The sequence below is a fragment of the Somniosus microcephalus genome, unplaced genomic scaffold, assembly GCF_052327205.1.
Source record: "Somniosus microcephalus isolate GS21.2 unplaced genomic scaffold, FLI_Smic_1.0 scaffold38, whole genome shotgun sequence".
Lineage (NCBI taxonomy): Eukaryota > Metazoa > Chordata > Chondrichthyes > Squaliformes > Somniosidae > Somniosus > Somniosus microcephalus.
In genome coordinates, this window is record NW_028225225.1 from 1 (window position 1) to 66,758 (window position 66,758).

General features: G+C 48.4%; 1 protein-coding gene across 1 annotated transcript; it reads left to right on the forward strand.

The window, feature by feature from the left end:
• Window positions 1–8,560: 8,560 nt before the first annotated feature.
• On the forward strand, window positions 8,561–15,735 carry LOC147083841 (uncharacterized). The gene is made up of 2 exons (XM_085980103.1): window positions 8,561–8,706; window positions 14,420–15,735. The coding sequence occupies exon 2, from the start codon at window positions 14,430–14,432 to the stop codon at window positions 15,258–15,260; it is 831 nt and encodes a 276-aa protein (XP_085836229.1). The 5' UTR covers window positions 8,561–8,706; window positions 14,420–14,429; the 3' UTR covers window positions 15,261–15,735.
• Window positions 15,736–66,758: the final 51,023 nt, after the last annotated feature.

A 66,758-nucleotide genomic window follows, 5' to 3' on the forward strand; every position in this document is an offset into this window, starting at 1 on the left:
GGAAACCCCGCGGGCTGGCCGCCGTCAGAGCGGCTCACTTCGGGCCCCGACACCGTCAAACCTGAGAGACGGAAGTAGAGAGAGACAGAGAGGGAAGAGGAGAAGGAGAGAGAGGGAAGAGTAGAAGGAGAGGGAAGAGGAGAAGGAGAGAGAGGGAAGAGAGAGAGAGAGAGAAATTTTTGGAGCTTCAGGCCTGCCTGCAGCGGGCCTGGAGACCAGCACCGAGTCCCCCCTGCGCGAGGGTGAGGAGGAGGGGGGGTTGCTAAACACAATATAAAACTGAAATAAATTGTTAATTAATTCCCTAACACATAATTCAAATATTTACCTTAGTTCCCTAACACACAGAAAGTGTGGGGGAAAAAATCGTGAAAAATCAAGATGGCGGCCACTCACCTCGGTTCAGAAGGATAAGGCCCGCCCACACACGCACCGGTCAGGTCACCGAAGCGTAGGATTGGTCAATTGTCGAGTCACTCGACACTCAACTGTAGGAAGACCTCGACGTCACACGGTCGCTAATGAGATGCTAATGAGCGGAACGCTGAACGTTTTTGGATACCGCGGGCGGGATTTTTGTCCGGCTGAAACGTAAATACGCCGATGACCGGTCCGGAATCGCAAGCTTTCTTTTGAGGCGACGCGCGCGTCGGTACGCTCTGTAACTTCCAAACGTATAGAGACCAGGCGGACAGACAGACAGACAGACAGAAGAGCCGCTTTATATATATAGATACAATATACCTGTACCCAGAGTGGTTTGTGTAGTCACGGACTGTTTTACTGACACACAATATACCTGGACCCAGAGTGGTTTGTGTAGTCACGGACTGTTTTACTGATACACAATATACCTGTACCCAGAGTGGTTTGTGTAGTCATGGACTGTTTTACTGATACACAATATACCTGGACCCAGAGTGGTTTGTGTAGTCATGGACTGTTTTACTGATACACAATATACCTGGACCCAGAGTGGTTTGTGTAGTCACGGACTGTTTTACTGATACACAATATACGTGGACCCAGAGCGGTTTGTGTAGTCATGGACACATTATTACAAGAGTTTTTGAAAGCTACATCAGTCATCGGGAAAATGCTGGAATCCATTGTTAAGGAAGTGGTATCAAGTCACTTAGAAAATTATAACATGATTAGGCAGTCAACATGGTTTTATGAAAAGGAAATCATGTTTGACAAATTTATTAGAGTTTTTTGAGGATGTAACTAGCAGGGTAGATAGAGGGGAACCAGTGGATGTAGTATATTTGGATTTCCAAAAGGCATTTGATAAGGTGCCACATAAAAGGTTATTACACAAGATTAGGGCTCATGGGGTTGGGGGTAATATAGTAGCATGGATAGAGGATTGGTTAACGGACTGAAAACAGAGAGTAGGGATCAACGGATCTTTTTCAGGTTGGCAGGCTGTATCTAGTGGGGTGCCGCGTGGATCAGTGTTGGGGCCTCAGCTATTTACAATCTATATTAATGACCTAGATGAAGGGACCGAGTGTAATGTATCCAAGTTTGCTGATGATACAAAGCTAGGTGGGACAGTAAGCTGTGAGGAGCCTTTGGACCTTCTGACAATCACCTTAAATCTGTGTCCTCTGGTTCTCGAGCCTTCCGCCAATGGGAACAGTTTCCCTCATTCTACTCTGTCCAGACCCCCCTCACGATTTTGAACACCTCCATCAAATCTCCCCTTAACCTTCTCTGCTCTAAGGAGAACAACCACAGCTTCTCCACATAACTGAAGTCCCTCATCCCTGGTACCATTCTGGTAAATCTTTTCTGCAGCCTCTCTAAGGTCTTCACATTCTTCCTAAAGTGCGGTGCCCAGAATTGGACACAATAAGAAAGAAAGACTTGCATTTGTAAGAACATAAGAAATAGGAGCAGGAGTCGGCCATTCGGCCCATCGAGCCGGCCCCGTCATTCAATGAGATCATGGCTGATCTTCTGCCTCAACTCCATTCACCAGCCCTATCGCCATATCCCTTGATGCCCTTACTAGTCAGAAATCTATTGATCACTGTTTTGAATATACTGAAGAAGCATCCGGGACGGCGCCGAACACCTTGAGTCTCTTCGCCGGGAGCAAGCGGAAGCCAAGCGCAAGGAGTGCACATCAACCCAAGCACCCCACCCACCCACCCACCCACCCCTTCAACCACTGTCTGCCCACCTGTGAAAGAGACTGTAGGTCCCGCATTGGACTCGTCAGTCACGTGAGAACTCATTTTTAATGTGTAAGCAAGTCATCCTCGGTTGCGAGGGACTGCCTAAGAAGAAAGAAGATATAATTGGAGTAAGACTTCTTTACTCCTGTACTCAAATCCTCTTGTAATGAAGGCCAGCATACCATTTGCCTTCTTAACCGCCTTTCATGACCACCGGACGTCCCAAAGCGCTTTACAGCCAATGAAGTACTTTTTGAAGTGTAGTCACTGTTGTAATGTGGGAAACGTGGCAGCAAATTTGTGCACAGCAAGCTCCCACAAACAGCAATGTGATAATGACCAGATAATCTACTTTTTCATCATGTTGATTGAGGGATAAATATTGGGTTCAAAACACCGGGGATAACTTCTTCGAAATAGTGCCACGGGATCTTTTACGTCCACCTGAGGGGGCAGACGGGGGCCTCGGTTTAACGTCTCATCCGTAGGACGGGTACCTCTGACAGTGCGGCGCTCCCTGAACACTGCCCCTCCGACAATGCGGCTCTTCCGCAGTACTGCCCCTCCGATGGAGCAGCGCTCCCTGAGCACTGACCCTCCGACAACGGCAGGGGGTTGGGAACCTGAGCAGGGAGACAGAGGAAAGGAAAACAGGGATAAAAGCAAGAGATAGGATGGAGAAAAACAAAAGTGGCAGTCAGAGAAATCAACGGTTTAAATCAAACATGGCCACAGTAAATAATAATTTCTAATAGTTCTAAGAGCGTTAAAAAAACAAGCCTGAAGGCTTTGTGACTTAATGCGAGGAGCATTTGTAATAAGGTGGATGAATTGGCTGCGCAAATAGAGGTAAACGAATATGATTTGGTTGGGATTACGGAAACGTGGCTCAAGGATGGCCAAGACTGGGAACTCAACATCCAGGGGTATTCGATATTCAGGAAAGATCGGCAAAAAGGAAAGGGAGGTGGGGTAGCATTACTGGTTAAAGAAGGGATTCATACAATTGTAATGAAGGATATTAGCTCTGATGAGGTGGAATCTGTATGGGTAGAATTGAGAAATACTAAGGAGAAAAAAACATTAGTGGGAGTGGTATATAGACCTCCAAACAGTAAGGCGGAGGTTGGGGATGGCATTAAAAGGGAAATTAAAGAAACGTGCAATAAGGGCACAGCAGTCATCATGGGTGACTTTAATCTACATATAGATTGGGCCAACCAAATTAGTAACAATACTGTGGAGGAGGAATTCCTGGAGTGTTTACGGGATGGTTTCCTGGACCAATATGTCGAGGAACCAACCAGAGATCAGGCCATCTTAGACTGGGTATTATGTAACGAGAAAGGATTAATTAGCAATCTTGTTGTACGAGGCCCCTTGGGTCGGAGCGATCATAATATGATCGAATTCTTCATTAGGATGGAGAATGAAGTAGTTGACTCAGAGACTAGGGTCCTCAATTTAAATAAAGGAAACTACGATGGTCTGAGGAGCGAGTTGGGTAGGATTGATTGGGGAATGTCACTCAAAGGGTTGACGGTGGATAGGCAATGGCAAACATTCAAAGGCCGAATGGATGAGCTACAGAATTTGTTCAACCCAGTTTGGCATAAAAATAAAACAAAAAAGGTGACTCAGAGAGAGACGTGGCTAACAAGGGAAATTAGGGATAGCATAAGATCCAAGGAGAGGGCATATAAATTGGCCAGAAAAAGCAATAATCCTGAGGATTGGGAGCAGTTTAGGAGTCAACAAAGGAGGACAAAGGGATTAATTAAGAAAGGGAAAATAGAATATGAGAGTAAGCTTGCAGGGAACATAAAAACTGACTGTAAAAGCTTTTATAGATATGTGAAGAGAAAAAGATTGGTGAAGTCAAGCGTAGGTCCCTTGCAGTCAGAATCAGGGGAATTTATAATGGGAAACAAAGAAATGGCAGACCAACTAAATACATACTTTGGTTCTGCCTTCACAAAGGAGGACACAAATAACCTCCCAGAGATGCCGGGGAACATAGGGTTTGATGAAAGGGAGGAACTGAAAGAAATCAGTATTTGTAGGGAAATGGTGTTAGGAAAATTGATGGGATTGAAGGCCGATAAATCCCCAGGGCCTGATGGTCTACATCCCAGGGTACTTAAGGAAGTGGCCCTAGAGATAGTAGATGCATTGCTGGTCATCTTCCAGAACTCGATAGATTCTGGAACAGTACCCATGGATTGGAGGGTAGCTAATGTTACCCTACTATTCAAAAAAGGTGGTAGAGAAAAAGCGGGGAATTATAGACCGGTAAGCCTGACATCGGTAGTGGGGAAAATGCTAGAGTCTATTATAAAAGATGTAATTGCAGAGCACTTGGAAAGCAGTGACAGGATCGGACAAAGTCAACATGGATTTACAAAAGGTAAGTCATGCTTGACGAATCTACTGGAGTTTTTTGAGGATGTAACTGGTAGGGTGGATGGGGGAGAACCAGTGGATGTGGTGTATTTGGACTTTCAGAAGGCTTTCGATAAGGTCCCACATAAGAGATTAGCGTGCAAAATTAAGGCACATGGGATTGGGGGCAAGGTATTGACTTGGATAGAGAACTGGTTGGCAGACAGGAAGCAAAGAGTTGGAATAAACGGGTCGTTTTCCGAGTGGCAGGCAGTGACTAGTGGGGTACCGCAAGGATCGGTCCTAGGACCCCAGCTGTTCACAATATATATTAATGATCTGGACGAGGGAATTGGATGTAATATCTCCTAATTTGCAGACGACACAAAGCTGGGTGGGAGGGTAAGCTGTGAGGAGGATGTCGTGAAACTCCAGTACGATTTGGGCAGGTTGGGTGATTGGGCAGAAATATGGCAGATGCACTATAATGTGGATAAATGTGAGGTTATCCACTTTGGTGGCAAAAACAGGAAGGCAGATTATTATTTGAATGGCAATAGATTGGGAGAAGGGGAAGTGCAAAGAGACCTGGGTGTTATTGTGCACCAGTCGCTGAAGGTAAGCATGCAGGTGCAGCAGGCGGTTAAGGCGGCAAATGGTATGTTGGCCTTCGTAGCAAGAGGGTTCGAGTACAGGAACAAGGATGTCTTGCTACAGTTGTACAGGGCCTTGGTGAGACCGCACCTTGAGTATTGTGTGCAGTTTTGGTCACCTTACCTGAAGAAGTACGTTCTTGCCATGGAGGGAGTGCAGCGAAGGTTCACCAGGCTGATACCTGGGATGGCAAGAATGACGTATGAGGAGAGATTGTGTCGATTGGGCTTATACTCACTGGAGTTTAGAAGATCGAGAGCGGATTTTATCGAAACCTATAAAATTCTGTCAGGTCTGGACAGACCAGATGCAGGAAGGATGTTTCTGATGGCCGGGGAGTCCAGAACCAGGGGTCATAGTCTAAGGATGAGGGTTAAGCCATTTAGGACTGAAATGAGGAGGAATTTCTTCACCCAGAGAGTGGTGAACCTGTGGAATTCTCTGCCACAGAGGGCGGTGGAGGCCAGTTCATTAAATATATTCAAGAAAGAGTTGGATATATTTCTTGAGGCTAAAGGGATCAAGTGATATGGGGAGAAGGCAGGGACAGGGTACTGAATTTGGATGATCAGCCATGATCTCATTGAATGGCGGATCAGGCTCGAAGGGCCGAATGGCCTACTCCTACTCCTATGTTTCTATGTTTAATGCAGCGCTCCCTCAGTACTGCCCCTCCGACAGTGCAGCGCTCCCTCAGCACATAAGAACATAATAAGTAGGAGCAGCAGTACGTCATACGGCCCCTCGGGCCTGCTCCGCCATTCAATAGGATCATGGCTGATCCGAATCTAGACTCACGTCCACTTCCCTGCCCTCTCCCCGTAACCCCTAATTCCCTTATCTGCTAGGAAACTGTCTATCTCAATTTTAAATTTATTTAATGTTGCAGCTTCCACAGCTCTCTGGGGTAGCAAATTCCATAGATTTACTACCCTCTGAGTGAAGAAGTTTCTCCTCATCTCAGTTTTGAAAGGGCAGCCCCTTATTCTAAGATTATGCCCCCTAGTTCTAGTCTCACCCAGCAGTGGAAACATCCTCACCGCATCCACCCGATCAAGCCCCCTCACAATCTTATGTTTCGATAAGATCGCCTCTCATTCTTCTGAACTCCAATGAGTCGAGTCCCAACCTACTCAACCTTTCCTCATACGTCAACCCCCTCATCTCCGGAATCAACCGAGTGAACCTTCTCTGAACCACCTCGAGAGCAAGTATATCTTTTCTTAAATATGGAAACCAAAACTGCACACAGTATTCCAGGTGTGGCCTCACCAATACCCTGTATAACTGCAGCAAGACTTCCCTGTTTTTATACCCCATCCCCCTTGCAATAAAAGCCAAGATTCCATTGGCCTTCCTGATCACCTGCTGCACCTGCATACTAACTTTTTGTGTTTCATGCACCAGGACCCCCAGATCCCTTTGTACTGTAGCACTTTCTCTCCATTTAGATAATAACTTGCTGTTTGATTTTTTCTGCCAAAGTGCATAACCTCATACTTTCCAACATTATGTTGCATCTGCCAAATCTCTGCCCACTCACTTAGCCTGTATATGTCCTTTTGCAGGTTTTTTATGTCCTCCTCACTCACTGCTTTCCCTCCCATCTTTGTATCGTCGGCAAACTTGGATATGTTGCACTTGGTCCCTTCCTCCAAATCGTTAATATAGATTGTAAAGAGTTGGGGTCCCAGCACTAACCCCTGCGGAACACCACTAGTTACTGATTGCCAGCCCGAGAATGAACCATTTATCCCAACTCTCTGTTTTCTGTTAGATAGCCAATCTTCCACCTATGCCAGTATATTACCCCCAATCCCATGATTTTTTATCTTGTGCAGTAATCTTTTGTGTGGCACCTTGTCGAATGCCTTTTGGAAGTCCAAATACACTACATCCACTGGTTCCCCTTTATCCACCCTGTATGCTACATCCTCAAAGATTTCAAGCAAATTTGTCAAACATAACTTCCCCTTCGCACCGCACTGGAGTGTCAGCCTTGCTTTATCTGCTCAATTCCCTGGAGTGGGATTTAAACCCACAACCTACTGACTCTGCTATCCACTGAGCCACAGCTGACTCCAGTCTTTTACACAGTTTCATCATAACTTCCTTGCTTTTGCACTCTACGCCTCTCCTAAAGCAGCGGAGTTATGATGAATTGTTACAGTTTTTTTTGCAGTGACCAAGGCTGTGTGTAGGAAACAATTGTGCATTTGAAAGCAGCTTGTATTGTGAATCTTGTGCCCCTTTGCCAGGCCCGCTGCCTGCGGCCCCTCTCCCAGATTCCAGCCCAGCTCTGTGCTGACTGAGCTGCTCTCACCTGGGGACGGCGCGTCACAATCGGCCCCAGCGCACCTGAGCTGGAGAGGAGGCCACGCCCCCTTGCCGCGCCGCCATTGATTGGAGGACCAGGCCGCCCAGTTCAGTCCTCCCAGCTCAGCCCTCTTCCTATTGGTCCGCGCTCCCGTCAGTCAGAATCACATTGCTCCGGCTCACTCCGCCACCCCGCGAGTCTCAATCCGCTCCGTTCGGTGTCCGCGGAGGTTCCGCCGCCCAACTCTCAGGTTTGGTTTTTCTTGTATTTTACTTTATAATCTCGCTCTCCGCTCCCCCCTCACCTCGATTTAAATCGATTCCCCAACACTTGACTTTACCCCGGCCGCTGATTCCGCCTCTTCCCCGGGCCCGGTTATCCGTCTGCTACCCGGAGGCCCCGCGCAGGCGCACTGGCAGGGGAAGGGAGGGTGATTGACAGGTGACGATTGATAGAAGCGCCTGCCCGCGCTGTGATTGGTGCAGGGGAAGGCAAGTGGGCGTGTCCGGCCCACGTGGGGGAGGCAAAGGCTGGCTGGAGCGCATGCGCAGCCCGCCTCGCACCGTTGGGAAGCTTTTCAAATATTTCTTTTTGAGAAACAAATTGAAAACACTCATTAATTCCCCCAACCTCCTCCCCTCTAAAGTGCGATTATTATTATTCTTTTTCCTCATTTGGGGTGTCTTTTTTTAATCTTGCGGTGACGTGCGCCGATCCAACCGACCCTGGGCGTTGCGTGCTGGCGTCAGCGCGTAATCGGGGGATGATTGACGCGAGGCGCCCGCCAATCAGGAGCGCGGAAAACGCTGGGAGGACCGGGCGGGCTGACGGTCCTCCAACCAATGGCCGCGCGGGAGGGAGGGGGACGGGACCTCGGTGGGCTGCAGGCCGCTTTCCTGCTTTCATTGTCTGCAGGAGTTGTTAAAGGGAAGGGAAGGAGAGGAGGGGGTGGAAAAAAAACCCAGTTTGTGAGTGTTTATTCCTTTGCATTACTTTTATTGCAAGGTTATTCATTAAGTGGATTCATTTAAAAATAAGTGAACCTTTTCTCTTTTCGACTTTTATCCAGAACAAAGAGCCCTGGTGCTGTGAGCATTTTGGTGGGCAGCCACATTTAAAGGGACAAAGACCAGCATTCTTTCTCCTCCCTCTCTCTCTCTCTCTCTTGTGAGTATTTGTGGTGGGTGAGAGGGTGGGGGCGGTGAGTCAAAGGGGACTGCGGCCCCTTTTCAACAAAAACAATTGCTTGGCCATTTAAAGGGGAATGGGTGCCCCCCAGGTAGTTAAAGGGGCAGTGCCTCTCTCTGTATCATGTAAGAGTAGGGAGGTTCTGCTTGAACTGTACAAAACACCAGTTAGGCCACCGGCTAGAGTGCAGTTCCGCTCGCCCCATTGCAGGAAAGATGTGACTGCTCGAGACGTGAGATTTACGAGGATGTTGCCAGGACTGGAGAATTTGAGCTACAAGGAATGATTGAATACATAGAAACATAGAAGATAATCTACATCCTAGGGTACTTAAGGAAGTGGCCCTAGAAATAGTAGATGCGTTGCTGGTCATCTTCCAAAATTTGATAGACTCTGGAACAGTACCCATGGATTGGCGGGCAGCTAATGTTACCCCACTGTTCAAAAAAGGTGGTAGAGAGAAAACGGGGAATTACAAACCGGTAAGCCTGACATCGGAAGTGGGGAAAATGCTGGAGTCCATTAGAAAAGACGTAATAGCAGAGCACTTGGAAAACAGTGACCGGATTGGACAAAGTCAACATGGATTTACAAAAGGTAAATCGTACTTGACTAATCTACTGGAATTTTTTGAGGATGTAACTGGTAAAATGGATAAGGGAGAACCACTGGATGTGGAGTATTTGGACTTTCAAAAAGCTTTCGATAAGAAATAGAAACATAGAAAACATAGAAGATAGGAGCAGGAGTCGGCCATTCGGCTCCTCAAGCCTGCTCCGCCATTCAATGCGATCATGGCTGATCATCTAAGTTCAGTACCCGGTCCCTGCTTTCTCCCCATATCCCTTGATCCCTTTAGCCTTAAGAAATATATCCAACTCCTTCTTGAATATATTTAATGAATTGGCCTCTACTGCCTTCTGTGGTAGAGAATTCCACAGGTTCACCACTCTCTGGGTGAAGAAATTCCTCCTCATTTCTGTCCTAAAAGGCCTACCCCTTATCCTTAGACTGTGACCTCTGATTCTGGACTCCCCGACCATCGGGAACATCCCCCCTGCATCTAGTGTGTCCAGTCCTGCCAGAATTTTATAAGTTTCAATGAGACCCTCTCTCATTGTTCTAAACTCCAGCGAGTACAAGCCCAATCGACCCAAACTCTCCTCATACATCATTCCTGCCATCCCAGGTATCAGCCTGGTGAATCTTGGCTGGACTCCTTCCATGGCAAGAATATCCTTCCTCAAGTAAGGCAACCAAAACTGCACACAATACTCAAGATGTGGTCTCACTAAGACCCTGCACAACTGCAGCAAGACATCCTTGTTCCTGTATCAAACCCTCTCGCTATGAAGGCCAACATACCATTTGCCTTCTTAACCGCCTGCTGCACCTGCATGCTTACCTTCAGCGACTGGTGCACAAGGACACCCAGGTCTCGTTGCACTTCCCCTTCTCCCAATCTATTGCCTTTCAGATAATAATCTGCCTTCCTGTTTTTGACACCAAAGTGGATAACCTTGTAGGAATCGACAGATCCCTACCTGAAGTACTGAGGTCGAGTCAGTCCGATAATAAAACGAAGTTTAATGTAAACTAGAGAATAAACAATGTTATGCAGGTGAAACAATCAACAGGTCTTTTCTGAATGCTGGCTTCACGAGCTCTGAGCTGGGAACCTCCCAGTCTGACGTCATGACGTCATCACGTTTCCTGCCGTTCGGGACGTCACGTGACCAACGTGATGATGTCATCGTGCTGGTTCTGGGACCTACCCAGAACTGGCTATTTACATACAGTAAACAACTTGGGTGCTGTAGCACTCTTGTTAAAGGCAGTTATACAGGAGTCCTTTGGTGGCTTTGCCACAACCTCACATTTATCCACCTTATATTACATCTGCCATGCTTCTGCCCAATCACCAAACCTGTCCAAATCATCCTGTAGTTTCTCGGCATCCTCCTCACAGCACACACGCCCACCCAGCTTTGTGTCGTCTGCAAATTTGGAGATATTACATCTAGCTCCCTTGTCTAGATCATTAATATATATTGTGAATAGCTGGGGTCCAAGGACCGATCCCTGCGGTACCCCACTAGTCACTGCCTGCCACTCAGAAAAAGAGCCGTTTATTCCAACTCTTTGCTTTCTATCTGCCAACCAGTTCTCTATCCAAGTCAATACCTTGCCCCCCAATCCCATGTGCCTTAACTTTACACGCTAATCTCTTATGTGGGACCTTATCGAAAGTCTTCTGAAAGTCCAAATACACCACATCCACTGGTTCGCCCTTATCTATTTTACCAGTTACATCCTCAAAAAATTCCAGTAGATTCGTCAAGCACGATTTACCTTTTGTAAATCCTGCCACTTTTTTCCAAGTGCTCTGCTATTACATCTTTTATAATGGACTCTAGCATTTTCCCCAGTACCGATGTCAGGCTTACCGGTCTGTAATTCCCCGTTTTCTCTCTACCACCTTTTTTGAATAGGGGGTAACATTAGCTACCCTCCAATCCATGGGTACTGTTCCAGATTCCATCGAAAACCCAGCAGCTTCTCCTCCATCTCCACTCCAGCTCAAACTGCTGCAACAAAAAGACCTACACAGGCGGCCAGGGACCGACTTCCGTCACCTGCAATAAAACTCTTCCCGACAGCCGCTGACTAATGGCGGCCGCAGCAACCACAATTCCCCTGCCCCAGAAACCGCTCTATCCAATGCGCTGATTTCCCTGCTGAAAGTGCGCATGATCCCCGGGGCCGCGGGCCATTCTGGGAGCCTGGCTCCTGTCCTTTGTCCCGAGTCGGACTCGGTGGAGCCAGCTGAAGAAACCGGGAAGTGGCGGCTCGGATGGGGGAGGCGCTGCACCCTGGGTTTCCTGGTGCCGGGGCCCTGGCCGCACATCCGCCGGGCCCGGCCGCTCTGATTCTGATTGAGGTTTTTGATGAGGTAACAGAGGGGGTTGATGAGGGCAATGCGGTTAACGTGGTGTACATGGATTTCCAAAAGGCGTTCGACAGCGTGTAAAGTTAAGGCACATGGGATTGGGGGCAAGGTATTGACTTGGATAGAGAACTGGTTGGCAGACAGAAAGCCAAGAGTTGGAATAAACGGGTCTTTTTCCGAGTGGCAGGCAGTGACTAGTGGGGTACCGCAGGGATCAGTCCTTGGACCCCAGCTATTCACAATATATATTAATGATCTGGACGAGGGAACTAGATGTAATATCTCCAAGTTTGCAGATGACACAAAGCTGGGTGGGCGTGTGCGCTGTGAGGAGGATGCCGAGAAACTCCAGTATGATTTGGACAGGTTGGGTGATTGGGCAGAAGCATGGCAGATGCAATATAACGTGGATAAATGCGAGGTTATCCACTTTGGTGTCAAAAACAGGAAGGCAGATTATTATCTGAATGGCACTTGATTGGGAGATGGGGAAGTGCAACGAGACCTGGGTGTCCTTGTGCACCAGTCGCTGAAGGTAAGCATGCAGGTGCAGCAGGCGGTTCAGAAGGCAAATGGTATGTTGGCCTTCGTAGCGAGAGGGTTTGAGTACAGGAACAAGGATGTCTTGCTGCAGTTGTTCAGGGCCTTGGTGAGACCACATCTTGAGTATTGTGTGCAGTTTTGGTCGCCTTATCTGAGGAAGGATGTTCTTGCCATGGAAGGAGTGCAGCGAAGATTCACCAGGCTGATACCTGGGATGGCAGGAATGATGTATGAGGAGAGATTGGGTCGATTGGGCTTGTACTTGCTGGAGTTTAGAAGAATGAGAGGGGATCTCATTGAAACTTATAAAATTGTGACAGGACTACACAGACTAGATGCAGGAAGGATGTTCCCGATGGTCAGGGAGTCCAGAACCAGGGGTCACAGTCTAAGGATAACGGGTAAGCCATTCAGGACAGAGATGAGGAGGAATTTCTTCACCCAGAGTGTGGTGAACCTGTGGAATTCTCTACCACAGAAGGCAGTGGAGGCCAATTCATTAAATATATTCAAGAAAGAGTTAGATATATTTCTTAAGGCTAAAGGGATCAAGGGATATGGGGAGAAGGCAGGGACAGGGTACTGAATTTGGATGATCAGCCATGATCTCATTAAATGGCGGAGCAGGCTCGAGGGGCCGAATGCTCCTATCTTCTATGTTTCTATGTTCAGCCTCAGACAAATGTTAGGGAGAGGGATGGAGTCAGTGGCTAGGGAACGGAGTTTGTGGGGTGTCTGTCCCTTTAACTACAATTCATAGAATTATAGAAATTTACAGCACAGAAGGAGGCCATTCGGCCCATCTTGTTTCCTGCCGGCCGACAAAGAGCTAGCCTCCCTAATCCCACTTTCCAGCACTTGGTCCGTAGCCTTGTAGGTTACGGCACTTCAAGTACTTTTTAAATGTGATGAGAGTTTCTGCCTCTACCACCCGTTATGGCAGTGAGTTCCAGACCCCACCACCCTCTGGGTGAAGAAAGTTCCCCTCAACTCCCCTCTAAACCTCCGACCAATTACTTTAAATCTATGCCCCCTGGTTATTGATCTGTCTGCTAAGGGAAATACGTCCTTTGTATCCACTCTCTCTCTGCCCCTCATAATGTTATACACCTCAATCAGGTCTCCCCTCAGCCTCCTCTGTTCCAAAGAAAACAACCCCAGCCTCTCCAATCTTTCCTGGTAGCTAAAATTCTCTAGTCCTGGCAACATCCTCGTAAATCTCCCGTCTCGAGCAGTCACATCTTTCCTGCAATGGGGCGACCAGAACTGCACGCAGCACTCCAGCAGTGGCCTAACTGGTGTTTTGTACAGTTCAAGCAGAACCTCCCTGCTCTTACACGATACAGAAATAGAGAGGCACTGACATATGAGGAGAGATTGGGTCGGTTGGGCTTATACTCGCTGGAGTTTAGAAGAATGAGAGGGGATCTCATTGAAACTTATAAAATTCTAACAGGACTAGACAGACTAGATGCAGGAAGGATGTTCCCGATGGCCAGGGAGTCCAGAACCAGGGGTCACAGTCTAAAGATAAGGGGTAAGCCATTTAGGACAGAGATGAAGAGGAATTTCTTCACCCAGAGAGTGGTGAACCTGTGGAATTCTCTACCACAGCAGGCAGTAGAGGCCAATTCATTAAATATATTCAAGAAGGAGTTGGATATATTTCTTAAGGCTAAAGGGATATGGGGAGAAAGCAGGGACAGGTTACTGAATTTGGATGATCAGCCATGATCGCATTGAATGGCGGAGCAGGCTCGAGGGGCCGAATGACCTACTCCTGCTCCTATCTTCTATGTTTCCCTCACTGATCGTGGCTCTTAACCAACACCGACTTTACAAAGAAAGCCCCGCGCGGCAGCCTGGAGCTCGGGCCCAGCGCGCAGGCACGGGGGAGGATGATTGACAGGGGCCCAGGGGGTGTGCTGAGCATGCGCAGAGCGGGCCGGGCGCCTGTGGAGCAGGAGAGGGCGGGGCCATGGGGCGCATGCGCGGGGTCAGCCACAACTCAGCGCGGCGGCTGGAGCGCTTTCTGGAGCGCGGGGGCTTGTGGGAATTGCAGCCACCATTACTGTTGATCCTTTCAACCAACCTGTGCAGCAGCTGGGGCCTGAAAATCAGCTTCACTGCCCCTGGGCTGGGGAAGGGGGACATGAGACAACATTCTCCCTCTTACCCCTTTCTACACTCCTTTTACAGGGTTTTAGAAATGGAGCATTTACAGACAGGAAGCTCAGACCAAACATCACGTCAGGATCTGACAGAGTCGCTCAATTCATCAGGACCTGAATATCATCGGCCTTTGTACATGGAAGGAGAGAGCAGCGATCGCAGCGCGGACAAACCGCACACGTGTTCCATGTGTGGACTCGGATTCAGCCGATCGCCTGACCTGGCGAGACACGTGCTCCGTCACACCGTGGAGAAACCGGGTGAAGGTGGGGACAGCGGGAAGGGATTCAGTTCCCCGTCTACATCAGAAGTTCATCCGCACAGTCACCCTGGGGACAGTCCGTTCACCTGCTCCGTGTGTGGGAAGGGATTCACTTGCACATCCCACCTGCTGAGACACCAGAGAGTTCACACTGATGAGAGACCGTTTCAATGTTCCGACTGTGGGAAGAGCTTCAAATTCTCCAGGGATCTGCAGGAACACCAGCTTGTCCACACTGATGAAAGACCGTTTACATGTTCCAACTGTGGGAAGAGTTTTAAAAGCTCCAGGGTTCTGACCAGTCACCAGCGAGTTCACACCGGGGAGAGGCCATTTCCCTGCTCTGTGTGTGGGAAGGGATTCGCTAATTCATCTACCCTGCTGACACACCAGCTTGTTCACACTGATGAGAAACCCTTTAAATGTTCTGACTGTGGGAAGAGCTTTAAAAGATCCGGGGCTCTGACTACACACCAGCTTGTTCACACTGATGAGAGACCATTTACATGTTCTGACTGTGGGAAGAGCTTTAAATACTCCCGGGACCTGAAGCAACACCAGCTTGTTCACACAGATCAGAGACCGTTTACATGTTCTGACTGGTAAGAGTTTTAAAAGCTCCAGGGCTCTGACCAGACACCAGCAAATTCACACTGGGGAGAGGCCATTTCCCTGCTCTGTGTGTGGGAAGGGATTCTTGCAGTCCACCAATCTGCTGGCACACCAGCGAGTTCACACTGATGAGAGAGCGTTTACATGTTCTGACTGTGGGAAGAGCTTTAAAAGCTCCAATGACCTGCTGAGACACCAGCGAGTTCACACTGTTCTGTTGTGCAGGGCCCTGTAGACAGCTGCGGTGACATGAACGTGGAATGGATGAATGTTTTATAAATTCTTGTACTGCTGTTTAATCTTGCAATCTGTTGTGCTGATGATTTCCTTGATTTGACTGTTAATGTTATTTTTGTTTTTCTCCTTATCACAGGCAATTGCCTATTAAAAGTCAACCATCACAACCAATAAAACCTGTAACATAACCAAAAAAAGTTTAAAGGAAACTTAAATGAAATTAAAATTCTATTTTTGGTGGTGATGATGCACGCCAGTCCCTCCGGTACCCACCGGTCGCGGAAGGCCTCGAGCGCGCCGGTGGACTGTTCATGTTATTACATTGAATGTACAGCACAGAAACAGGCCATTCGGCCCAACTGGTCCATGCCGGGGTTTATGCTCCACACGAGCCTCCTCCGACATATCCTCCTATGTTTATCTGGCTTCTCCTTAAATACATCTATGCCATTGGCCTCAACTATTCCCTGTGGGAGCGAGTTCCACATTCTCATCACTCTCTGGGTAAAGAAGTTTCTCCTGAATTCCCTCCTGGATTTATTGGTGACTTTTATATTTAGAGCCACATAAATATGATGAGATTCTGTTAAGCTGACCAGTATGATGTTGTACTTTGTCTTTTTCTGATGAATGAAACATTACTGAGCCCCTTTACCCGTGTTATGGGATGAAGTGCCAGACAGGTGAAGGCACAATGTCTGGGTGTGAATCTGATAATAACCTCACGGACCATATAGGTGTGATAACCAGACGGCTTGTGGTCATAGTCTGGTCACAGATGGACTAAATTCCCTGAATTAGCAGGAGTTCAGGAGGTGGTCAACAGATGGGTCCAAACAATCCCATTTCCTGAGCGGTAACCAAGCTTGTGTATAAGAACAGGCCACTTAAGCCGTTGTCAGTTGGAACAGACTCGAGAAGATCGCACGTGAATCCACTGTACTTCTATTCTCCAGATTGAGGGAATTATCACCCGATCTGTGTTATGCAGCGCTCTTAATAAAGTCTGGAGAGACAGTTTGTGTTCTTGTGAGCTTGATTATCTGGTATCTGAAACCCTAGGACTCCCGATCATTAGAGTCAACCTCAGTGTGTGGAAAGGGATTCCCTGGTGTATCCCACCCGCTGACACACCAGCATGTCCACAGTGTGACTGCGGTGGGTCGATTCCACTGTTTCCGATGCCTTTAATCACATCCAGGACTGAACCATGTTAATTCAGGCAACTGGGGCTTGTTAATGTTAAGAGCCCCCAATAACTGGGCTGGATTTAAAGATTATTCCCTGTTCTCTCAGTACTAGTGAGCAGAGTGAAGCTGATGTTATAGAATCATAGAGCACAGTGGGATGCCTTTCGGCCCATCGTGCTGGTGCCGGCTCTCTGAAAGAGCGATGCAATTAGTCCCACTGCCCTGCTCTTTCCCCACAGCCCTGCAAATTTCTGCCTTTAGTATATGTCCAATTCCCTTTTGAAAGTTACTATTGAATCTGCCTCCACCTCCCATTCAGGCAGTGCATTCCAGATCATCACAATTCACTGTGTAAAAAAGTCTCCTCATTTCCTCTCTCGATTCTTTTGCCAATGATCTGAAATCTGTGTCCTCTCGTTACCGACCCTCCTGCCAGTGACAACAGCTTCTCCTTGTTTGCTCGATCAAAACCCCTCATAATTTTGAGCACCTCGATCACAGCTCCACTTAACCGTCTCTGCTCCAAGTTATATTGCTGTTGTTTTGTGAATTGTTGCTGTGATCGAGGTGCTGGATGTCCGTGCCTGGGGAATGGGACATTCTATCCTCATGAGCACCGAGTGTCAGCATCCAGCAATCTCTGGTCAGGAACTGTCTTTTTAAACTGCCTCACCTGAGCTTTTTGATTTCCTGATTTCATTATTAAACATTTCAGAGTTTTTGCAGAGCGACCAAGGCTGAACAGGTAAATGTGAGGTATTACATTTTGGTAGGAAGAATGGGGAGGTCACTTATCACTTGGAGGGTGTGAGTCTAGGTGGGGTAGAGGAGCAAAGGGATCTCGGAGTACAAATACACAAATCACTAAAAGTTGCGACACAGGTTAGCAAGGCCATAAAAAAAGCAAACCAAGCACTAGGGTTTATTTCTCGAGGGATAGAATTGAAAAGTAGTGAAGTTATGCTAAACCTGTATCGAACCTTGGTTAGACCACACTTAGAGTACTGCGTACAGTTCTGGTCGCCATATTATAAAAAGGATATAGAGGCACTGGAAAGGGTGCAGAGAAGATTTACAAGGATGATACCAGAAATGCGAGGGTATACATATCAGGAAAGGATGAACAGGCTGGGTCACTTTTCTCTTGAAAACAGAAGGCTGTGGGGTGACCTAATAGAGGTCTTCAAAATTATGAAAAATGTTGATAGAGTGGATACAGAGAGAATGTTTCCACTTGTGGGGAAGAGCATAACTAGAGGCCATCAATATAAGATAGTCACCAAGGAATCCAATAGGGAATTCAGAAGAAACTTCTTTACCCAGAGAGTGGTGAGAATGTGGAACTCGCTGCCACAGGGAGTGGTTGAAGCGAATAGTATCGATGCATTTAAGGGGAGGCTAGACAAGCATATGAGGGAGAAGGGAATCGAGGGTTATGCTGATAGATTTAGATGAGGAAAGACGGGAGGAGGCTCGAGTGGAGCATAAACACCGGCATGGACTGGTTGGGCCGAATGGCCTGTTTCTGTGCCGTATATCCGATGTAATCCTATGTCAAGTATCCCAGCTGGCTTAGCTCCAGGCACTTTAGCTCAGTGGGCAGCACTCTCACCTCGGAGTCAGAAGGTCGTGGGTTCAAGTCCCAGTCCAGAGACTTGAGCATAAAAATCTAGGCTGACACTCCAGTACTGAGAGAGTGCTGCGCTGTCAGAGGTGCCGTCTTTCGGATGAGATGTTAAACCGAGGCCCCCGTCTGCTCTTTCAGGTGGATGTAAAAGATCCCATGGCACTACATTGAAGAAGAGCAGGGGAGTTCTCCCCGGTGTCCTGGGGCCAATATTTATCCCTCAATCAACATCACTGAAATAGATTATCTGGTCATTGTCACATTGCTGTTTGTGGGAGCTTGCTGTGCGCCAATTGGTTGCCGTGTTTCCTACATTACAACAGTGACTACACTTCAGAGGTCCTTCATTGGCTGTAAAGCACTCTGGGACGTCCTGAGGTTGTGAAAGGCGCTATATAAATGCAAGTCTTTCTTTCTCAGCAAGAGGGTGAGTGTCAGTGGTTGGAGGGAGGAGCTCAGTGTTGTCACTGGGTGGACACAGACAGATTGAAGCTAAAAGACAGAGAATGCTGAAGTTTGGAATGAGATGAGCCGTTTGCCTCGATAAGGGAGGTGGTTGCTAAGAGACCGACAGCGCTAATAACACTGCAAACTGCTCAGGCAGCAGACTTGTTGCAACATGTGAGGTCACGAGTGAGTTGGTGGACAGACAACAGAGACTTCCGCATTCCTGAGAGACAAACTGGTTCTGTAACCGGGAGAACAGGTTGAGGGAGTCACCCTATGTGGGACGGCTCGCCTGAGGTGTTAACACAGAGTCAGCTTGGGAATGGGATGATCAATGAATCATAGAATCAAAGAAATTTACAGCACACGAGGCCATTCGGCCCAGCTTGTCCGTGCCGGCCGACAAAGAGCTATCCACCCTAATCCCACTTTCCAGCACTTGGTCCGTAGCCTTGTAGGTTACGGCACTTCAAGTGCATATCCAAGTACTTTTTAAATGTGATGAGGGTCTCTGCCTCTACCACCCTTTCAGGCAGTGAGTTCCAGACCCCCACCAACCCCTGGGTGAAAACATTTCTCCTCAAATCCCCTCTAAACTTCTGACCAACTACTTTAAATCTATGCCCCCTGGTTATTGACCCTTCTGCTAAGGGAAATAGGTCCTTCCTATCCACTCGATCTAGGCCCCACATAATTTTATACATCTTAATTAGGTCTCCCCTCAGCCTCCTCTGTTGCAAAGAAAACAACCCCAGCCTATCCAATCTTTCCTCATAGCTAAAATTCCCCAGCCTAGGCAACATCCTGCTAAATCTCCTTTGCACCCACTCTAGTGCAATCACATCCTTTCTGTAATGTGGTGACCAGAACTGCACGCAGTATTCTAGCTGTGACCTAACTAGTGTTTTATACAGTTCAAGCATAACCTCCCTGCTCTTATATTCTATGCCTCGGCTAATAAAGGCAAGTATCCCGTGTGCTGTCTTAACCACCTTATCTACCTGTCCTGCTACCTTCAGGGATCTGTGGACAGGCACTCCAAGGTCCCTCTGATCCTCTGCACTTCTCAGTGTCCTACCATTTATAGTGTATTCCCTTGCCTTGTTAGCCCTCCCCAAATACATTACCTCACACTTCTCCAGATTGAATTCCATTTGCCATGGTGTGGAGATGCCGATGTTGGACTGGGGTGGACAAATGTAAGAAGTTACACAACACCAGGTTATAGTCCAACAGCTTTATTTGAAATCACAAGCTTTCAGAGTGCTGCTCCTTCGTCAGGTGAAGTGAAGAGATGCATAAAGACACAGCTTATATAGTCAGAGAATAATGCCAGATGATTACAGGTAATCTTTCTAACTGCCATTTATCACAACTCGGCAGCCATGATCTCATTAAATGGCGGAGCAGGCTCGAAGGGCCGAATGGCCTACTCCTGCTCCTATCTTCTATGAATCAAAGGTGTGAATGGTGTCCAAACAGGTCAGTCAGGAAAACATTATATCAAAGAACAATGAGGTGGGGTCACAAGGGGTCAAATGTTGCAGATGCTGGGGTCTGTATGGAAAACAAAAAACAGACAAAAAACATTTTTTTTGCTGGAAATCACATCAGGTCCAGTCGCATCTGTGTAGAGAGAACAAGCCAACGACGACTCGAGTCTGGATGACCCTACGTCAGGTGGGGTTACATGTAGCGTGACATGAACCCAAGATCCCAGTTGAGGCCGTCTTCATGAGTGCGGAACTTGGCTATCAGTTTCTGCTCGACGATTTTGCGTTGTCGTGTGTCTCGAAGGCCACCTTGGAGAATGCTTACCCGAAGATCGGAGGCTGAATGTCCTTGACTGCTGAAGTGTGCCCCGACTGGGAGGGAACACTCCTGCCTGGCGATTGTTGCGCAGTGTCCGTTCATCCGTTGTCGCAGTGTCTGCATGGTCTCGCCGATGTACCATGCTCCGGGGCTTCCTTTCCTGCAACGTATGAGGTAGACAACGTTGGCCGAGTCACATGAGTATGTACCATGTACCTGGTGGGTGGTGTCCTCACGTGTGATGACGGTATCTGTGTTGATGATCTGGCATGTCTTGCAGAGGTTGCCGCGGCAGGGTTGTGTGTTGTCGTGGTCGCTGTTCTCCTGAAAGCTGGGTAATTTGCTGCGAAAGATCGTCTGTTTGAGGTTAGGCGGCTGAATGCGAGTAGTGGCGGCGTGGGGATGGCCTTAGCAAGGTGTTCGTCGTCATCGATGATATGTTGAAGGCTGCGAAGAACATGGCATAGTTTAACATCCCTGTAGCCTTAAGAAATATATCTAACTCCTTCTTGAATATATTTCATGAATTGGCCTCTACTGCCTTCTGTGGTAGAGAATTCCACAGGTTCAACACTCTCTGGGTGAAGAAATTCCTCCTCATCTGAGTCCTAAATGGCTTACCCCTTATCTTTAGACTGTGACCCCTGATTCTGGACTCCCCCACCATCGGGAACATCCTTCCTACATCTAGTGTCTAGTTCTGTTAGAATTTTATAAGTTTCAGTGAGATCCCCTCTCATTCTTCTAAACTCCAGCGAATATAAGCCCAGTTGACCCAATCTCTCCTCATACGTCATTCCTGCCATCCCAGGTATCAGTCTGGTGAATCTTCACTGCACTCCCTCCATGGCAGGAACATCCTTCCTCAGATAAGTCGACTAAAACTGCACACAATACTCAAGGTGTGGTCTCACCAAGGCCCTGTACAACTGCAGCAAGACGTCCTTGCTCCTGTACTCGAATCCTCTCGCTATGAAGGCCAACATACCATTTGCCTTCTTAACCGCCTGCTGCACCTGCATGCTTACCTTCAGCGACTGGTGCACAAGGACACCCAGGTCTCGTTGCACTTCCCCTTTTCCCAATCTATTGCCATTCAGATAATAATCTGCCTTCCCGTCTTTGCCACCAAAGTGGATAAACTCGCATTTATCCACGTTATATTGCATCTGCCATGCATCTGCCCAATCACCCAACCTGTCCCAAATCATACTGGAGTTTCTCTGCATCCTCCTCACAGCACACACGCCCACCCACCTTTGTGTCATCTACAAACTTGGAGCTATTACACCTAGTTCCCTCGTCTAGATCATTAATATATATTGTGAATAGCTGGGGTCCTAGGACTGATCCCTGCGGTACCCCACTAGTCACTGCCTGCCACTCGGAAAAAGACGCGTTTATAGATAGGGCATTCTGGGTAACAACCACCGCCATTGTCTCGGTCGGCTGAGTAGCGCAGAGATACATTTGGTGCAAGCAATAGGAGGAGGAGGAGAAGATCAATGGAAGTTGATTCCTGTGATTTCAGATACCGGGATGAGCCGTGCGGCGTCCATTGGAGCAATGCTCGGATACACTCAGCGCATGGGCAACTAGCACAATTTTAGAAAGGGTTAGAAGATGAGATTAAATTGTTATAGTTTATTATTTTATTAAAAAAATTAAGTGGATGATTAGCATGGGTTAGATACAGGTTAAGACTCCCTCCGCACTGTCCCATTAAAAACTCCCAGGACAGGTACAGCAGGGATGAGATACAGAATACAGCTCCCTCTACATTCATGGGATGTGGGCATCGCTGGCAAGGCCAGCATTTATTGCCCATCCCTAATTGCCCTTGAGCAGGTGGTGGTGATCCACCTTCTTGAACCGCTGCAGTCCGTGTGGTGAAGGTCTCCCACAGTGCTGTTAGGGAGGAAGTTCCAGGATTTTGACCCAGTGACAATGAAGGATCGGCGATATATTTCCAAGTCAGGATGGTGTGTGACTTGGAGAGGAACTTCTAGGTGGTGGTGTTCCCATGCGCCTGCTGCCTTCGTCCTTCTAAGTGGTAGAGGTCGTGGGTTTGGGAGGTGCTGCCGAAGAAGTATTGGTGAGTTGCTGCAGTGCATCTTGTAGATGGAACACACTGCAGCCACAGTGCGCTGGTGGTGGAGGGAGTGAATATTTAAGGTGGTGGCTGGGGTGCCAATCAAGTGGGCTACTTTGTCCTGGATGGTGTCAAGCTTCTTGAGTGTTGTTGGAGCTGCACTCATCCAGGCAAGTGGAGAGTATTCTATCACACTCCTGACTTGTGCCTTGTAAATGGTGGAAAGGCTTTGGGGAGTCAGGAGGTGAGACACTTGCCACAGGATACCCAGCCTCTGACCTTTGGAATTCTCTTCCCCAGAGAGCTGTGGAGGCTGGGTCATTGAGTGTGTTTAAGGTGGAGATAGACAGATTTTTGAACGATAAGGGAGTCAAGGGTTATGGGGAGTGGGCAGGGAAGTGGAGTTGAGGCCAAGATCAGATCAGCCATGATTTTATTGAATGGCGGAGCAGGCTCGAGGGGCCAAATGACCTGCTCCTGCTCCTACATCTTATGTTCTTGTGTCTCTCATCAGCTCTGGCCACCGCGCTGAGTTGCGGCCGACCACGCGCATGCGCCCCATGGCCCCGCCCTCTCCTACTCCACAAGCGCCCAGCCTGCACTGCGCATGCTCAGCACACACCCTGGGCCCCTGTCAATCATCCTCCCCCGTGCCTGCATGCTGGGCCCCTGAGCTCCAGGCTGCCGCGCGGGGCTTTCTTTGTAAAGTCGGTGTTGGTGAAGAGCCGCAATCAGTGAGGGACAGTGAGTTTTGCGAGGGGGGCGGAGTGAACCGCAGCACGTGATCGCTCGGCGCAGCCTGTGACTGACGGGAGCTCTGACCAATAGGAAGAGCATGGGCAGAGCCGACTGGTGGCGGGTCCTCCAACCAATGGCAGCGCGGCAAGGGGGCGGGGCCTCCTCTCCAGCTCAGGTGCACTGGGGCCGATTGTGACGCGCTGTCCCCCGGTGAGAACAGCTCAGTCAGCACAGAGCTGGGGCTGGAATCTGGGAGAGGGGCCGCAGGCAGCACAGAGCTGGGGCTGGAATCTGGGAGAGGGGCCGCAGGCAGCGGGCCTGGCAAAGGGACAGTCACTGATTGAATAATAAACAGGGGTAAGGGGTCACTAACCTCACATCATATATATATTAATGAATACTTTACATCTGTTTTCACAAAAGAGAGGGACGATGCTGACATCACAATCAGGGAGGAGGAGTGTGAAATATTAGATGAAATAAACATAGTGTAAGAGGAAGTATTAAGGGGTTTAGCATCTTGGAAAGTGGATAAATCCCCAGGCCCGGATGAAATGTATCCCAGACTGTTAAGAGAAGTAAGAGAGGAAATAGCAGAGGCTCTGACCATCATTTTCCAATCCTCTCTGGCTACAGGTGTGGTGCCGGAGGACTGGAGGACTGCTAACGTGGTACCGTTGTTTAAAAAGGGAGAAAGGGATAGACCGAGTAATTACAGGCCAGTCAGCCTAACCTCGGTGGTGGGAAAATTATTGGAAAAGATTCTGAGGGACAGGATAAATCTTCATTTAGAAAGATGCAGATTAATCAGGGACAGTCAGCATAGATTTGTTAAGGGAAGGTCGTGCCTGACTAACTTGGTTGCATTTTTGAGGAGGTAAGAAGGAGGGTCGATGAGGGTAGTGTGTTTGATGTAGTCTATATGGATTTTAGCAAGGCCTTTGATAAGGTCCCGCATGGCAGACTGGTCACGACAGTAAAAGCCCATGTGATCCAAGACAAAGGGACAAGTTGGATCCAAAATTGGCTCAGAGGCAGGAAACAAAGGGTAAAGGTCGAAGGGTGTTTGTGACTGGAAGGCTGTTTCCAGTGGGGTTCCGCAGGGCTCAGTACTGGGTCCTTTGCTTTTTGTGGTATAAATCAATGATTTGGACTGGAATGTAGGAAGTATGATTAAGAAGTTTGCGGATGATGCAAAAGTTGGCCGTGTGGTTGATAATGAAGAAGAAAGCTGCAGACTGCAGGAAGATATCAATGGACTGGTCAGGTGGGCAGAACAGTGGCAAATGGAATTCAATCTGGAGAAGTGTGAGGTGATGCATTTGGGGAGGGCTAACAAGGCAAGGGAATACACATTAAATGGTAGGACACTGAGAAGTGCAGAGGATCAGAGGGACCTTGGAGTGCATGTCCACAGATCCCTGAAGGTAGCAGGACAGGTAGATAAGGTGGTTAAGAAGGCACACGGGATACTTGCCTTTATTAGCCGAGGCATAGAATATAAGAGCAGGGAGGTTATGCTTGAACTGTATAAAACACTAGTTAGGCCACAGCTAGAACACTGCGTGCAGTTCTGGTCACCACATTACAGGAAGGATGTGATTGTACTAGAGGGGGTGCAGAGGAGATTTACGAGGATGTTGCCTGGGCTGGGGAATTTTAGCTATGAGGAAAGATTGGATAGGCTGGGGTTGTTTTCTTTGGAACGGAGGAGGCTGAGGGGAGACTTAATTGAGGTGTATAAAATTATGAGGGGCCTAGATAGAGTGGATAGGAAGGGCCTATTTCCCTTAGCAGAAGGGTCAATAACCAGGGGGCACAGATTTAAAGTAATTGGTCGGAAGTTTAGAGGGGAATTGAGGAGAAATTCTTTCACCCAGAGGGTGGTGGGGGTCTAGAACTCACTGCCTGAAAGGGTGGTAGAGGCAGAGACCCTCATCACATTTAAAAAGTACTTGGATATGCACTTGAAGTGCTGTAACCTACAGGGCTACGGACCAAGTGCTGGAAAGTGGGATTAGTGTGGATAGCTCTTTGTCGGCCGGCACGGACAAGATGGGCCGAATGGCCTCCTTCTGTGCTGTAAATTTCTATGATTCTATGATTCATTGATCATCCCATTCCCAAGCTGACTCTGTGTTAACACCTCAGACGAGCCGTCTCACGTAGAGTGACTCCCTCAACCTGTTCTCCCGGTTACAGAACCAGTTTGTCTCTCTCAGGAATGCCCAAGGCTCTGTTGTCTGGGCACCAACTCACTCGTGACCTCACATGTTGCAACAAGTCTGCTGCCTGAGCAGTTTGCAGTGTTATTAGGTCTGTAGGTCTCTTAGCAACCACCTCCCTTATCTAGGCAAAGGGCTCATCTCCTGACTTTGGGTGTTAACATTCCAAACTTCAGCATTCTCTGTCTTTTAGCTTCAATCTGTCTGTGTCCACCCAGTGACAACACTGAGCTCCTCCCTCCAACCACGGACACTCGCCCTCTCGCTGAGGAAGAAAGACTTGCATTTATATAGCGCCTTTCACAACCTCAGGATGTCCCAGAGCGCTTTACAGCCAATGAAGAACTTCTGAAGTGTAGTCACTGTTGTAATGTAGGAAACGCGGCAGCCAATTGGCGCACAGCAAGCTCCCACAAACAGCAATGTGACAATGACCAGATAATCTATTTCAGTGATGTTGATTGAGGGATAAATATTGGCCCCAGGACACCGGGGAGAACTCCCCTGCTCTTCTTCAATGTAGTGCCATGGAATCTTTTACATCCACCTCAAAGAGCAGACTGGGGCCTCGGTTTAACATCTCATCCGAAAGACGGCACCTCTGACAGCGCAGCACTCCCTCAGTACTGGAGTGTCAGCCTAGATTTTTATGCTCAAGTCTCTGGACTGGGACTTGAACCCATGACCTTCTGACTCCGAGGTGAGAGTGCTGCCCACTGAGCTAAAGTGCCTGGAGCTAAGCCAGCTGGGATACTTGACATAGGATGACATCGGATATACGGCACAGAAACAGGCCATTCGGCCCAACCAGTCCATGCCGGTGTTTATGCTCCACTCGAGCCTCCTCCCGTCTTTCCTCATCTAAATCTATCAGCATAACCCTCGATTCCCTTCTCCCTCATATGCTTGTCTAGCCTCCCCTTAAATGCATCGATACTATTCGCTTCAACCACTCCCTGTGGCAGCGAGTTCCACATTCTCACCACTCTCTGGGTAAAGAAGGTTCTTCTGAATTCCCTATTGGATTTCTTGCTGACTATTCAATAGTAACTTTCAAAAGGGAATTGGATATATACTAAAAGCAGAAATTTGCAGAGCTGTGGGGAAAGAGCAGGGCAGTGGGACTCATTGCATCGCTCTTTCAGAGAGCCGGCACCAGCCCGATGGGCCGAAAGGCATCCTACTGTGCTCTATGATTCGAAAACATCAGCTTCTCTCTGCTTACTAGTACTGAGAGAACAGGGAATAATCTTTAAATCCAGCCCAGTTATTGGGGGCTCTTAACATTAACGAGCCCCAGTTGCCTGATGGTTCAGTCCTGGATGTGATTAAAGGCATCGGAAACAGTGGAATCGACCCACCGCAGTCACACTGTGGACACTCTGGTGTGTCAGCGGGTGGGATACACCAGCGAATCCCTTTCCACACACTGAGGTTGACTGTAATGATTGGGAGTCCCAGGGTTTCAGATACCAGATAATCAAGCTCACAAGAACACAAATTGTCTCTCCAGACTTTATTAAGAGTGCAGCATAACACAGATCGGGTGATAATTCCCTCAATCTGGAGAATAGAAGTACAGTGGATTCACGCGTGACCTTCTCGAGTCTGTTCCAACTGACAACGGCTTAAGTGGTCTGTTCTTATACACAAGCTTGGTTACCGCTCAGGAAATGGGATTGTTTGGACCCGTCTGTTGACCGCCTCCTGAACTCCTGCTAATTCAGTGAATATAGTCCATCTGTGACCAGACTATAACCACAAGCCCGTCTGGTTATCACACCTATACGGTCCGTGAGGTTATTATTCGATTCACACCCAGACGTTGTGCCTTCACTTGTCTGGCACTTCATCCCATAACACGGGTACAGGGGCTCAGTAATGTTTCATTCATCAGAAAAAGACAAAGTACAACAACATACTGGGCAGCTTAACCGAATCTCATCATAATTATGGGGCCATAAATATAAAAGTCACTGATAAATCCAGGAGGGAATTCAGGAGAAACTTCTTTACCCAGAGAGTGATGAGAATGGGGAACTCACTCCCACAAGGAGTAGTTGAGGCCAATGGTATAGATGTATTTAAGGAGAAGCCAGATAAACATAGGAGGATATGTCGGAGGAAGCTCGTGTGGAGCATAAACCCCGGCATGGACCAGTTGGGCCGAATGGCCTGTTTCTGTGCTGTACATTCGAAGTAATAACATGAACAGTCCACTGGCGCGCTCGAGGCCTTCCGTGACCGGTGGGTACCGGAGGGACTGGCGTGCATCATCACCACCGAAAATAGAATTTTAATTTAATTTAAGTTTCCTTTAAACTTTTTTTGGTTATGTTACAGGTTTTATTGGTTGTGATGGTTGACTTTTAATAGGCAATTGCCTGTGATAAGGAGAAAAACAAAAATAACATTAACGGTTAAATCAAGGGAATCATCAGCACAACAGATTGAAAGATTAAACAGCAGTACAAGAATTTATAAAACATTCATCCATTCCACGTTCCTGTCACCCCAGCTGTCTACAGGGCCCTGCGCTACACAACAGTGTGAACTCGCTGGTGTCTCAGCAGGTCATTGGAGCTTTTAAAGCTCTTCCCACAGTCAGAACATGTAAACGCTCTCTCATCAGTGTGAACAAGCTGGTGTGCCAGCAGGTTGGTGGACTGCAAGAATCCCTTCCCACACACAGAGCAGGGAAATGGCCTCTCCCCAGTGTGAACTTGCTGGTGTCTGGTCAGAGCCCTGGAGCGTTTAAAACTCTTACCACAGTCAGAACATGTAAACGGTCTCTGATCTGTGTGAACAAGCTGGTGTTGCTTCAGGTCCCGGGAGTATTTAAAGCTCTTCCCACAGTCAGAACATGTAAACGGCCTCTCATCAGTGTGAACAAGCTGGTGTGTGGTCAGAGCCCCGGATCTTTTAAAGCTCTTCCCACAGTCAGAACATTTAAAGGGTCTCTCATCAGTGTGAACAAGCTGGTGTGTCAGCAAGTTAGATGAATCAGTGAATCCCTTCCCACACACAGAGCAGGGAAATGGCCTCTCCCCAGTGTGAACTCGCTGGTGTTTGGTCAGAGCCCCGGAGCTTTTAAAACTCTTCCCACAGTCAGAACATGTAAACGGTCTCTCATCGGTGTGAACAAGCTGGTGATCCTTCAGATCCCTGGGGCATTTAAAGCTCTTCCCACAGTCAGAACATTTAAATGGTTTCTCATCAGTGTGAACAAGCTGGTGTGTCAGCAGGGTAGATGAATCAGTGAATCCCTTCCCACACACAGAGCAAGGAAATGGCCTCTCCCCGGTGTGAACTCGCTGGTGACTGGTCAGAACCCTGGAGCTTTTAAAACTCTTCCCACAGTTGGAACATGTAAACGGTCTTTCATCAGTGTGGACAAGCTGGTGTTCCTTCAGATCCCTGGAGAATTTGAAGCTCTTCCCACAGTCGGAACATTGAAACGGTCTCTCATCAGTGTGAACTCTCTGGTGTCTCAGCAGGTGGGATGTGCAAGTGAATCCCTTCCCACACACGGAGCAGGTGAACGGACTGTCCCCAGGGTGACTGTGCGGATGAACTTCTGATGTAGACGGGGAACTGAATCCCTTCCCGCTGTCCCCACCTTTACCCGGTTTCTCCCCGGTGTGACGGTGCACGTGTCTCACCAGGTCAGGCGATCGGCTGAATCCGAGTCCACGCACGGAACACGTGTGCGGTTTGTCTGCGCTGCGATCGCTGCTCTCTCCTTCCATGTGCAAAGGCCGATGATATTCAGGTCCTGATGAATTGAGCGACTCTGTCAGATCCTGACGTGATGTTTGGTCTGAGCTTCCTGTCTGTAAATGCTCCATTTCTAAAACCCTGTAAAAGGAGTGTAGAAAGGGGTAAGAGGGAGAATGTTGTCTCATGTCCCCCTTTCCCAGCCCAGGGGCACTGAAGCTGATTTTCAGGCCCCAGCTGCTGCACAGGTTGGTTGAAAGGATCAACAGTAATGGCGGCTGCAATTCCCACAAGCCCCGGCGCTCCAGAAAGCGCTCCAGCCGCCGCACTGAGTTGTGGCTGACACCACGCAGCGCCCCATGGCCCCGCCCTCTCCTGCTCCACAGGCGCCCGGCCCGCACCGCGCATGCTCAGCACACCCCCTGGGCCCCTGTCAATCATCCTCCCCGTGCCTGCGCGCTGGGCCCGAGCTCCAGGCTGCCGCGCGGGGCTTTCTTTGTAAAGTCGGTGTTGGTGAAGAGCCACGATCAGTGAGGGAAACATAGAAGATAGGAGCAGGAGTAGGTCATTCGGCCCCTCGAGCCTGCTCCGCCATTCAATGCGATCATGGCTGATCATCCAAATTCAGTAACCTGTCCCTGCTTTCTCCTCATATCCCTTTAGCCTTAAGAAATATAACCAACTCCTTCTTGAATATATTTAATGAATTGGCCTCCACTGCCTTGTGTGGTAGAGAATTCCACAGGTTCACCACTCTCTGGGTGAAAAAATTCCTCCTCATCTCTGTCCTAAATGGCTTACCCCTTATCTTTAGACTGTGACCCCTAGTTCTGGACTCCCCGGTCATCGGGAACATCCTTCCTGCATCTAGTCTGTCTAGTCCTGTTAGAATTTTGTAGGTTTCAATGAGATCCCCTCATTCTTCTGAACTCCAGCGAGTATAAGCCCAATCGACCCAATCTCTCCTCATACGCCAGTGCCTCTCTATTTCTGTATCGTGTAAGAGCAGGGAGGTTATGCTTGAACTGTACAAAGCACCAGTTAGACCACCGGCTAGAGTGCTGCGTGCAGTTCTGGTCGCCCCATTGCAGGAAAGATGTGACTGCTCGAGACGGGAGATTTACGAGGATGTTGCCTGGGCTGGGGAATTTTAGCTACAAGGAAAGATTGGAGAGGCTGGGGTTGTTTTCTTTGGAACAGAGGAGGCTGAGGGGAGACCTGATTGAGGTGTATAACATTTTGAGGGGCAGAGAGAGAGTGGATAGGGAGGACCTATTTCCCTCAGCAGACAGATCAATAACCAGGGGGCACAGATTTAAAGTAATTGGTTGGAGGTTTAGAGGGGATTTGAGGAGAAATGTTTTCACCCAGAGGGTGGTGGGGGTCTGGAACTCACTGCCTGAAAGGGTGGTAGAGGCAGAAACTCGCATCACATTTAAAAAGTACTTGGATATGTACTTGAAGTGCCGTAACCTACAAGACTATGGACCAAGTGCTGGAAAGTGGGATTAGGGTGGATAGCTCTTTGTCGGCCGGCACGGACAAGATGGGCCGAATGGCCTCCTCCTGTGCTGTAAATTTCTATAATTCTATGAATTGTAGTTAAAGGGACAGACACCCCACAAACTCTGTTCCCTAGCCACTGACTCCATCCCTCTCCCTAACATTTGTCTGAGGCTGAACATAGAAACATAGAAGATAGGAGCATTCGGCCCCTCGAGCCTGCTCCGCCATTTAATGAGATCATGGCTGATCATCCAAATTCTGTACCCTGTCACTGCCTTCTCCCCATATCCCTTGATCCCTTTAGCCTAAAGAAATATATCTAACTCCTTCTTGAATATATTTAATGAATTGGCCTCTACTGCCTTCTGTGGTAGAGAATTCCACAGGTTCACCACTCTCTGGGTGAAGAAATTCCTCCTCATCCCTGTCCTAAATGGCTTACCCCTTATCCTTAGACTGTGACCCCTGGTTCTGGACTCCCTGACCATCGGGAACATCCTTCCTGCATCTAGTCTGTGTAGTTCTGTTAGAATTTTATAAGTTTCAATGAGATCCCCTCTCATTCTTCTAAACTCCAGCAAGTACAAGCCCAGTCGACCCACTCTCTCCTCATACGTCATTCCTGACATCTCAGCTTTCAGCCTGGTGAATCTTCGCTGCACTCCCTCCATGGCAAGAACATCCTTCCTCAGATAAGGCGACCAAAACTGCACACAATACTCAAGATGTGGTCTCACCAAGGCCCTGTACAACTGCAGCAAAACATCCTTGTTCCTGTACTCAAACCCTCTCGCTACGAAGGCCAACATACTATTTGCCTTCTGAACCGTCTGCTGCACCTGTATGCTTACCTTCAGCGACTGGTGCACAAGGACACCCAGGTCTCGTTGCACTTCCCCTTCTCCCAATCTATTGCCATTCAGAAAATAATCTGCCTTCCTGTTTTTGACACGAAAGTGGATAACCTCGCATTTATCCACATTATATTGCATCTGCCATGCTTCTGCCCAATCACCCAACCTGTCCAAATCATACTGGAGTTTCTCGGCATCCTCCTCACAGCACACACGCCCACCCAGCTTTGTGTCGTCTGCAAACTTGGAGATATTACATCTAGTTCCCTCGTCCAGATCATTAATATATATTGTGAATAGCTGGGGTCCATGGACCGATCCCTGCGGTACCCCACTAGTCACTGCCTGCCACTCGGAAAAAGACCCGTTTCTTCCAACTCTTGGCTTTCTGTCTGCCAACCAGTTCTCTATCCAAGTCAATACCTTGCCCCCAATCCCATGTGCCTTAACTTTACACGCTGTCGAACGCCTTTTGGAAATCCATGTACACCACGTTAACCGCATTGCCCTCATCAACCCTCTCTGTTACCTCATCAAAAACCTCAATCAGAATCAGAGCGGTTGGGCCCGGCGGACGTGCGGCCAGAGCCCCGGCACCAGGAAACCCAGGGTGCAGCGCCTCCCCCATCCGAGCCGCCGCTTCCCGGTTTCTTCAGCCGGCTCCACAGAGTCCAACTCGGGACAAAGGACAGGAGCCAGGCTCCCAGAATGGCCCGCGGCCCCGGGGAGCATGCGCACTCTCAGCGGGGAAATCAGCTTGTTGGATAGAGCGGTTTCTGGGGCGCGGGGAATTGTGGGAGCTGCGGCCGCCATTAGTCAGCGGCTGTCGGGCAGAGTTTTATTGCAGGTGACGGAAGTCGGTCCCTGGCCGCCTGTGTAGGTCTTTTTGTTGCAGCAGTTTGAGATGGAGGAGAAGCTGCTGGGTTTTCGATGGAATCTGGAACAGTACCCATGGATCGGAGGGTAGCTAATGTTACCCCACTATTCAAAAAACGTGGTAGAGAGAAAACGGGGAATTACAGACCGGTAAGCCTGACATCGGTAGTGGGGAAATGCTAGAGTCCATTACAAAAGATGTAATAGTAGAGCACTTGGAAAACAGTGACAGGATCGGACAAATTCAACATGGATTTACAAAAGGTAAATCGTGCTTGACTAATCCACTGGAATTTTTTTGAGGATGTAACTAGTAGAATAGATAAGGGCGAACCAGTGGATGTGGTCTATTTGGACTTTCAGAAGGCTTTCGATAAGGTCCCACATAAGAGATTAGCGTGTAAAGTTAAGGCACATGGGTTTGGGGGGCAAGGTATTGACTTGGATAGAGAACTGGTTGGCAGATAGAAAGCAAATAGTTGGAATAAACGGGTCTTTTTCCGAGTGGCAGGCAGTGACTAGTGGGGTACCGCAGGGATCGGTCCTTGGACCCCAGCTATTCACAATATATATTCATGATCTAGACAAGGGAACTGGATGTAATATTTCCAAATTTGCAGACGACACAAAGCTGGGTGGGCGTGTGTGCTGTGAGGAGGATGCCGAGAAACTACAGGATGATTTGGACAGGTTGGATGATTGGGCAGAAGCATGGCAGATGCAATATAATGTGGATAAATGCGAGGTTATTCACTTTGGTGTCAAAAACAGGAAGGCAGATTATTATCTGAATGGCAATAGATTGGGAGAAGGGGAAGTGCAACGAGACCTGGGTGTCCTTGTGCACCAGTCGCTGAAGGTAAGCATGCAGCTGCAGCAGGCTGTTAAGAAGGCAAATGGTATGTTGGCCTTCATAGCGACAGGGTTTGAGTACAGGAACAAGGATGTCTTGCTGCAGTTGTGCAGGGCCTTGGTGAGACCACATCTTGAGTATTGTGTGTAGTTTTGGTCGCCTTATCTGAGGAAGGATGTTCTTGCCATGGAAGGAGTCCAGCCAAGATTCACCAGGCTGATACCTGGGATGGCAGGAATGACGTATGAGGAGAGATTGGGTCGATTGGGCTTGTACTCGCTGGAGTTTAGAAGAATGAGAGGGAATCTGATTGAAACTTATAAAATTCTGGCAGGGCTGGACACACTAGATGCAGGGAGGATGTTCCTGATGGTCGGGGAATCCAGAACCAGGGGTCACAGTCTAAGGATAAGGGGTAGGTCTCTTAGGACAGAAATGAGGAGGAATTTCTTCACCCAGAGAGTGGTGAACCTGTGGAATTCTCTACCACAGAAGACAGTGTAGGCCAATTCATTAAATATATTCAAGAAGGAGTTGGATATATTTCTTAAGGCTAAAGAGATCAAGGGGTATGGGGAGAAAGCAGGAACCGGGTACTGAACTTGGATGATCAGCCATGATCGCATTGAATGGCAGAGCAGGCTCGAGGCGCCAAATGACCTACTCCTGCTCCTATCGTCTATGTTTCTGTCTCTTATGCGGGACCTTATCGAAAGCCTTTTGAAAGTCCAAATACACCACATCCACTGGTTCTCCCGTATCTATTTTACCAGTTACATCCTCAAAAAATTCCAGTAGATTAGTCAAGCAAGTTTACCTTTTGTAAATCCATGTTGACTTTGTCCGATCCGGTCACTGTTTTCCAAGTGCTCTGCTATTACGTCTTTTATAATGGCCTCTAGCATTTTCCCCACTACCGATGTCAGGCTTACCGGTCTGTAATTCCCCGTTTTCTCTCTACCACCTTTTTTGAACAGTGGGGTAACATTAGCTACCCGCCAATCCATGGGTACTGTTCCAGAGTCTATCGAATTTTGGAAGATGACCAGCAATGCATCTACTATTTCTAGGGCCACTTCCTCGAGTACCCTCGGATGTAGATTATCTTCTATGTTTCTATGTATTCAATCTTTCCTTGTAGCTGAAATTCTCTAGTCCTGGCAACAACCTCATAAATCTCCCGTCTCGAGCAGTCACATCTTTCCTGCAATGGGGCGAGCAGAACTGCACGCAGCACTCTAGCCGGTGGCCTAACTGGTGTTTTGTACAGTTCAAGCAGAACCTCCCTGCTCTTACATGATACAGAAAGAGGCACTGCCCCTTTAAATACCTGGGGGGCACCCACAGAAACTCCACAGTGCAGATAGAGGCCATTTCGGCCCATCGAGCCTGCACCGACACATATCCCACCCGATCCCCGTAACCCCTACACCAACACCAACACCAACACATATCGCACCCTATCCCTGTAACCCCACGTATTTAATCCCCCTAACACTAAGGGTCAATTTATCATAGCCAATCAACCTAACCCGCACATCTTTGGACTGTGGGAGGAAACCGGAGCACCCGGAGAAAACCCACGCAAACACAGGGAGAATGTGCAATCTCCACACAGACAGTCGCCCGAGGCCGGATTCGAACCCGGGTCTCTGGCGCTGTGAGGCAACAGTGCTAACCACTATGCCACCATTCCCCTTTAAATGGCCAAGCAGTTTTTGTTGAAAAGGGGCCGCAGTCCCCTTTGACTCACCCCCCCTCCTCTCACCCACCACAAATACTCACAAGAGAGAGAGAGAGGAGGCAGCACGGTGGCATAGTGGTTAGCACTGTTGCCTCACAGCGCCAGGGACCCGGGTTCAAATCCGGCCTCGGGCGACTGTCTGTGTGGAGTTTGCACATTCTCCCCGTGTTTGCGTGGGTTTTCTCCGGGTGCTCCGGTTTCCTCCCACAGTCCAAAGATGTGTGGGTTAGGTTGATTGGCTATGATAAATTGACCCTTAGTGTTAGGGGGATTAAATACATGGGGTTACGGGGATAGGGTGGGATATGTGTTGGTGTAGGGGTTATGGGGATCGGGTGGGATATGTGTCGGTGCAGGCTCGATGGGCCGAAATGGCCTCTATCTGCACTCTGGGGTTTCTGTGATTCTGTGAATGCTGGTCTTTGTCCCTTTAAAAGTGGCTGCCCACCAAAATGTTCACAGCACCAGGGCTCTTTGTTCTGGATAAAAGTCAAAGAGAGAAAAGGTTCACTTATTTTTAACTGAATGCAGTTGATGAATAGCCTTGCAATAAAAGGTAATGCAAAGGAATAAACGCTCACAAGCTGGGTTTTTTCCACCCCCTCCTCCCCTTCCCTTTAACAGCTCCTGCAGACAATGAAAGCAGGAAAGCGGCCTGCAGCCCACCGAGGTCCCGCGCCGCCATTGATTGGAGGACCGTCAGCCCGCCCGGTCCTCCCAGCGTTTTCCCCGCTCCTGATTGGCGGGCGCCTCGCGTCAATCACACCACCTCCGATTACGCGGTGACGCCAGCACGCAACTCCCAGGGGTCGGTTGGATCGGCGCACGCCACCGCAAGGTAAAAAAAAGACACCCGACACAAATGAGGAAAAACAAGAATAATAATAATCGCACTTTAGAGGGGAGGAGATTGGGGGAATTAATGAGTGTTTTCAATTTGTTTCGGAAAAAAACATTTTTGAAAAGCTTCTCAACGGTGCGAGGCTGCCAGTGCGCCTGCGCGGGGCCTCCGGGGAGCAGACGGAATCAGCGGCCGGGGTAAAGTCATCTGTTGGGGAATCGATTTAAATCGAGGTGAGGGGGGAGCGGAGAGCGAGATTATAAAGTAAAATACGAGAAAAACCAAACCTAAGAGGCGGGCGGGACCTCCGCGGACGCCGAACGGAGCGGATTGATCCGCGCGGGGGGGCGGAGTGAGCCGGAACAATGTGATTCTGACTGACGGGAGCGCTGACCAATAGGACGAGGGCAGAGGTGGGAGGACTGAACTGGGCAGCCTGGTCCTCCAATCAATGGCGGCGCGGCAAGGGGGCGGGGCCTCCTCTCCAGCTCAGGTGCGCTGGGGCCGATTGTGACGCGCTGTCCCCAGGTGAGAGCAGCTCAGTCAGCACAGAGCTGGGGCTGGAATCTGGGAGAGGGGCCGCAGGCAGCGGGCCTGGCAAAGGGGCACAAGCTTCACAATACAAGCTGCTTTCAAATGTACAATTGTTTCCTACACACAGCCTGGGTCACTCTGCAAAAAAAACTGTTTAACAATTCATCATAACGCCCCTGCTTTAGGAGAGGCGTAGAGTGCAAAAGCAAGGAAGTTATGATGAAACTGTGTGAAAGACTGGAGTCAGCTGTGGCTCAGTGGATAGCAGAGTCAGAAGGTTGTGGGTTCAAGTCCCGCTCCAGGAACTTGAGCATATAAAGCGAGGCTGACACTCCAGTGCGGTGCTGAGGGAGCGCCGCACTGTCGGAGGGGCAGTACTGAGGGAGCGCCGCACTGTCGGAGGGGCAGTACTGAGGGAGCGCCGCACTGTCGGAGGGGCAGTACTGAGGGAGCGCCGCACTGTCGGAGGGGCAGTACTGAGGGAGCGCCGCACTGTCGGAGGAGCAATGCTGAGGGAGCGCCGCACTGTCGGAGGGGCAGTACTGAGGGAGTGCCGCACTGTCGGAGGGGCAATACTGAGGGAGCGCCGCACTGTCGGAGGGGCAGTACTGAGGGAGCGCCGCACTGTCGGAGGGGCAGTGCTGCAGGAGAGCCGCATTGTCGGAGGGGCAGTAATGAAGGAGCGCTGCAGTGTCGGAGGTGCCGTCCTACGGATGAGACGCTAAACCGAGGCCCCCGTCTGCCCCCTCAGGTGGATGTAAAAGATCCCGTGGTGCTATTTCGAAGAAGTTATCCCCGGTGTTTTGAGCCCAATATTTATCCCTCAATCAACATGACGAAAAAACATTATCTGGTCATTATCACATTGCTCTTTGTGGGAGCTTGCTGTGCGCAAATTGGCTGCCGCGTTTCCCACATTACAACAGTGAATACATTTCAAAAGTACTTCATTGGCTGTAAAGCGCTTTGGGACGTCCGGTGGTCGTGAAAGGCAGTTAAAAAGGCAAATGGTATGCTGGCCTTCATTACAAGAGGATTTGAGTACAGGAGTAAAGAAGTCTTACTCCAATTATATCTTCTCCTTTCTTCTTAGGCAGTCCCTCGGCACCGAGGATGACTTGTTTCCACATTAAAAATGAGTTCTCAGGTGTAAGGGTAAACCGGGAGAGCTTCTTCTCCCCGAGACGGACCCTCTGATATAAAGGGTCAACTGGATCCATGTTTATCTGTAATTTAAACAGAGGTCTGGTCGTCTTCCGAGCTCTTTCCCCTAGAGGAGAGGGTAGAATGGGGGTCTTTAGTGTTAAATGGTTTCACCTGGGTCCATTGCTTCCATCGCATACCCATCGGTTCCTGTAGACAAACACACGTATCACTTGTCATTAATACAGTACATGGCCCCATCCAACGGGCCCCATTCCCTTTCTTCCGATAACTTGCGCCATTACTTGTTGACCTATTCTTGGCATCTCGTCTGGTTTAAGTCCAGCATTCTGCCTTTCTAGATCTTTAATCTGTTGTTGGTTCCTCACTTCTTTATTTAGTGCTTGTACCTCCTGATTTAGTTGTACTAAGTATCGCCTTAATCTATCTTGCACTGGTCCTGGTCTTAAATACATATTTTGGTTCTGTCTTCACAAAGGAGGACAGAAATAACATCCCAGAGATGTCGGGGGAACATAGGGTCTAATGAAAGGGAGGAACTGAATGAAATCAGTAATTGTAGGGAAATGGTGTTAGGGAAATTGATGTGATTGAAGGCCGATAAATCCCCAGGGCCTGATAATCTACATCCTAGGGTACTTAAGGAAGTGGCCCCAGAAATAATAGATGCATTGCTGGTCATCTTCCAAAATTCAATAGACTCTGGAACAGTACCCATGGATTGGCGGGTAGCTAATGTTACCCCACTATTCAAAAAGGGTGGTAGAGAGAAAATGGGGAATTACAGACCGGTAAGCCTGACATCGGTAGTGGGGAAAATGCTAGAGTCCATTTTAAAGGATGTAATAGCAGAGCACTTGGAAAACAGTGACAGGATCGGACAAAGTCAACATGGAGGGTCCCTAAACTTACATAGAAACATAGAAGATAGGAGCAGGAGTAGGCCATTTGGCCCCTCGAGCCTGCTCCGCCATTCAATGTTCAAGTTTCTGAAGTGGGACTTGAACCCACAACTTTGTGCCTCAGAGGCGAGAGTGCTACCCACTGAGTCACTGGCTGACACTAAAGAACAAGCAGTTCTGACGAAAGGTCATTGACCTGAAACATTAACTCTGTTTCTCTCTCCACAGATGCTGCCTGACCTGCTGAGTATTTCCAGCATTTTCTGTTTTTATTGAAGAAACGAGGGAGTGATTGCTGACAGGAGGAATGTTGGGTCGTCCTGCACATGCGCACCTCCCTGGCGGCTGAGGCGAAACACCGACTCGCCCCCACCTGAGCCGCTCACGCGTACCAGATGTTGCAGCTCCGCATGCGCGCCAGATGTTCCAACCGCGGGGTTTTGTGCGCTGAGCATGCGCGTTGTGGACCGATCGGGACGGGCGATTGTGGAGCAGGAGGAAGAGCGTGGGGACCATGAGCACATGCGCGGGACTCGGAGTCAACAGAGTGCTTTCTGGAGCGTGGGGGCTTGTGGGTATTACAGCCGCCATTACTGCTGATCCTTTCAACCAACCTGTGCAGCAGCTGGAGCCTGAAAATCAGCTTCACTGCCCCTAGGTTCGGAAAGGGGAAAATTAAACGACAGTTTGCCTCTGATCCTTTTCTGATCTCAATTTACAGGGTTATAGAACTGGAGCAGTTACAGGTGGGAAGCTCAGACCAAACATTATGTCAACATCTGACAGAGTCGCTCGATTCATCAGGACCTGAATATCATCGGCCTTTGCACATGGAAGGAGAAAGCAGCGATCGCAGCGATGACAAACCGCACATGTGTTCGGTGTGTGGACGCGGATTCAGCCGATCGCCTGACCTGGCGAGACACATACACCGTCACACCGGGGAGAAACCGGGTAAAGGTGGGGATGGTGGGAAAGGATTCAGTTCCCCGTCTACGTTGGAAGTTCAACGGCGCAGTCACACCAGGGACAGTCCGTTCACCTGCTCCGTGTGTGGAAAGGGATTTGTTTGTTCATCCCACCTGCAAACACACCAGCGAGTTCACACTGGAGAGAGACCATTTCAGTGTTCTAACTGTGGGAAGAGCTTTAAAAGCTCCGGGCAGCTGAAGAGACACCAGCTTGTTCACACTGATGAGAGACCATTTCAATGTTCTGACTGTGGGAAGAGCTTTAAAAGCCCCGGGGAACTGAAGGAACACCAGCTTGTTCACACTGATGAGAGACCATTTCAGTGTTCTGACTGTGGGAAGAGCTTTAAAAGCTCCGGGGAGCTGAAGGGACACCAGCTTGTTCACACTGATGAGAGACCGTTTCAGTGTCCTAACTGTGGGAAGAGCTTTAAAAGCCCCGGGGAACTAAAGCAACACCAACTTGTCCACACTGATGAGAGACCATTTCAGTGTCCTAACTGTCGGAAGAGCTTTAAAATCCCCCGGGAGCTCAAGCTACACCAGCTTGTTCACACTGATGAGAGGCCGTTTAAATGTTCTGACTGTGGGAAGAGTTTTAAAAGCTCCGGGAATCTGAAGGGACACCAGCTTGTTCACACTGACGAGAGACCATTCACCTGCTCCGAATGTGGGAAGGGATTCACTCAGTCATCCAACCTCCTGTCACACCAGCGAGTTCACACTGGGGAGAGACCGTTCACCTGCTCCATGTGTGGGAAGGGATTCACTCATTCATCCAACCTCCTGTCACACCAGCGAGTTCACACTGGGGAGAGACCGTTCACCTGCTCCATGTGTGGGAAGGGATTCACTCTGTCATCCACCCTCCTGTCACACCAGCTTGTTCACACTGACGAGAGACCCTTTAAATGTTCTGACTGTGGGAAGAGCTTTAAATGCTCCCGGGAGCTGAAGAAACACCAGCGTGTTCACACTGACAAGAGACCCTTTAAATGTTCTGACTGTGGGAAGGGCTTTAAAAGCTCCGGGGATCTGAAGGAACACCAGCGAGTTCACACTGACGAGAGACCGTTTCAGTGTTCTGACTGTGGGAAGAGCTTTAAAAGCTCCGGGGATCTGAAGGAACACCAGCGGGTTCACACTGACGAGAGACCGTTTCAGTGTCCTTACTGTGGGAAGAGCTTTAAAGGCTCCAAGGATCTGAAGGAACACCAGCGAGTTCACACTGACGAGAGACCCTTTAAATGTTCTGACTGTGGGAAGAGCTTTAAAAGCTCTACGAGCCTTAAGAGACACCAGCGTGTTCACACTGATCATCGAATCTAACAGCACAGAAGGTGGTGATTCGGCCCATCCTGTCTGTGCCGGCTCTTTGAAAGAGCTGTCCAATTTAGTCCCAAACCCCAGCTTTATCCCCAGAACTCTGCAAACTAGTCCTCTTCAAGTACGTGTACAACTACCGTTTGAAAGTTGCTGTGGAACCTGATTCCAGCATCCTTTCAGATGGTGCGTTCCAGATCTTAACAACCCTCTGTGTGAAAACAATTCTCCTCATTCCCCTCTAGTTCTTTTAGCAACTATTTTAAAGCTGTGACCTTTGGTTATCGACCCACTTGCCAGAGTGAACAGTTTCTCCCTACTTGCTCGATCAAAACCCCTCATTATTTTGAACACCTCTATTAGGTCTCCTCTTAACCTTCTCTGCTCTAAGGGGAACAATCCCAGCTTCTCCAATCTCTCCACATAACTGAAGTCCCTCATCCATGGCACCATCCTGGTCAACCTCCTCTGTACCCTCTCCAAGGCCTTGACATCCTTCCTAAAGTGTGGTGCCCAGAACTGTACACAAGACTCCAGCTGAGGCCAAAACCCTGCAGCTGTACAAAACCCTGGTTAGACCACACCTGGAGCACTGTGAGCAGTTCTGGGCATCACACCTTAGGAAGGATATATTGGCCTTGGAGGGAGTGCAGCGTAGGTTTACCAGAATGATACCCGGACTTCAAGGGTTAAGTTACGAAGAGAGATTATACAAATTAGGGTTGTAGTCCCTAGAATTTAGAAGGTTAAGGTGTGATCTGATCAAAGTTTTCAGGATATTAAGGGGAACAGATAGGGTAGATAGAGAGAAACTATTTCCGCTGGTTGGGCAGTCTAGGACTAGGAGGCATAGTCTAAAATTAGAGCCAGACCTTTCAGGAGTGAAATTAGGAAACACTTCTACACACAAAGGGTGGTAGAAGTTTGGAACTCTCTTCCGCAAATGGCAATTGATGCGAGATCAATTGTTAATTTTAAATCTGAGATTGATAGGTTTTTGTTACCCAAAGATATTAAGGGATATGGGCCAAAGGCGGGTGTATGGAGTTAGATCGCAGATCAGCCATGATCTCATTGAATGGCGGAGCAGGCTCGAGGGGCTGAATGGCCTCCTTCTGTCCTATGTTCCTCACTAGTGATTTGTAAAGGTTTAGTGTAACTTCCTTGTTTTTGTATTCAATGGCACTATTTACAAAGCCAAGTATCCCACACACTTTCTGAACCGCCTCACCAACTTGCCGTGGCGCTTTCAAAGATTTGTGAATATGGACCCCCTGGTCCCTCTGCTCTTGCACCCCCTCAAAATAGTCCCATTTAGATTATACGGCCTCTCCCTGTTGTTTCTCCCAAAGTGCATCACTTCACACTTATCCTCATTTAATTTCATCTGCCTTGTGTCTGCTCATTTCACAGTCTGTCTCTGTCCTCCTGAAGTCTGCTACTACTATGCTCACTATGTACTACGTTGCCAAGTTTTGTATCATCTGTAAACTTCAAACTTGTACACCTATACCCAAGTCCAGGTCAGTTATATATAACAAGAAAAGCAATGGTCCTAATCCCGACCCCTGGGGGAACCCACTGCATACTTCCCTCCAGTCAGAAAAACATCCCTCAGCACTGCTCACTGTCTCCTATCCCTCGTCCAATTATATACCCAAATTACCATCAGCCCTTTAATACCATGTGCTTCTATTCTCCATATAAGTCTTTTATGTGGTACTTTATCAAATGTCTTTTGAAAGTCCATATGTATAACATCTACTGCACTACCTTCATCACTTGGTAAAATAATGGGACTCAAGGCGGATAAATCCCCTGGACCCGATGGCTTGCATCCTAGGGTCTTGAGGGAAGTGGCAGTAGGGATTGTGGATGCATTGGTAATAATTTTCCAAAACTCACTGGACTCAGCAAAGGTCCCGGCAGATTGGAAAACTGCTAATGAAACACCCTTATTTAAAAAGGGTAGTAGGCAGAAGGCTGGAAACTATAGACCTGTTAGCCTAACATCTGTGGTTGGTAAAATGTTAGAGTCCATTATTAAGGAGACAGTAATGGGACATTTGGATAAACATAATTTAATAGGACAAACTCAGCATGGTTTCATGAAGGGGAAGTCATGTTTGACAAATTTGCTTGAGTTTTTTGAGGAAGTAACATACAGGGTGGATAAAGGGGAACCAGTGGACGTAGTGTATTTAGACTTCCAAAAGGCATTTGACAAGGTGCCACACAAAAGATTATTGCTCAAGACAAAAAATCACGGGATTGGGGGTAATATTCTGGCATGGGTGGAGGATTGGCTCTCTAACAGAAAGCAGAGAGTTGGGATAAATGGTTCATTCTCAGATTGGCAACCAGTAACTAGTGGTGTTCCGCAGGGGTCAGTGCTGGGTCCCCAACTCTTTACAATCTATATTAACGATTTGGAGGAGGGGACCGAGTGTAACATATCAAAGTTTGCAGATGATACAAAGATGGGACGGAAAGTAGTGAGTGAGGAGGACATAAAAAACCTGCAAAGGAACATAGACAGACTAAGTAAGTGGGCAGAGATTTGGCAGATGGAATACAATACTGGAAAGTGTGAGGTTATGCACTTTGGCAGGAAAAATCATAGAGCAAGTTATTATCTTAATGGCAAGAAACTGGAAAGTACTGTAGTACAAAGGGATCTGGGGGTCCTGGTGCACGAAACTCAAAAAGTTAGTATGCAGGTGCAGCAAGTGATCAAGAAGGCCAATGGAATGTTGGCTTTTATTGCTAGGGGGATGGAATATAAAAACAAGCAGGTATTGCTGCAGTTGTACAAGGTATTGGTGAGACCGCACCTGGAATACTGCATACAGTTTTGGTGTCCATACTTAAGAAAAGACATACTTGCTCTCAAGTCAGTACAAAGAAGGTTCACTCGGTTAATCCCGGGGATGAGGGGATGGTCATATGAGGAGAGGTTGAGTAGATTGGGACTCTACTCATTGGAGTTCAGAAGAATGAGAGGCGATCTTATTGAAACATATAAGATTGTGAAGGGGCTTGATCGGGTGGTTGCGGTGAGGATGTTCCCAATGATGGGTGAAACTAGAACTTGGGGGCATAATCTTAAAATAAGGGGCTGCTCTTTCAAAACTGAGATGAGGAGAAACTTCTTCACTCAGAGGGTGGTAGGTTTGTGGAATTTTCTGCCCCAGAAACCTGTGGAAGCTACATCATTAAATAAATTTAAAACAGAAATAGTTAGTTTCCTAGAAGTAAAGGGAATTAAGGGTTACGGGGAGCGGGCAGGAAATTGGACATGAGTCTGGGTTCGGAATGGTCATGGCCCTGTGGGTAGTGGAGTGGGCCCAGGGGCCGTGTAGCCTGGTTCTGCTCCTACTGTGTTCTAATTCTGTGTTAGATTTCAGGAGATGGTTTTATTCCTGTTCCTGGCTGGGGTGGAGATCGCCTTTACAGAAGGTAAGTACTGTAGAAAATATAGGGACAGAGTGATCTCCCGGAAGAATTTCGATCGCCTAGATGGGTCGGAGAGGAATTTCCCAGATTTTTTTCTCCCTAATTGGCCATTGGGTCTTTATCTGGTTTTTCGCCTCTCCCGGGAGATCACATGGGTTCGGGTGGATGCAGAGTGATAGAAGATTTGAGGTTAGGATCAGATCAGCCGTGATCTTATTGAATGGTGGAGCAGGCTCAAGGGGCCGATTGGCCTACTCCTGCTCCCATTTCTTATGTTCTTATGTAACCCTCTGTTACTTCATCAAAGAACTCAAACAGTTTAGTCAGACATGATTTACCTTTAGCAAATCCACTGGCTGCCCCTTATTAACCCATGCTTCTCCAAGTGAGAATTAATTTTGTCCTTGACAATGGTCTCTAGTCGTTCACCCACCACTGACATTAGACTGATTGGCCTGTAGTTACCAGGTTTATCCCTCTCCCCTTTTTTAAACAGGGTGTAACATTTGCAATCCTCCAGTCTTCTGGCACCACTCCCATATATCTGAGGGAGATTGAAAGATTGTGGTCGGAGCTTCTGCTATTTCCACCCTAGCTTCCCTCAGCAATCTAGGATGCATTACATCTGGACCGGGTGACGTGTTAACTTTGAGTGATGCCAACCTATTTAGCACCTCCTTTCTATCTATTTTTATCCAATTTCTCTACTCCCCCCTCCTCTACTGCGACATTAACTTCATCCTCTTCTTTTGTGGAGACAGATGCAAAGTACTCATTCAGTACCTGAGCCCCGCCCTCTGCCTCCGTATGATCATAATACAGTCAAGCAGAGTCAGCATGGTTTTATGAAAGGGAAATCATGTTGACAAATTTGCTGGAATTCTTTGAGGATGTAACGAGCAGGGTGGATAAAGGGGAACCAGCGGATGTGGTGCATTTGGATTTCCAGAGGGCATTCGATAAGGTGCCACATAAAGGGTTACTGCACACGATAAGAGCTCACGGGGTTGGGGGTAATATATTAGCATGGATAGAGGATTGGCTAACTAACAGAAAACAGAGAGTCGGGATAAATGGGTCAAATGCAGGACGGATGTTCTCGATGGCCGGGGAGTCCAGAACCAGGGGTCATAGTCTAAGGATAGGGGGTAAGCCATTTAGGACAGAGATGAGGAGGAATTTCTTCACCCAGAGAGTGGTGAGCCTGTGGAATTCTCTACCACAGAAGGCAGTGGAGGCCAATTCATTAAATATATTCAAGAAGGAGTTGGATATATTTCTTAAGGCTAAAGGGATCAAGGGATATGGGGAGAAGGCAGGGACAGGGTACTGAAGCAAATCATTATTTAAATGGAGAGAGATTACAAAATGCTGCAGTACAGAGTGACCTAGGGGTCCTTTTTCATGAAACACAAAAAGTTAGCATGCAGTTTTGGTCTCCTTATTTAAGGAGGGATATACTTGCATTGGAGGCAGTTCAGAGAAAGTTCACGAGATTGATTCCTGGGGTGAAGGGGTTGTCTTATGAGGAAAGGTTGAGCAGGCTGGGCCTGTACTCACTGGAGTTTAGAAGAATGAGAGGTGATCTTATTGAAACATATAAGATACTGAGGGGGCTCGACAGGGTAGATGCAGAGAGGATGTTTCCCCTCGTGGGGAAATCTAGAACTCGGGGGCATAGTCTCAGAATAAAGGAGTCGCCCTTTTAGAACTGAGATGAGGAGGAATTTCTTCTCTCAGAGGGTCGTAAATCTGTGGGATTCTCTGCCCCAGAGAGCTGTGGAGGCTGGGTCATTAAATACATTTAAGGTGGAGATAGACAGATTTTTGAACGATAAGGGAGTGATGGGTTATGGGGAGTGGGCAGGGAAATGGAGCTGAACCCAAGATCAGATCAGCCATGATCTCATTAAATGGCGGAGCAGGCTCGAGGGGCCAAATGGCCGACTCCTGCTCTTTTAATTCTTATGTTCTTATGAGATCCTATTTGGTCGCTAATCGGCCCCACCATTCCTTTAACTTTCCTTTTACTTTTCACGTTTATAGAAGATTTTTTCCCTTTTATGTTACCCCCTAATCTTTTCTCATATTCTCTTTGCCCTTCTTATATCCTGTTTCAATTTCCCCCGCACTCTCTGTATTCTGCCTGGTTTTTGACTGTATTCTGTACCTGACATTTGTCGTAAAGCTCCTTTTTCTGTTTTATTCTAACCTCTATATCCTTTGTCATCGGGAGCTCCAGCTTTGGATGGCCCATCTTTCCTCCTTATGCTTGGTTTGTACCAGAACTATCTCAGCCTTGAAGGCCTGCCATTGGTCATTCACTGTTTTCCTGGACAATCTTTGTTTCCAGTCCACCTGTGCTCGATCCCTTCTCAAATCACTGAAATTGACTCTCTTCCAGCTGGGTATTTTCACCATTGATTTTATTTTGTCCCTTTCCATAACTACTTTAAACCTAATGATATTGTGATCACTGTTAACCAGATCCCTCCTGCCCCAGAACCGATGAGAGACCCTTTAAATGATCTGACTGTGCAAAGATGTTTCAGAGCTCATCCCACCTGCTGAGTCACCAGCCTGTTCACACAGATCCTCAAAAAAGGAAGATGTTTTAGAAAGGCTGGCGGAACTAAAAGTTCGCAGCCATCTCAGAGCAGTGTCCTTTTAATTACAATCTCGCAAAACAAGGAGAATTACTGTCCCTTTAACTCCCACAAATCCCTGTGTGGAGGAGAGGGGAGATACAGTCTGTCCCAGTAACTGTCCCAGAACAGAATTAGCGACCCTGTCCCATAAGGGCTTGACCCTCCCCCACTCCCTGCTTTTCCTCAAGTGTCTCATCCTTAAAATTCTCATCCTGGTTTTCAAATCCCTCCGTGGCCTCGCCCCTCCCTATCTCTGGAATCTCTTCCAGCCCCTACAACCTTCCGAGATATTTGTGCTCCTCTAATTCCGGCCTCTTGAGCATCCCCGATTTTAATCGCTCCACATTGGTGGCCGTGCCTTCAGCTGCCTGGGCCCTAAGCTCTGGAATTCCTTCCCTAAACCTCTCCATCTCTCTACCTCTCTCTCCTTCTTTAAACCTACTTCTTTGACCAAGCTTTTGATCATCTGCCCGAATATCGCTTTATGTGGCTCGGTGTCAGATTTTGTTTTCTAACGCTCCTGTGAAGAACCTTGGGATGTTTCACTACATTAAAGGCGCTTTATAAATACAAGTGGTTGTTGTTTCCTGAAACTAATAACAAATTCCCCAGAGGGACAAAAACTTGTACTTTTACTCCCAAATATTAAAAAGTTTGTGCCACAGAAGCACGAGGTTTATCTGCTTTTATTCATGAATTAAAAAAGTCTGTATTGCAATCTGAGCCAGTGTGTTGTGAGCCAAAGAGCCTTGTGTCCAATGAGGGGAATAAAGGCCCACAGCCTCCCCTGGCCCCGGGCCCTGAACAAGGGACTGGAGAAACTCGCTGCCCTGCGGATCAGACAATCAGCCGGCACAAGTCCCGCCCCACGGGCTCCCCAATTGGTTGGAGGACCCACCGCAAGCTCGCTCCTCCAGCCCCACCCCGCTCACTCCCTATTGGTCAGAAGCTCCCGTCAATCAGGCCGTGGGCCCGGGTCATGTTTCCCTCACTGACTTTACAAAGAAAGCCCCGCGCGGTCGCCGGGCGGAGCTGCTGGTCGGCGGGAGCGGGGTCGGGAGATTAATAAACTGCAGGTAGGCCCCGAGCCCCATTATTAAAACACTCAACATTATCCGCTTTACAAACACCCAGGGTGGGCCTCAGGCCCCGAACAAGAGCCTCCATGTTGCTCCAGTGGCTGAAGGATCTGTAACCCTGTCAGGGACGCCCCTGCCACAGGACTCAATATCCACCTCCTCCACCACTGGTGCACTGTGTCTGCAGTATGTATGGTCCACAAGATGACCACAGTCAGGCCATGTGGAGTCAAGGGCCAGGCAGCAGAATGGATGGAAAGATCGCAACAAACTTCCCTTAACTCCAACCCTCTGATTTCTGTTTTGTAGCCAGCTTTCCATTCATTCTGCTGCCGGGCCCTTCACTCCACACGGCCTGACCTTGGTCATCTTGTCGATCTTACATACTGTTTATTGATATAGCAAGCTGGTCACAAAACAGAAAACAGAGAGATGGGGTTGGGAGCAGCTACTCAGACTGGCAAAAGGTGGGAAGTGGAGTTCCACAGGGATCGGTGCTGGGATCACTGTTGTTCATAAACGATTAGGACTCGGGAATCAGAAGAACAATTTCAAAGTTTGTCGATGACACCAAATTGGGAGGTAGAGTTAATACTGAGGAAGACAAAATGCAAGAAGACATTAATAAATTTCAGAATGAGCACGTAATTGGCAAATGAATTTCACTGTAGATCAGTATGAGGTGGTGTGTTAATGAATTTCACTATAGGTCAGTGTGAGGTGGTGTGTTTTGGTGGGAAGAATATGGAGGCCACTCACTACTTGGACAAGGGGGTGAAATTGGGTTGCTTTGTGCCTCCTGTGATAATCAGCGGGAGGTTAGCGGTGGCGGTAGCCGGTAGCGCCCCGCGGCACTGCACCGCCGGCAATGACGTCATCGCCATGCGCAGCACCCCGGCTGCAACCTTGGGTTGCGACCCCTGACCTATCGCTGGACGATATGTCTGACAGGGTCAGGGGTCGTTCCTGCAACCATGGCGACGCCACTTAAAGGGCAGGTGTCGGGCGGCAACTTTTTATTTTGTACGAGGCCCCTTGTGTCTGAGCGATCATAATATGATCGAATTCTTCATTAAGATAGAGAATGAAGTAGTTGACTCAGAGACCAGGGTCCTCAATTTAAATAAAGGAAACTACGATGGTCTGAGGAGCGAGTTGGGTAGGATTGATTGGGGAATGGCACTCAAAGGGTTGACGGTGGATAGGCAATGGCAAACATTCAAAGACCGAATGGATGAGCTACAGAATTTGTTCATCCCAGTTTGGCATAAAAATAAAACAAAAAAGGTGACTCAACCGTGGCTAACAAGGGAAATTAGGGATAGCATAAGATCCAAGGAGATGACATATAAATTGGCCAGAAAAAGCAATAATCCTGAGGATTGGGAGCAGTTTAGGATTCAACAAAGGAGGACAAAGGGATTAATTAAGAAAGGGAAAATAGAATATGAGAGTAAGCTATCAGGGAACATAAAAACTGACTGTAAAAGCTTTTATAGATATGTGAAGAGAAAAAGATTGGTGAAGTCAAGCGTAGGTCCCTTGCAGTCAGAATCAGGGGAATTTATAATGGGAAACAAAGAAATGGCAGACCAACTAAATTCATACTTTGGTTCTGTCTTCACAAAGGAGGACACAAATAACCTCCCAGAGATGCCGGGGGACATAGGGCCTGATGAAAGGGTGGAACTGAAAGAAATCAGTATTTGTAGGGAAATGGAGTTAGGAAAATTGATGGGACTGAAAGCCGATAAATCCCCAGAGCCTGATAATCTACATCCCAGGGTACTTAAGGAAGTGGACCTAGAAATAGTAGATGCATTGCTGGTCATCTTCCAGAACTCGATAGACTCTGGAACAGTACCCATGGATTGGAGGGTAGCTAATGTTACCCCACTATTCAAAAAAGGTGGTAGAGAAAAAGCGGGAAATTATAGTCCGGTAAGCCTGACATCGGTCGTGGGGAAAATGCTAGAGTCTATTATAAAAGATGTAATAGCAGAGCACTTGGAAAGCAGTGACAGGATCGGACAAAGTCAACATGGATTTACAAAAGGTAAATTGTGCTTGACTAATCTACTGGAATTTTTTGAGGATGTAACTGGTAAAATAGATAAGGGAGAACCAGTGGATGTGGTGTATTTGGACTTTCAGAAGGCTTTCGATAAGGTCCCACATAAGAGATTAGCGTGCAAAATTGAGGCACATGGGATTGGGGGCAAGGTATTGACCTGGATAGAGAACTGGTTGGTGGACAGAAAGCAAAGAGTTGGAATAAACGGGTCGTTTTCCGAGTGGCAGGCAGTGACTAGTGGGGTACCGCAAGGATCGGTCCTAGGACTCCAGCTGTTCACAATATATATTAATGATCTGGATGGGGGAATTGGATGTAATATCTCCAAATTTGCAGACGACACAAAGCTGGGTGGGAGGGTAAGCTGTGAGGAGGATGTCGTGAAACTCCAGTACGATTTGGACAGATTGGGTGATTGGGCAGAAACATGGCAAATGCACTATAATGTGGATAAATGTGAGGTTATCCACTTTGGTGGCAAAAACAGGAAGGCAGATTATTATTTGAATGGCAATAGATTGGGAGAAGGGGAAGTGCAAAGAGACCTGGGTGTTCTTGTGCACCAGTCGCTGAAGGTAAGCATGCAGGTGCAGCAGGCGGTTAAGAAGGCAAATGGTATGTTGGCCTTCGTAGCAAGAGGGTTCGAGTACAGGAATAAGGATGTCTTGCTACAGTTGTACAGGGCCTTGGTGAGACCGCACCTTGAGTATTGTGTGCAGTTTTGGTCGCCTTACCTGAGGAAGGACGTTCTTGCCATGGAAGGAGTGCAGCGAAGATTCACCAGGCTGATACCTGGGATGGCAGGAATGACGTATGAGGAGAGATTGTGTCGATTGGGATTATACTCACTGTTGTTTAGAAGATTGAGAGGGGATCTCATCGAAACTTATAAAATTCTGTCAGGTCTGGACAGACTAGATGCAGGAAGGATTTTTATGATGGCCGGGGAGTCCAGAACCAGGGGTCATAGTCTAAGGATAAGGGGTAAGCCATTTAGGACTGAAATCCGGAGGAATTTCTTCACCCAGAGAGTGGTGAACCTGTGGAATTCTCTGCCACAGAGGGCGGTGGAGGCCAGTTCATTAAATATATTCAAAAAGAGTTGGATATATTTCCTAAGGCTAAAGGGATCAAGGGATATGGGGAGAAGGCAGGGACAGGGTACTGAATTTGGATGATCAGCCATGATCTCATTGAATGGCGGAGCAGGCTCAAAGGGCCGAATGGCCTACTCCTGCTCCTATCTTCTATGTTTCCCCTTTATTCTTCAGGGTGCCGGCCACGATCTCTCAGCCCGGCGCTCCTCTTGATCCAACACCCCGTTCCCCAGTGGCCCAGCAGGGCCCCGGTGTGCGCAGTGCCATGCCCCTCCCCTTTAATCAGGGAGGGAGGTCTGCTATGACGCGGTGCTATGTGCCGACGGGTATGGCGATGTTACACAAAGCTCCGTGAAATTCACTGGTAGCACCTCAAGAGGGAAGGGCGCGCTTCCAGTACCACCCCGCCTCCTGCCTGGGGCGCTACCACTGAATTTAATGCGCAGGGGCGCTAACTTTTTCAGGGCGCTAAAATTAGCCCCGGTGACGTTAGCGACCCAAAGGGGGCGCCACTGAATTTCCCCCTAATAGTCTAAATGGGCTGGAGGAGCAGAGGGATCCAGGGATACAGATACACAAATCACTAAAAGTAGCAACACAGGTTAATAAGGCCATTAAATAAAAAGCACTGGGCTACATTCGTAAAGGAGCCTCCAGTTCCGTGTCTAGGAGCTCTAAACCATGGCAGAGAGCAGCTGGGACACATTTCTCACACGCCTCGAGATTAACCCGCACGGCAACTTTGCTGTCAGTGAAGAGAGACGAGAAAGACCAAAGTGCCATTTGCCCCTCTCAGTGTGGCCCTGAAGGACTGTGTCCAGGCTGGAGTTCTGTTCCCACCGTATGATCCTCCCCCAGATTGTCCTTTCTGAGCTCCAGCCAGGTGATGCTAAACACTCAGGTGGGAAAGAAGAAAATCTGCTACAATGTGTTTAACAAAAAGCTGATTTATTTGACATCTATCCAGAATATTAAACTCCAGCCCAGTTCCCGGACTTATTAATATCAGCAGAAACAATCCCCACCTGTCAGAATGAACATGGTTCAGTCCTGGATGTGATTAACAGCAGCAACAACAGAATCCAATCCCTGCAGTCACTTGTGAACTCGCTGGTGTGTCAGTAGGTTGGATGACTGAGTGAATCCCTTCCCACACTCAGGGCAGGTGAACGGCCTCTCCCCAGTGTGAACTCGCTGGTGTGTCAGCAGGTGGGATGAGCGAGTGAATCCCTTCCCACACACGGAGCAGGTGAACGGCCGCTCCCCAGTGTGAGTGCGCTGGTGTATAGTGAGCTCAGATGACTGCCTAAACCCAGTCCCGCAGTGAGAGCAGGTGAACGGCATCTCCCCAGTGTGAGTGCACAGGTGTACAGTGAGGTCAGATGATCGCCTGAACCCAGTCCCGCAGTGAGAGCACCTGAACGGTCTCTCATCAGTGTGAACACGTTGATGGCGTATCAGTTCCCCGGACACTTTATAGCACTTCCCACAGTCCGAGCATTTAAAAGGGCTCTCATCAGTGTGAACTCGCTGGTGTATCAGCAGGGTGGATGAACGAGCGAATCCCTTCCCACACACGGAGCAGGTGAATGGCCTCTCCCCAGTGTGAACTCGCTGGTGTGTCAGCAGGTGGGATGAGCGAGTGAATCCCTTCCCACACACGGAGCAGGTGAACGGCCTCTCCCCAGTGTGAACTCACTGGTGTACAGTGAGGTCAGATGACTGCCCAAACCCAGTCCCGCAGTGCGAGCACCTGAACGGTCTCTCCCCAGTGTGAACACGTTGATGGTGTATCAGTGCCCCGGAACTTTTAAAGCACTTCTCACAGTCCGAGCAGTTAAAAGGTCTCTCATCAGTGTGAACTCGCTGGTGTCTCAGCAGGCGGGATGAATTAGTGAATCCCTTCCCACACTCTGAGCAGGTGAACGGCCTCTCCCCGATGTGAACGGTGCTTTTTGCTTCCATATTCAAAGGCCGATGATATTCAGTTCCTGATGAATCGAGTGACTGTCAGATCTTGACGTGATGTTTGGTTTGAGTTTCCTGTCTGCAAATCCTCCCCTTCTAATACCCTGTAAAATGAATTTAAAATGGAGCGTGAGAGAGAACCCACTAAAGAGGCAGGTTGTGAAATTGAGCTCAATGAATCTGGTTGTTTGTGGGGCCGGCACTAGAAAAAAAGTGACCATGAAAGCTGCCGGATTGTCATAAAATCCCACTGGTTCACTAATGTCCTTCAGTGAAGGGAATCTGCCACCTGGTCTGGGCCTCTCTCTCTCTCTCCTCCCATAGAGACCAGAGGTGGGAGGGGGCGAAGGAGATGGACTTTATACATCTGCAACTCGACCAGAACTTTGACAAAACCTCCAAAACCCGCAACCTCCAGCACCTAGAAGGACAAGGGCAGCAGACGCATGGGAACATCACCACCTACAAGTTCTCCCGGTGACACACCATCCTGACTTGGACATATATCGCCGTTGCTACATCATCACTGGGTGAAAATCCTGGAACTCCTTACACAACAGCATTGTGGGAGTACCTTCACCACACGGACTGCAGCGGTTCAAGAAGGTGGCCCACCATCACCTTCTCAACGGGAAGATGGGGATTGGCAACATATTCTGCTCTTGCGAGCGACGCCCACATCCCAAGAATGAATTAAAACAAATCTGTATATGTAAAATGGATTAAAAGCCTCTACAGAAATATTGTTCCTAAAACAATACTCTTTTACATTGCAGGGACAGTGTCTGTGTAACAACCTAATCTCCCCCAGAATCCACCTCCCTTGACTGTCACACATTGGAAATTGTTGGGTCCTCCTGGGCTCAGAAGTACTGGGGGTTAAACCCAGCAGCTTCTCCTCCATCTCCACTCCAGTTCAAACTGAAGCAACAAAAAGACCTACACAGGCGGCCCGGGACCTACCTGCCATCACCTGCAATAAAACTCTTCCCCACAGCTGTTGACTAATGGTGGCCGCAGCACCCACAATTCCCCGCGCCCCAGAAACCACTCTATCCAACGTGCTGATTTCCCCGCTGAGAGTGCACATGCTCTCCGGGGCCACGGGCCATTCTGGGAGCCTGGCTCCTGTCCTTTGTCCCGAGTTGGACTTGGTGGAACCGGCTGCAGAAACCGGGAAGCGGCGGCTCGGATGGGGGAGGCGCTGCACCCTGGGTTTCCTGGTGCTGGGGCCCGGCCGCTCTGATTCTGATTGAGTTTTTTGATGAGGTAACAGAGAGGGTTGATGAGGGCAATGCGGTTAACGTGGTGTACATGGATTTCCAAAAGGCGTTCGACAAAGAGCCACATACTAGGCTTATCAGCAAAGTTGATACCCATGGAATAATTGGGACAGTGGCAGCATGGATACGAAATTGGCAAAGTGACAGGAAACAGTGAGTAGTGGTGAACGGTTGTTTTTCAGACTGGAGGAAGGTACACAGTGGTGTTCCCCAGGGGTCGGTACTAGGACCACTGCTTTTCTTGATATATATTAATGACTTTGACTTGGGTGTACAGGGCACAGTTTCAAAATATGCAGATGACACAAAACTTGGAAGTATAGTGAACAGTGAGGAGGATAGTGATAGATTTCAAGGGGACATAGACAGGCTGGTGGAATGGGCGGACACATGGGAGATGAAATTTAACACAGAAAAGTGCGAACTGATATATTTTGGTAGGAAGAATGAGGAGAGGCAATATAAACTAAAGGGTACAATCCTAAAGTGGGTGCATGAACAGAGAGTCCTGGGGGTATGTGTGCACAAATCGTTGAAGGTGGCAGGGCAGGTTGAGAAAGCGGTTAAAAAAGCTTATGGGAACCTGGGCTTTATAAATGTTGATGTAATGTTTCCCTGACTGACCTGTTTGGACACCATTCACACCTTTGACTGCTGTGATTATCTCTCTGCCGAGGTGCGATAAATGGCAGTTGGAAAGGTTACCTGTAAACATCTGACATGATTCTCTGACTATATAAGCTGTGTCTTTATGCATTTCTCCACTTCACCTGAAGAAGGAGCAGCGCTCCGAAAGCTTGTGATTTCAATTAAAGCTGTTGGACTATAACCTGGTGTTGTGTGATTTCTTACATTCATAAATAGAGGTATAGAGTACAAAAGCAAGGAGGTTATGATGCACCTTTATAAAACACTGGTTCGGCCTCAACTGGAGTATTGTGTCCAATTCTGGGCTCCGCACTTTAGGAAGGATGTGAAGGCCTCAGAGAGGGTGCAGAAAAGATTTACAAGAATGGTTCCAGGGATGAGGGACTTCAGTTACGTGGATAGACTCGAGAAGCTGGGGTTGTTCTCCTTAGAGTAGAGAAGGTTGAGATGAGATTTGATAGAGGTGTTCAAAATGATGAGGGTTCTGGACAGAGTAGATAGAGAGACACTGTTCCCATTGGTGGAAGGGTCGCGAACCAGAGGACACAGATTTAAGGTGATTGGCAGAAGAACCAAAGGCGACATGAGGAAAAACTTTTTGACGCAGCGAGTGGTTAGGATCTGGAATGCACTGCCTGAAAGGGTGGTGGAGGCAGATTCAATCACGGCTTTCAAAAGGGAATTGGATAAGTACCTGAAGTAAAGAAATGTGCAGGGTTACGGGGAAAGGGCGGGGAGTGGGACTAGCTGAAGTGGTCTTGCAGAGAGCCGGCACGGGCTCGACAGGCTGAATGGCCTCCTTCTGTGCTGTAACCATTCTATGATTCTATAAAATATTAGAAAGTTTGTTCCACAGAAGCACGAAGTTTATCTGCTTTTATTGATGAATTTAAAAAATCTCTATTAAAATCTGAGCCAGTGTGTTGTGAGCCAAAGAGCCTTGTGTCCAATGAGGGGAATAAAGGCCCACAGCCTCCCCTGGCCCCGGGCCCTGAACAAGGGACTGGAGAAACTCGCTGCCCTGCGGATCAGACAATCAGCCGGCGCTAGTCCCGCCCCTCGGGCTCCCTGATTGGTTGGAGGACCCGCCGCCAGCTAGCTCCTCCAGCCCCGCCCTGCTAGCTCCCTATTGGTCGGAAGCTCCCGTCAATCAGGCCCTGGACTGGGTCACGTGTCCCCGAGGAGATCACATGCTCCGTCCAACTGACGCCGCTCGGTCCGGGGCCTCGTGGACTCTCGGGTTTTTCCTATTTCTCTGTTCTCTCCCGATCTACCCCTCCCCCCCACCCCGCGTGATTCTCCACCCAATCGGAGTGGAGAAAACTCACTTTGCGTCACCGATCGCGACTCTGGAACCGACACCAAGGCCTTTCCCAGGAATGGCCCGCACCGACTCCCTCTGGCAGGATCCGACCGCGCAGGCGCAGCTCCGTGTGGGGGAGGGGGGTTGGTCTCCTCTGGGCATGCGCAGTTGTTGCCCTTGGTGACCGGGAGGGGTCGCTGCGCCGGACTAGGTCCAAACCGCCGCTCCCTGTGCGCATGCGCGGACTATTGTCTGTCAATCAACCATCAGCCAGAAGAGGTCGCTGGTGAGACCAGTGAAGAAAGAAACACTTGCATTTCTATAGCGCCTTCACCACCACCGGACGTCCCAAAGCACTTTACAGCCAATGAAGTACTGTTTGAAGTGTAGTCACTGTTGTAATGTAGGAAATACAGAAGTCAATTAGCGCACAGCAAGCTCCCACAAACAGCAATGTGATATTGACCAGATAATCTATCTTTTTGTTAACTCTGTTTCTCTCTCTACGGATGTTGCCTGGCCTGCTGAGTGTTTCCAGCATTTCCTGCTATTTCAGATTTCCAGCATCCGCAGTATTTTGCTATTATCCTTTTGTTACATTGATTGAGGGATAAACATTGGCTAGGACACCGGGGATATTTCCCCTGCTCTTTCCCACATTACAACAGTGACTACACCTCAAAAGTACTTCATTGGCTGTAAAGCACTTCAAGACGTCTGCTGGTCATGAAAGCACCATATAAATGCAAGTCTTTCTTTCTCAAAATAGTGTCATGGGCTCTTTTACATCCACCTGAGAGAGCAGACAGGGCCTCAGTTTAATGTCTCATCCGAAAGACGCCACCTCTGACAGTGCCTCAGTACTGCACTGGAGTGTCAGCCTGGATTTTTGTGCTCAATTCTCTGGAGTGGGACTTGAACCCACAACCTTATGCCTCAGAGGCAAGAGTGCTACCATAGTCATAGATTTATACAGCACAGAAAGGGGCCCTTCGGCCCATCGTGTCCGCGCCGGCCATCAAGCCCTGTCTATTCTAATCCCATTTTCCAGCACTGGGTCCGTAGCCTTGTATGCTATGGCGTTTCAAGTGCTCATCTAAATGCTTCTTGAATGTTGTGAGGGTTCCTGCCTCTACCACCCTTTCAGGCAGTGAGTTCCAGATTCCAACCACCCTCTGGGTGAAAAAGTTTTTCCTCAAATCCCCTCTAAACCTCCTGCCCCTTACCTTGAAACTATGCCCCCTGGTTATTGACCCCTCTACTAAGGGGAAAAGTTCCTTTCTATCTACCCTATCTATGCCCCTCATAATTTTGTACACCTCAATCAGGTCCCCCCTCAGCCTTCTCTACTCTAAGGAAAACAACCCCAGCCTGTCCAGTCTCTCTTCATAGCTGAAGCGCTCCAGCCCAGGTAACATCCTGGTGAATCTCCTCTGCACCCTCTCCAATACAATCACATCCTTCCTATAGTGTGGCGACCAGAACTGCACACAGTATTCCAGCTGTGGCCTAACTAGTGTTTTGTACAACTCCATCATAACCAACCTGCTCTTATATTCTATGCCTCGGCTAATGAAGGCAAGTATCCCATATGCCTTTTTAACCACCTTATCCACCTGTTCTGCTGCCTTCAGGGATCTATGTACATGCACACCAAGGTCCCTCTGATCCTCTGTCTTTCCTAGGGTCCTACCATTCATTGTGTATTCCCTTGCCTTGTTAGTCCCTCCAAAATGCATCACCTCACACTTTTCAGGGTTAAATTCCATTTGCCACTGTTCCGCCCATCTGACCAAGCCATCTATATCGTCCTGCAGACTGAGGCTACCTCCTCGCTATTTACCACCCCACCAATTTTCGTGTCATCTGCGACCTTACTGATCATACCCTTTACATTCACATCCAAATCATTAATGTAGACCACAAACAGCAAGGGACCCAGCACCGATCCCTGCGGTACCCCACTGGACACAGGCTTCCAGTCACAAAAACCATCGACCATCACCCTCTGCCTTCTGCCACTAAGCCAGTTTTGGATCCAATGTGCCAAGGCACCCTGGATCCCATGGGCTCTTACCTTCTTGACCAGTCTCCTATGCGGGACTTTATCGAAAGCCTTACTGAAATCCATGTATAGCACATCCACTGCACTACCCTCATCCACACACCTAGTCACCCCCTCGAAAAATTCAATCAAATTGGTCAGACATGATCTTCCCTTGACAAAGCCATGCTGCCTATCCCTAATTAATCCTCGCCTCTCCAAGTGGAGACTAATTCTGTCCCTCAGAATTTTTTCCAATAATTTCCCTACCACTGATGTTAGGCTCACTGGCCTGTAATTCCCTGGTTTATCCCTACTACCCTTCTTGAATAATGGTACCACGTTAGCTGTTCTCCAGTCCTCTGGCACATCCCCTGTGGCCAGAGAGGTTCTGAAAATTTGTGTCAGAGCCCCTGCAATCTCCTCCTTTGCCTCACACAGCAGCCTGGGATATATCTCGTCCGGGCCTGGGGATTTATCCACTTTTAAGCCTGCTAAAACCGCTAGTACCTCCTCCCTCTCGATGCTAATATGTTCAAGTATATCACAGTCCCCCTGCCCGATTTCTATGTCTACATCGTCCTTCTCCATAGTGAACACAGATGCAAAAAATTCATTTAAAACCCCACCTGCATCTTCTGGCTCCACACACAGATTGCCACTTTGGTCCCTAATGGGCCCTACTCTTTCCCTAGTTATCCTCTTGCCCTTAATATACTTATAAAACACCTTAGGATTTTCCTTTATTTTGCTCGCCAGTGTTATTTCATGGTCCCTCCTCGCTCTCCTAATTTCTTTTTTTAAGTATCCCCCTGCACTTTTTACACTCCTCTAGGGCTTCCTCTGTCTTTAGTCCTTTGTATCTGCCAAAAGCCCCCCTTTTTTTCCCTAATCCATTCTCGTATATCCCTTGACATCCAAGGTTCCCTGGGCTTTTTGGTCCCACCCTTGACCTTTACGGGAACATGTTGCCATTGTACTCTCTCAATTTCCTTTCTGAAAGGCTCCCATTGCCCCGATGTGGATTTTCCTACAAGTAGCTGATCCCAGTCCACTTTGGCCAGATCCTGCCTTATCATATTAAAATCGGCCTTCCCCCAATTTAGAACCTTTATTTCCGGTCAATCCCTGTCTTTTTCCATGACTACCTTAAATCTCACCGAATTATGGTCACTGTCACCAAAATGCTCTCCTACTAACACTTCTACCACTTGCCCGGCCATATTCCCTAGAATTAGGTCCAGTACTGCCCCCTCTCTTGTAGGACTTTCTACATGCTGGCTCAAAAAGCTCTCCTGGATGCACTTTAAGAATTCTGCACCCTCTAAGCCTTTCACATTCTGACTATCCCAGTTAATATTGAGGAAGTTGAAATCCCCCACTATTATTACCCTATTATTTGCACACTTCTCTGAGATTTGCCTACATATCTGTTCCTCTATCTCCCCCTGACTGTTTGGGGGCCTATAGTACACTCCCAGCAAAGTGCTTGCCCCCTTTTTGTTTTTAAGTTCTACCCATATGGCCTCATTAGAGGAACCTGTTAATATATCATCCCTCCTTACAGCAGTAATTGACTCCTTAATTAATATTGCGGCACCCCCTCCTTTTACCCCCCCCCCCCCTCTGTCTCGCCTGAAGATTCTGTACCCCGGAATATTGAGCTGCCAGTCTTGCCCCTCCCTCAACCATGTCTCCGTGATAGCAACAATATCATACTCCCATGTGTTCATCAACACCTTCAGTTCATCCACCTTATTCGCAAGATTCCTTGCATTAAAATCCTCCTTCGATACGGGGGTGGTGCCAGAGGACTGGAGAATTGCAAATGTTACACCCTTGTTCAAACCCAGCAACTACAGGCCAGTCAGTTTAACCTCGGTAGTGGGGAAACTTTTAGAAACAATAATCAGGGACAAAATTAACAGTGACTTGGACAAGTGCGGATTAATTAAGGAAAGCCAGCATGGATTTGTTAAAGGCAAATTGTGTTTAACCAACTTGATGGAGTTTTTTGATGAAGTAACAGAGAGGGTTGATGAGGGCAATGCGGCTGACGTGGTGTGCATAGATTGCCAAGGCATTCGACAAAGTGCCACATAATAGGCTTACCAGCAAAGTTGAAGCCCATGGAGTAAAAGGGACAGTGGCTGCATGGATAGGGAATTGGCTAAGTGACAGGAAACAGTGAGTAGTGGTGAATGGTTGTTTTTCAGACTGGAGGAAGGTACACAGTGGTGTTCCCCAGGGGTCGGTTCTAGGACCACTGCTTTTCTTGATATATATTGAAGACTTGGATGTGGGTGTACAAGGCACAATTTCAAAATTTGCAGATGACACAGAACTTGGAAGTATAGTGAACAGTGAGGAAGATAGTGATAGACTTCAAGTGGACATAGACAGGCTGGTGGAATGGGCGGACACGTGGCAGATTAAATTTAATGCAGAAAAGTGCGAAGTGATACATTTTGGTAGAAAGAATGAGGAGAGGAAATATAAACTAAAGGGTACAATCCTAAAGTGGGTGCATGAACAGAGAGAGCTGGGGGTATATGTGCACAAATCATTGAAGGTGGCAGGGCAGGTTGAGAAAGCAGTTAAAAAAGCTTACGGGAACCTGGGCTTCATGAATAGAGGTATAGAGTACAAAAGTGTGGAAATTATGATGAAACTGTATAAAACACTGGTTCGGCCTCAACTGGAGTATTGTGTCCAATCCTGGGCACCGCACTTTAGGAAGGACGTGAAGGCCTTAGAGAGGGTGCAGAAAAGATTTACGAGAATGATTCCAGGGATGAGGGACTTCAGTTACATTGATGGACTGGAGAAGCTGGGGTTGTTCTCCTTAGAGCAGAGAAGATTGAGAGGAGATTTGATAGAGGTGTTCAAAATCAAGAGGGGTCTGGACAGAGTAGATAGAGAGAAACTCTTCCAATTGGCAGAGGGGTCGAGAACCAGAGGACACAGATTTAAGGTGATTGACAAAAGAACCAAAGGCGACATGAGGAAAAACTTTTTGACGCAGCGAATGGTTAGGATCTGGAATGCACTGCCTGAAAGGGTGGTGGAGGCAGATTCAATCACCGCTTTCAAAAGGGAATTGGATAAGTACCTGAAAGAGAAATATTGCAGGACTTCAGATTCCTGGGGCAGGAGGGACCAGTTCTGGGGCAGGAGGGACCTGTCCAAGGTGGACGGGTTGCACCTCAACAGAGCTGGGACCAATGTTCTCATGGGACGGTTAACTGGTGCTGTGGGGGAGGGTTTAAATTAATTTGACAGGGGGATGGGCACCAGGATGAAACATGAGAGGAGAAACAAGGTGAAGAGAGGACTGGGAGAGACAAGTAGCACTAGAGGGACAGAATTGCTGATCGTCTTCCAAAATTCGATAGACTCTGGAACAGTACCCATGGATTGGAGGGTAGCTAATGTTACCCCACTATTCAAAAAAGGTGGCAGAGAAAAAGCGGGGAATTATAGACCGGTAAGCCTGACATCGGTAGTGGGGAAAATGCTAGAGTCCATTATAAAAGATGTAATAGCAGAGCACTTGGAAAACAGTGACAGGATCGGACAAAGTCAACATGGATTTACAAAAGGTAAATCGTGCTTGACTAATCTACTGGAATTTTTTGAGGATGTATCTTGTAGAGTAGATAAGGGAGAACCAGTGGATGTGGTGTATTTGGACTTTCAGAAGGCTTTTGATGAGGTCTCACATAAGAGATTAGCGTGTAAAGTTAAGGCACATGGGATTGGGGGCAAGGTACTGACTTGGATAGAGAACTGGTTGGCAGATAGAAAGCAAAGAGCTGGAATAAACGGGTCTTTTTCCGAGTGGCAGGCAGTGACTAGTGGGGTATCGCAGGGATCGGTCCTTGGACCCCAGCTATTCACAATATATATTAATGATCTAGGCAAGGGAACTAGATGTAATATCTCCAAATTTGCAGACGACACAAAGCTGGGTGGGCGTGTGTGCTGTGAGGAGGATGCTGAGAAACTACAGGATGATTTGGACAGGTTGGGTGATTGGGCAGAAGCATGGCAAATGCAATATAATGTGGATAAATGTGAGGTTATCCACTTTGGTGTCAAAAACAGGAAGGCAGATCATCTGAACGGCAATAGATTGGGAGAAGGGGAAGTGCAACGAGACCTGGGTGTCCTTGTGCACCAGTCGCTGAAGGTAAGTATGCAGGTGCAGCAGGTGGTTAAGAAGGCAAATGGTATGTTGGCCTTCGTAGCGAGAGGGTTTGAGTACAGGAACAAGGATGTCTTGCTGCAGTTGTACAGGGCCTTGGTGAAACCACATCTTGAGTATTGTGTGCAGTTTTGGTCGCCTTATCTGAGGAAGGATATTCTTGCCATGGAAGGAGTCCAGCCAAGATTCACCAGGCTGATACCTGGGATGGCAGGAATGATGTATGAGGAGAGATTGGGTCGATTGGACTTGTATTCGCTGGAGTTTAGAAGAATGAGAGGGGATCTCATTGAAACTTATAAAATTCTGGCAGGACTGGACAGACTGGATGCAGGGAGGATGTTCCTGATTGTCAGGGAATCCAAAACCAGGGGTCACAGTCTAAGGATAAGGGGTAGACCTTTTAGGACAGAAATGAGGAGGAATTTCTTCACCCAGAGAGTTGTGAACCTGTGGAATTCTCTACCACAGAAGGCAGTCGAGGCCAATTCATTAAATATATTCAAGAAGGAGTTGGATATATTTCTTAAGGCTAAAGGGATCAAGGGATATGGGGAGAAAGCAGGGACCAGGTAATGAACTTGGATGATCAGCCATGATCGCATTGAATGGCGGAGCAGGCTCGAGGGGCCGAATGGCCTACTCCTGCTCCTATCTTCTATGTTTCTATCTCTTATGCGGGACCGTATCGAAAGCCTTTCGAAATTCCAAATACACCACATCCACTGGTTCTCCCTTATCTATTTTACCAGTTACATCCTCAAAAAATTCCAGTAGATTAGTCAAGCACGATTTACCTTTTGTAAATCCATGTTGACTTTGTCCGATCCGGTCACTGTTTTCCAAGTGCTCTGCTATTACGTCTTTTATAATGGACTGTAGCATTTTCCCCACTACCGATGTCAGGCTTACCGGTCTGTAATTCCCCGTTTTCTCTCTACCACCTTTTTTGAATAGTGGGGTAACATTAGTTACCCGCCAATCCATGGGTACTGTTCCAGAGTCTATCGAGTTCTGGAAGATGACCAGCAATACATCTACTATTTCTAGGGCCACTTCCTTAAGTACCCTAGGATGTAGATTCGTTTCTATGTATTCAATCTTTCCTTGTAGATGAAATTCTCTAGTCCTGGCAACATCCTCGTAAATCTCCTGTATCGAGCAGTCACATCTTTCCTGCAATGGGGCGAGCAGAACTGCACCCAGCACTCTAGCCGGTGGCCTAACTGGTGTTTTGTACAGTTCAAGCAGAACCTCCCTGCTCTTACATGATACAGAGAGAGGCACTGCCCCTTTAAATACCTGGGGGGCACCCATTCCCCTTTAAATGGCCAAGCAATCATTTTTTTGTTGAAAAGGGACCGCAGTCCCCTTTGACTCACCCCCTCTCACCCACCACAAATACTCACGAGAGAGAGGAGGAAGAATGCTGGTCTTTGTCCCTTTAAAAGTGGCTGCCCACCAAAATGTTAACAGCACCAGGGCTCTTTGTTCTGGATAAAAGTCAAAAAGAGAAAAGGTTCACTTATTTTTAAATGAATGCAATTGATGAATAGCCTTGCAATAAAGGTAATGTAAAGGAATAAACACTCAGAAGCTGGGTTTTTCCACCCCCTCCTCCCCTTCCCTTTAACAGCTCCTGCAGACAATGAAAGCAGGAAAGCGGCCTGCAGCCCACCGAGGTCCCGCCTCCTCGCCGCCATTGGTTGGAGGACCGTCAGCCCGCCTGGTCCTCCCAGCGTTTTCCGCGCTCCTGATTGGCGGGCGCCTCGCGTCAATTATCCCCCTCCGATTACGCGCTGACGCCAGCACGCAACGCCCAGGGGTCGGTTGGAAAGGCGCACGCCACCGCAAGGTAAAAAAAAGACACCCCACACAAATGAGGAAAAACAAAAATAATAATAATCGCACTTTAGCGGGGAGGAGGTTGGGGGAATTAATGAGTGTTTTCAATTTGTTTCGCAAAAAAAAATATTTGAAAAGCTTCCCAACGGTCCGAGGCGGGCTGCGCATGCGCTCCAGCCAGCCTTTGTCTCCCCCACGTGGGCCCGGGGCCGGACACGCCCACTTGCCTTCCCCTGCACCAATCACAGCGCGGGTAGGCGCAACACCAGACGGAAGGTCGGGCCCGGGGAAGAGGCGAATTCAGCGGCCGGGGTAAAGTCAAGTGTTGGGGAATCGATTTAAATCGAGGTGAAGGGCGAGCGGAGAGCGAGATTATAAAGTAAAATACGAGAAAAACCAAACCTGAGAGTCGGGCGGGCGGGACCTCCTCGGACGCCGAACGGAGCAGATTGAGCCGCGCAGGGTGGCGGAGTGAGCCGGTGCAATGTGATTCTGACTGACGGGAGCGGGGACCAATAGGAAGAGGGCTGAGCTGGGAGGACTGAACTGGGCGGCCTGGTCCTCCAACCAATGGCGGCGCGGGAAGGGGGCGGGGCCTCCTCTCCAGCTCAGGTGCGCTGGGGCCGATTGTGACGCGCTGTCCCCAGGTGAGAGCAGCTCAGTCAGCACAGAGCTGGGGCTGGAATCTGGGAGAGGGGCCGCAGGCAGCGGGCCTGGCAAAGGGGCACAAGCTTCACAATACAAGCTGCTTTCAAATGCACAATTGTTTCCTGCACACAGTCTTGGTCACTCTGCAAAAAGAACTGTTTAACAATTCATCATAACTCCCCTGCTTTAGGAGAGGCGTAGAGTGCAAAAAACAAGGAAGTTATGATGAAACTGTGTAAAAGACTGGAGTCAGCTGTGGCTCAGTGGATAGCAGAGTCAGAAGGTTGTGGGTTCAAATCCCGCTCCAGGGACTTGAGCACATAAAGCGAGGCTGACACTCCAGTGCGGTGCTGAGGGAGTGCCGCACTGTCGGAGGGGCAGTGCTGAGGGAGCGCCGCTCTGTCGGAGGGGCAGTACTGAGGGAGCGCCGCACTGTCGGAGGGGCAGGACTGAGGCAGCGCCGCACTGTCGGAGGGGCGGTACTGAGGGAGCGCCGCACTGTCGGAGGGGTGGTACTGAGGGAGGGCCGCACTGTCGGAGGGGCAGTACTGAGGGAGCGCCACACTGTCGGAGGGGCAGTGCTGCGGGAGAGCCGCATTGTTGGAGGGGCAGTAATGAAGGGGAGCTGCAGTGTCGGAGCTGCCGTCCGAAGGATGAGACGTTAAACCGAGGTCCCCGTCTGCCCCCTCAGGTGGACGTAAAAGATCCCGTGGTGCTATTTCGAAGAAGTTATCCCCGGTGTTTTGAGCCCAATATTTATCCCTCAATCAACATGACGAAAAACCAGATTATCTGGTCATTATCACATTGCTGTTTGTGGGAGCTTGCTGTGCGCAAATTGGCTGCCGTGTTTCCCACATTACAACAGCGAATACACTTCAAAAGTACTTCATTGGCTGTAAAGCGCTTTGGGACGTCCGGTGGTCGTGAAAGGCAGTTAAGAAGGCAAATGGTATGCTGGCCTACATTACAAGAGGATTTGAGTACAGGAGTAAAGAAGTCTTACTCCAATTATATCTTCTTCTTCGGCAGTCCCTCGGAACCGAGGATGACTTGCTTCCACGTTAAAAATGAGTTCTCAGGTGTAAGGGTAAACCGGGAGAGCTTCTTCTCCCCGAGACGGACCCTCTGATATAAAGGGTCGATTGGATCCATGTTTATCTGTAATTTAAACAGAGGTCTGGTCGTCTTCCGAGCTCTTTCCCCCAGAGGAGAGGGTAGAATGGGGGTCTTTAGTGTTAAATGGTTTCACTTGGGTCCATTGCTTCCATCGCATACCCATCGGTTCCTGTAGACAAACACATGTATCACTTGTCATTAATACAGTACATGGCCCCATCCAACGGGCCCCATTCCCTTTCTTCCGATAACTTGCGTCATTACTTGTTGACCTATTCTGGGCAACTCGTCTGGTTGAAGTCCAGCATTCTGCCTTTCTAGATCTTTAATCTGTTGTTGGTTCCTTATTACTTTATTTAGTGCTTGTACCTCCTAATTTAGAAACATAGAAGATAGGAGCAGGAGTAGGCCATTCGGCCC

What these genes read in the sequence shown, in the direction of transcription:
- LOC147083841 (XM_085980103.1), top strand. Translation starts at nt 14,430, where the DNA reads ATGGAGCATTTACAGACAGGAAGCTCAGACCAAACATCACGTCAGGAT.